Below are 69,077 nucleotides of genomic sequence, written 5' to 3'. Positions count from 1 at the left end.
TTGAAGCTATTACCTATGTTACATCAATCTGGAAGCTAACAAGTTATGGTGGACCTAGAAGTGAGAATAAACTGAACCTAACAGAGCCTGTCAAATAACTATTATGGCTAAACCAGTAGGCTCAAATGAGAGACTTTTACATGGAGACTTACACTATTTACTTTGAACAGAGCTTTTAATTTGGTGATTCAATTGCAAGCCTTAGGTATGTCATGACGTGTAGCCTAAGTACCTTGAATTTGATCTCCTCTGGTCCTTGCGTTGATCATGAAATCCACATGTAACTATTTCAAGACCAAATGAATGAACGTCTTAATCTGACATCAGTGAATAAACCTATGCCAAACAGTGGCTTTCTCGTGGAAGGATCCAGCGGTCAGCCTTCCGCTGGATTAGCTTTCACTAACACAAACATGGACCAAATGCTACTCAACTCTAGAAATGTTGATCTAGTACAACACGACTACATAGACTAGGATTAGAAGGGCTAATTACATATTAGTTTATATAATTAATTATCTTTAGTATTTCGTTTGTATACTTATAAAATAAAATATTTAATTTCATTTTTCATCATGTCGATGTTGATTTGATTATAAGGATCATAAAAATAATTAATTATAAGAGATAATATATAATTAACCTGGATTAGAAACATGGATCAGGATCTGCTACCTCATCAGCCTGTATATAAAATTCATGGGTACTACTAAAGAGGTTCAATACACGTGCCATGCATCAAACAGATTAGCTTCTTAGGAAGGCAGAAATAACCAAAGAAATACATCAGTGTAACTGTTCTCGATACATACTTGCATGAACATTCATCATATACTTGGTTCATTTTTGTCTTTGAAGGTACTATAAGTATTTCAACCGTTCTTGATATTTACCAAGTAATTAGATAGACACGACAGATTGGCTTATTACGATAAGATGCACAAATGCCGTGGAGATGCAGCTTCTTTGGAAATAGACTTGGGACTAATTGATATGCTTCTTTGGTACACCCAGCCGCTGCCGGAAGTCATCCTCCATAAGCGGTAGGCCTTCACGAAGAGTAATCTTAGGCTCCCATCCAAGTAGTTCCTTGGCCTTTGTGATGTTTGGCTTCCTCTGTCGGGGGTCATCAGGTGTGTTCTCCACAATCTTCACGGGCACTGCTGGGTCGATCAGCTGATAAATAAATCAAATGGGATGAGATAACAGTTCGAGATAGAAACACTGTCAGAGCAACATCAAGATTAGGAATTTCTGCAAGTGGTCATGGCAAAGTCACTGCAGGGATGATAGCAGGCTTTATGGAACTATTGATCCATGCTATTGGCATTTTCAAGAATGTTACTGACCTCCTTGACAGCCTCGGCCAGCTCCATCATCGTAAATTCACCTGCAGCATATACAATGCAATTAGACACAGGAAATTAAACATCATACTACACTCTCTAGTACCAACAAGCCCCAGACTGCTGCTTCCATTAGGAGACTAAAACACCATGCGAAATAGAACAAAGGAAATTTAAGAGTTACCTGGGTTCCCTATGTTAATAGGACCGGTGTGCTCTCCTTCCATCAGCCGGATAAGTCCGTCAACCTTCAGTTTTTTAAAAGATTATATAATCAAACAACCAGGTTGTGATCAATATTTCGGTGATGAATTCTAAACATAGGATGTGTACCATGTCAGAAACATAACAGAAGCTTCGAGTTTGTGTTCCTGGTGATTGAACCGTTAGTGGCTCACCTCTGTTGGCAACAGAGCAGAAGGAATTAGCAAAATGATGATTAAAGACGAGACAATCAATGACACTGAAAAGTGACTATATATTGATTCAAAAGAATGCATAACAAACATCAAGAATGCAAGCATAATACCGAATTGCTTGAGCGATGAAGTTACTAACTACACGGCCATCATCAATGTTCATGCGTGGTCCATATGTATTGAAGATTCTAGCGATTCGAATTTCTGACAAGAGGATACATCAAAAGAAGGTAAAATACTTTAGCGAAAGTACCAGGATAATTTCAACCGGATCACTATTTAGCCTGTCTAATGAACAACCCCCTCCTCCCAGTAAAAAAAAAGAAGTTACATTTGGCATACCAATGCCGTGCTGCCTGTGATAATCAAACATCAAAGTCTCTGCCACACGTTTCCCCTCGTCATAGCAACTCCTGACTCCTGTGGGAAAAAAGCCAGGAATTATAACAATTATAACACAATTGCAATGATCGATAACTCAAATGGACTCTTATCTATACTCGTGTTCTAGTGCTTTTAACAGCTAGAATACAGTAACACTACATGGAAAAATGAAGTTAAAAGTACTATTTTAAGCATGGAAGCAAAGGGTACAGGACAATGCTTAACCACAGTTTGCTCAACAGCTCCTACACATGATAATTCACATATGAGAAACACCACTATACATGTGTATTATGTATGTTCCAATTCAATATGCAAATTAGAAACAACCAAGGCCAATCCATATGTTAAAATAATTATATGAAAATTATAATGGACTTATGTTAGGGAGTCCAAGTGTGCCCTACATATCAAGTTTATTCTGGCATTTATCCACTACAAGTTGCAAAGTTATATTTGGGAATTGAGATACACTAAAACGTGTCAGAAGTCTGACTGAAACAAATGCTCATTTGAGCAAATTGGTGGATAATCCAAGTGTAAGAGGAGAATGTAATGCATATGATTGCTGTAGGAGACAAACAGACAAAATAAAGATGATAAATAGAAGCATATAGAGTAGAAATCAGATCAGAAAATCCATAGATGTGTATGGCACACCTATTGGGTTAACATTGCCCCAATACTCTTCCTTCTGAGGATGCTCCAGAGGATCACCATATACCTCTGAGGTTGATGTCAACAAGATCCTGTAAGATAAAAAGATACATGGATAACTAAAACATGTCATCACAGACAAAGAGCATGACATCGAAAAAGAAATAACGAACAGCATAAATCCACCTTGCTCCAACCCTTTTGGCAAGCCCCAACATGTTTAAGGTGCCAATAACATTTGTCTTTATTGTCTGGTAAATATCAAATGCTGATGTTATCACTTAAAGTTCAGTATGTATGACATATGAATAGACAAGCAATCAAACTGATACAATAATCATGTAAGGTACGGTAAAACAAGCGATATGAGGAGGTTCTGTCCTCAGTCCTCAAAAGCAGCTTTCCTCCCATTCCATGGTAATGATACAAACCTTAACAGGGTTGTACTTGTAAAAAATGGGAGAAGCTGGGCAAGCAAGATGATAGATCTGATCAACCTCGACCAACAATTTCTCCGTAACATCTGGAAACAAGTGAAGCACAGAGGCAAATAATAAACATATGAATAGCACATGAAGATAACATGTCAAAGATAGTATCAGCTATAGTTAAACCAGGTGAAGAACATGATTAACAAAAGCTTACTTAATATTTTTTATGAAGATTAAGGATAAACAAATCTTATAAGGAGGTGACTAATCAGAGTGTTTTGCACAGTAACATGATGTTGAGGTTCTCCCCCATAGACTTGGAGATAGTTTTTCCACCAAGAGATGCTAAAACATACTAATTGAACAATAATTTTCTCCCAAAATTTTGTTTACTTCAAGTTCCTATCAAGCTTAGATCCTTGAACTGCAATGTTCTAAGACAACACTTTATAGATCATCTGACAATGTCAGTCTCTCTAATCTTCATGTATTTATTAGACCAAAGAAATAAAAAAAATACATATTTAAACCATTAAAGTTTATAGATCAAATGTTCACTTCTTGCTATTTGTTATCAACTACTATGTGTACAAAATCAGAACAAAAATGTGATGAGTTTATAACACTACCAAAAGCAACTAAGTTGAAATATTAGGTAAATCAATCTTTATCACGCAACACTGTCCTATTGTAGTATAGTATTTTAAAAATCAATAACCCAGTCTAATATTCAAGTGCAATGGAAAAAGGTGAATCTAAAGGTGTCGTATCATGTACATCATCCTTGAAGTTTCCATCAAGAGAAACTGAAGATTTTAATCCAACATAGACATAAAACAGTGACAGAAATTAATAACTGACACATTCATAGATAATTGTAAAGAAGATACCATGTCTAATAAGCTCAAATCTTGGATGCCCAATCCATTTTTCAAGGTTGTCTTTGGAGCCAGTGAAGTAGTTATCCACAACAATAACCTGGAGAATTCAGATATAAGGGAACACATAACTTGAAACTTATTTGTCAGCTATGAACATTAATTCATATGGTCGATATATCTGTTTTATTTAATATGAATACATGTACATATACATGTACATATAGTACATATATATACATATACATATACATATACATATATATATATATATATTTATTTATTTATTTATTTATTTATTTATACACACACACACACACACACACATTGTGGGTAACATTTTATTGAAAAATCAACTTCATGAAGAAATGATAATTAGATGTACAACATAATCACATCCTCTGATTCATACCTCATTCTTCTCATTTTCCATCAACTTGTCAACAAGATGGGATCCAATGAATCCTGCCCCTCCAGTAACCAGAATTCGCAGATTGGGCTGCAATGAAGACAAGGTTTCAGCAAAAGCATGATAAGCAGACAACATCCACAAACAAATTTCTGAAACAGAGATGAAATGATTGTAGAATTCAAAGATCACGAGTAGATCTGAACTATAAGCAATAATGACTTTTCATGTACATCACTAGATCTGAACAATGTGCACCAGTCCATGATAGTGGACTGAAAAGAAATGTAGCTCTTCTACCAAACCCGGACATTTTACTAGTTCCAAGTCCAGTATATGCTGTACATGATGATGAACTGAAAGAAGCCACAGCTCTGGTAGCAGGATCCATATGATCACGAACATGAAAATACACATCAGTCTTTCACCTGAAAAAATTTGGAAAACCGGAGTGGCGAAGGAGTCGGAGGCGGCCTCGTGATGGTATGCTGCTCGCCATTGGCAGTCTCCTTCGCCATTGCTCGGATCTCGCCAGAGAGCACCGATCTGCACCATTTGGTTAAAAATCCTCAGTACCCCAAGATCTCACACACAATCTTAGCAAAACTTAGTAAATCGTAACACATTTGAATCATAGATTCGAACGTTAATCGAAAATTACAGCAAAAAATCCCTAATCTTCTCCTTTCAAGTCGACCAACAAGCTAAGCGGTGAAGAAACAGTTTGGATCAGAGGGATCTTTACGTAGTTGTAAAAGAACGAAGATCACCAAATCAAAGACTGATGCAGTAAAAGAGGAACTCAGTTGGAAGCAAAGAATCGATTCTTCGAATATAAGCAAAGTTGACGAGAGCGAAGCGCCACCGGATCCGGGATCACAAATCTAGATCTCGAAACCATCGGCCCAGCGATTAAAAGATCCGGTCATTTTGATATCGAGAAGAAGTACCTTGTACGAATCGAGTCAAGGAAACGAGACTAGTCGAGGTCAGAGATCGATCGAGATGAAGCCGTTCGAGGTCGGAGATCGGAGAGCGGAGCGTGAGATGGGCTTCGTATATAACGAGTAGTGGGATCGGCAAAATAAGCCGAAACTGAGCTGGCGCTCCGTCGTATGAAATGGCCGAGAAGAGTCACCGACTCAACGAAGCGGCCTAGTCATCAGTTGTGGTAATGGCACTTCCTTATTGGTCTAGTTTGTGGGCCAGCGAATTCTGACCAATGGAAAACCTACTTTTTCCTGTTTCGTGCTTGATGCCTTGCGGGCTTGTTGATATTTCGGGTGACCCTTTTCCAGTTAAAACGGCAAGGCAAATGAAAATAATAGCAAACTAAATCCAGCGTGACCCTATGCTGCGTAGCGAATAAAACAACCCGGTAACGAAGCTGGTGAGCGAAAGGTATCGCTCCATCGGTTGGTGCACCGCATTTCGAGAGGTCGGTGGATCCCATAGTGGGGGCGCGGCCCACATGGGCTCCACATTTAACAAGCGGTCAATTTGAAGGAGTAGATGCGAGCCTGATCGTGCGCGTCAGCATGGAGATTGATCGCATCGCTCGATCGGGTTCACTCGAGTTCGGTTCAGCCCGAACCAATTAGTCTTGGGTAAGCAGGGACGATTTGATCAACTACTGAGTCAGGATTTGACTCCCTGTCCTCAAACAGGGTTCAGCTTTCCTCCACCAAGGCCCACTTCCACATACCATGTTTGCCTCCTCTTGATGCGGACGCAGGTCCCAAGAAGAACGCGGATCCTGTCTGTCCTGGACAGCGATCCACAACCTCTCTTCGTCAGCAGACGTGGAAGCTGAGACGACCTTGCATGGCTGCCACGTTTGCTTCCGTCCACGAACTCCTTCCCGTTTTACATTTCTATCATTATAAAAATAAAATATTTAATCTTATTTTGCCTCTCAATGAAATATATCACGTCTATTTTTACATACATAAATATCGTTAAAAATATAATTTTATTATTCTTAAAAAGATAATTTCTATAAAAGCTTAGCTATGCTTCTGGAATGCCTACCCATACCCAATAGTAACATTACTGGCAAGACGAAATTAGGATAACAAAACAAGAGAAATAAGATAATATAGGAGATAAAGAATCATCATCGACGTTGTTGTTGGATAGATATAACAAAACTTTCACAGGATAACGATCCTTCTATAAAATTAATATTTTTTGAATGATGAAAATAATAAATTTATTTTTGTATCTATCTTTTTATCAGTAAAATCGATGATATGAGAAGAAATGAGATTAAATATTTTATCTCTATAATTATAAAAATATCAATATAATTTTTAAAATTATAAAAATCAAAATACTAAAGATAACTAACTATAAAAGATATAATTAGTCCTGCTTTCCAACTCTAATTTTCTATTTCATGATTAGAAATATACACAAATGAGATAGTAAGTTTACAAATTTAATATATACAAGATTTCATGTCACTCATCAACCCATCTATCATTTTTCATGATTACAATCATATGCTGCAATGCCTCGAATTATAATATAATCATAAATTGATCATACAATTTAACTCAGCCTATATCAGAAAATCAAAACATGCATATCATAAATGATTTTTAATCATGTATCAACAACATGTATGCATTTTATTGAATGAAACGCAATCACAAGAATAAGAAACGAAAGTAGAAGGTGAGAGACATTCCTCTTTCTTTTCCTCTCTCCCTCTCTCGTCTTTGTTTACTGCTTTCCTTTTTCTTCTTTTCCTTCTTTTCCTTCAACTTTCTTTCTCTTCTCCTCTTTTTCCTTTCTCTCGCTTCTATTTTCTTCCTTTTTCTTCTTTTCCTTTTTTTTTCCCTTCAACTTTCTCTCCTCTTCTCTTTTTCCTCTCTTTTCTCTCTTCTTCTTATATCATATCCTCTAGTTTCTCCTCTTCGCAAATTTTGCACTCAAAATGGATTTCCATACCACAACTGTGTTCAACAACACTACTAATTTGTACTGATCAACCTATGCATGCTAGAAGAAGGGACTTCACAGTGAACAAGGTTTCCACCACTTGTTTCCTCCATAAACACATTGCGAAGGCCCCATCTTTAAATCTAAGAAGCATACTTCAACATGTTTCTGTACTATAATGAATAATTTCCACATGATCAAGTATAAGATCTATGTCATCCAGCAATGCTGCTACTAAGAGATGGAAGTACAGGTGGGATGATTAGCAAAAAGTAAGAAGCTGATTACATGAAGGGTGACTTATGAAGTCCTTTTATGGGGTAATCAAGGTTGACTTCGGAGCTCATGCTTAGCTTAAGAAATCTATCCAACATAGAGTACAAATTCATGAAGTGTCATGACTTGCAAAAATGAATGCAGAAGGCCCATCTATTTGAACACAGCATACAAAATTATATGTACAAATTATGAGAAAAAAATATCTAATGTAAAGTGATCTCAACAAGTTGTACCATTTGAAGGTATATACTAAAATATTCTTTTGCTTGTTAATCCAAAAGAGCTACATACTGGGACTGAGGTGCCAATTCACAGATGAGCCATAAAGACAAATGGTTATGCCTATAAGAGAGAGAGAGAGAATTTTGTAACTCTTAACTCAATTCCAATGTCAAAATAAACTTGAGAAGGCAAAACACCAAGTTAGTAAAACAAATTTGCAAGAGAAGTTCACATGACAAAGATAAACTTTCATTTCATAATTTCCTTTTTATGATACAGAGTTAGTAAACAATGGAAAATTAACCATGGAAACCAACCAATACATACTAAATTACTGCCTATTATGTCAACATAAGCTCATTGGCACCTAGATGAGGAGGCCGCCTACATACCCGTACCTCGTGTTCTTCAGGTCCAGCGCTATGTTTAGGTACCATTATCTCTAAAACAGTTCCAGACTCATCATAGTAAGCTTCCAGCTTGGCATCTTCAGGAATTCGTGTAGCTAGTGGTATTTCTCTCACAAATTCTCCTGGAGGGCAATGCTCCGGGGAAGGATCCGTGAGCCTGAATGTTCTATCGTGTCGCTTTATATAAGGCATCCGGGCAGTACTGACACATGATATCTTTACTATTCCATGTGTGAGAGTGTTTTTCCAGGATACCTTCACCCGCTGCTGATCAGAGAAAGGCAAGCTCACCATGATCAAGTACCCTTCTTCGTCCTCATATATTGTCTTTGCAGCGGTCACCGGCCCACATGCGTGTCTCATTACACCAGTAAACTCATTCACCCAGGATGGCTCGGCTGGATGAACTTCCATATCTTGAGGTCTATCTGAATAAGGATTGCCGGACATACAAATATCCTCGTTCGCCCCATGGGAAAAGAAATCCTTCCTGCGTTTGTTGTACACTGGAGAAAGATCCATACAATCTACACCTGCGTGATTTGATGGCTGTGTTGAAAGATTAAGACCTGAACCATTTAGCAATTTCCTCGAATTGGGATGTGATGCGCTCTTCAGAGGTGGTGGAGGTCTCTCGAGCTCAAAATCTGTGCTCGGAAGATTCCTCCATGACTCAAAATCACAGGCCTCTGGTGGGATCAAGAAGCTCAGATCCCTGCCGGTGAGCTCCATCCACTTCTTCCGATCGGCCTCTGCAACCACCGAGAGGTTCGGTGACCTCACTATTTCGATCCCGTGGACGCACTGTGGGTTGGACAGCCCCCTGTATTGCTTCCTCTGCATCCGATGAGATCGCATAAAGCCCTTATCAACACTGAAGGGGAACTGGGGCTCCCCTTGGCGTGAGTGCCCGTTCATGTAGCTCCGCAGCTGCATCTTTCCCAGGGCGTTCTCCGGCCGCTCCTTGAAGACCCACATGTACATGTTCTCCATGTCGTGCTGGACAAGGAACACATCGAGACGCAGGTCGGACTTGTCGAAGCCTGAGACACCATTCGGGTCGCGGATGATCTTGCTCTTGGATTTCTCCACAAGCGCAGGCTTGAAATAGAAATTGAAGAAGAACCACGCGCCCCATATGCTGTCCCCTCGCTTGGCGCATTTACGGGCCCCCGCGGCGCCACCGACGCACCCGCCTGCCTTGGGGAGGTGGAGGACGGCATCATGGTCGTAGATCTGGGGGCCGAGGCCGACTTCCAATACGTCCATGGGGTCATGGTCCCAAGGCTGCTGCGGAGGGGACTGGTCGACCAAGAGCGGGAGATTGATGTCGGGCGCACCGGAGAGGACGGTCTCCCGGCGCTGCTGGATGATGGAGAGCTCGTGGTCGCAGTCATTGTGGGCGGAGACGGCCACCGCCGGCGGGCCGGCGGGGTCCATGGAGAGGAGGGTGGAGGGTTGGGGGGGGTGGTGGTGGTGGTTCTCCATGGACAGGGTGGTGAGGATGGACTCACCCATGCCGTGATCTCGCTCGTCCCTCTCCGTCTCTTCCTTCTTCTGCTTGATCACCTCCTCACCTCTTCCGATCCTATCTATTTGGTGGTGGGGATCGAGATCCACAAGACCCAATACAAGCACCCCATAAAGAAAGCCTCACATTTCTCCAAATCCCTTAACAAACCGAATCAAATTCTTTGCCTTTGCCTCCAAAAGATCCAAACTCGAAACAATTTCTCCCACCAGAAACAAGAGAGGCGAAGGGGCGAACCAAAGAGGAGGGGGGAAAAGGGGCCGCAGCGAATAAAACCCTCGTTCTGACGCTGGGAACGAAGGGGTTGGAGAGATCTCCCTTAGACGATTACCTTATGGAGCTCAAAGGAGAAGGAGAGCGTTCGAGACGTGGGGAAATAAGTCAAGCCTCGAGGCTTCCGCAGGGGTCGCAGCCGCCATCCGTGGAGTGGGTCGGCGAGGAATAACGGACACGGTGAGAAGGAGGAGCACGAAACGGTGACGGGGCCGTTTAAGAAACCGGCGCTGCGGTCGCAGCCTCCACCGGATGAGACCCGGTATCGACGTTAGTTGACGGTAACGGCAATCCTCTTTTTCTATTTTTTTTTGTGGCGAATTATGATTTAATTTGTGTTGCTTAAAATTTCTTTTTCTTTTCCTTTTTCTCTTTTTGTGGTGAGTTGTGATTGGACTTTTGTTGTCTTTCATCTGCGTGTATGATCGATCGAGTTCATTTCGATTCCATGGTCAACAAGGAAAGGTTGACAAAAAAGACAAGCTTATCTTTCTTTCAATAAATTAGAGAAGAATTTTCAACGAGTATTATTCTGATCTCAGCCAATTGATTTACATTTGATTCGATAAATAAATTATTAGATTTGGTTCACTATCAAATTCCAATTTTCATTCATTTTAGATAACAAATAATCGATCATAGTATATATAATTTTAAAAAAATTATTTATATTTTGAGTATTTTTCAAAGGGTACCCCTTTTTTTAAATTTTTTTCTAATCAGTATCCCTATTTTAAAAAATTCATCTTTTTCTAATTAGTTTTCAACTGTTATAGTATTTTTATTTAACTCATTTATAATATTTATAGTAATTATTGAGATGTCGAAAACACTATGAACTCTATTGAAAGATACTGAAAGTGACATTTTACTCTTTGGTTGTCATGGTTAAAACATTATAACAAACTAAAATACTATAATAGGTCACTGTAATATATATATATATATATATATATATATATATATATATATATATATATATATATATATATATATATATATATATTAGAATACTTCAGATATTTTTTAATTAGGGATACTATTAGAAAAAAAAATAAAATTATGGGTACTAATTGAGAAATATTTAAAATATAAATATTTTCTTAGAAATTTACTCCTAAAAAATTACTTTTATATATAAATATATATGTGTGTCTTTGAATTGAGCTAAGTCTTGTGGATCAAATTGTGCAAATATGACTTTTGGGTATATCAGGGGGCAAAAATGACTAGATAGAATGATGATGAGATCATTTAAGTTTGAGAGGGAAAAGATAAGTTGACTGAAACAAATATGTCATGATTCTACATTTATATGTGCAATTATATAGTAATTTCAAGTAAGTCAAATAGGGAGGAAGTCAGAGAATCAATTCTACCTCAATTTATGTCAAGAATATCTGAATCCAGTAAGAACTAAATTCCCCCCAAAAAATAAAGAATAGTTTACTTTGGCAAGAAAATGACTTCCATAAATTGAGGTCTTTGTGAATATGAAGAAGTGTTTGTACTATGAAATTTTCAGCATGGTAAATTGAGTCACATTCAGATCCACATGAAACTAATTATGTAGCATTAGAAATGTGATGAAGTATGTCAAACTAATTCTGAATGCTTCAACTCATCATCACCATCATCTTAGAACAGGTTTGATGGATGATTGGTGAACCTTTTCCATAATTGAGATTTTTTGACTGTGATGTGCAGGCTCCTCAGAACCAGTAGATGTTACCACCCACTGCCCACAATGGCAGCAATAGCTTGGATGATTGAACATGGCCAGCTACTCTTCAAATAGATGTCCACCTGTGGGACCCCATGCCCTGAAACCTAAGCTCATAATTGCAGTAATTTACTTCTCTTGTCAAGTGGGACTCCATCTGAGCAAGGGCAATTGCTCCATGCCACTGAATCATTGACCTTAAAATATCCTCACATAGAAAAGCTAAAGCTCATTCATTGCATCTGTTCTCGAGAAGATTCCTGCTTCATATATGTCTTGCATCAGCCTATTTGTACAAAATATCCCCCCCTTTGACAAAAGAGGTGCATAAAATAGAGGAAGAATTTGAAACCAGGGGAAAATTATGACAACAACAGAGTCTTATGTTGCCCAGGGTGTCTATCACCTTGTAGCTTTGGTTCTTCTCCAGTGTCTTCTTGTCATCTCCAAGTATAATAATGTACCTTCTCTGATATCTGACACTAGTCTTCCTCCACCATAAACAACCTGCAAGAGAATGCTATCTTGTTGCATATGGTATGATAAGAGTCTTCAAGGCTTTTATCATAGCATGTTTTACTTTTAGCATGTGAGGCCAAGAATCATGTAGAAATTGTCGTCGAGAGGATGAGAGGGATGTCTTGCATTCCTTTCTCCTTTCTAAGATTTAGTAAGCATTTCTTTTCAGACTACCACATCCCCCTTGCATTATTTCCTAATCAGAAAGTATTGTAAGGACTGACATGAAATCTTTTTGAGAAAAGCAAACAACAAAAGAATGAGAAGATAATTGGTGAGACTTTTAAGTGACCACTCATCTGATCTCCATCTGCGGAGATCAAACAGTGGTTATGAGTCTTAATTGCTAGAATAAAATACATGATTCTTGGCCTCACATTCATTCTTGCAATCTGCTCTCTGATCTTACTGATTGGCTATGGTTTGCAGCAGGCAACTACACTGTTAACACCATAAAGATTGATTCCATGAGTTAGGCCCTTCCAAATGCCTTCCGATATCGATCTTCTCCACAAGTCAATATCATGTTAGTTTCTTGACTTGTTTCGGCAGATTTATTATAGGCTTCCTAGATGAATAGAGTACTGCAATATGCAGCAATTACAGTTTTGTTGAAGCCACCGAATCTGCAGTTGTTATGTAGCTCTCATCCTTATGATTCATAATGAATTGTTTCAGCAGATTTAGTATAGGCTTCCTAGATGAATAGAGTACTACAATATGCAGCAATTACAGTTTTGTTGAACCCATTAAATCTGCAGTTGTTATGTAGCTCTCATCCTTATGATTCAAAATGTTGATGCTGCAACCAACAAAGTATCAATTCAACTTTTCTTCTTATGATTGTAAAGGACCCTAACACAGTAACTACAGTGTGCCATGGATTGTATTTTGTCTGCATGGGTCACCCTTGCAGAGATCCTATTCCTTTTTTTCTTCTTATTTGGTGATAAGACATAGTGCTTCAGTAGGGACAGTCTTTTCATGTGGCAAAACACTAGTTCTCATAATCATTTATATTATCCTGTATGGAACATGGATTAGACCAAATCAGGGTGCAGTTTCTCCACACATTGGAGGGAAAACAAAATGATTTTTAGCAGCTGATAGGTCAAATCCCAGTCTGTTAACTAGCTCACTGATGACAAAGATACTTCAGCTTGCTCATCTTCAAATTGGATTATGGATTAACATCTACAATTATTGATCAACATTTTCCTATTGTTTTACAACCATGCATTCACATGGAAGATGTACACATAAATAAATCAAACAATGACAAGACAAGATTGCTCTGCTTCCATAGCCACACAAGACCAGATTGATTTGCTTCCTTCAAACTATTACATTTGATGAGTGAAGACTTGTATGTTTTTTTTGTGAATTTCAAGTGATCCAATTATCACCTTTATACATTGCCTGCAATATATATATAAATATAAATATATATATATATCATAAAGTCAACATTACCTGTCAAATCTGTTGACATCAATCAAGGTTCTGGAACCCAGTAGAAAACAATATAAAAGCAGTGCTGGGGAGCAACACCTGGCCCAGGCTTCTCTTTCTGCCATCAGCCCCTTGAGCTGCATGCCTTCTCCATCATGCTTTCATCATGATGAAGAGTCATCACAAACCAATCACCAGCCATCCACAGAAACCAACAAAACTGGGATGTATCTGAATTGGGCAACCATTAGTCCCAAAAATTAAACTATAAGAAAAGGATACAATTCATATTAAATTCTAATATTCTATTTCACATTGAAGTTTCTTCATAAAATAGAAAATCACCAATATAAGATTTAAAATCATAATTAAAAAAATGATTGGATGAATATAAAGGATTCAATTTAAAATTTTCCTCCTCCCTTCCTCCATTACAAATTTATACATCTGATTCTCTGAGGTGATAAGGATTGTGAACAAACTTATATTGTGTATGGGATGAAATAGGCAACCACATATCTTGTTCTGGTTCTTTTCATGGAGGATAAACATCTTACCTTCAGGAGAAATTTATGTGAGTTAGGTTGAGTCAATGTAACATGCAAACCTTCATATAAATGACAGAGTTCAACATATTTGTGTGTAAAACAGAAATATGCAGAGATGTTTAGATTGTAATCGAGTTTTAATATCCTTTAAAAGCATTGTTATGATGGTCTGAATTTTAACAATCTTTTTATGTGTTTTAACATTTTTATTTTTTATTTGCAACTAGCACCCATAGGGATATATGTGGAAGATGTTAATACTTGGAGGGTTCTTTTACAATTTTGTAGGAGTTTCATGAGAAGTGCATTATGGATTGGGATGCCTCTTGCTAAATTGCATCATGGACGCAGTTTCATATGAGCCAAAAGAAGGAATCATAGTGGTTAATATTCATGCGTAGTATTGCATCGATTGGGTTTATATTTGTGTTTTTCTGAAACTGAAGAGTTTATATATAATTCCACTGCAAGATTGTCAAAGGTACCATATTGTCAAAAACTTTTCCAGATCATGGAAATTCTTCAGGCAATTAACTACTCGCTTTCTCTTTTCAACTCTAGCATTAATGGATTTTATAGAACCTAACAAGAGCTCCTTTGCGCGCGCGCGTGTGTGTGTGGATGATCAGATTCTGATAGGATTGGTGCAGTAGGGAAACCATGTATGAAAGAGATGGTATCCTTGCTTGGTTGTTTGTCTTTGAACAAGAACAATGACGATAAGTGTGTGAGACAGAAGGATCTCATGGTTGCCTGTGTGGAATCCCAGGAGCTCAATTCTTGTATCCGGCGCTCGACACCGCTACGGTTTATGTCATTATGTTGAATGTTTATTTCTATCATACATAAGATCTGTATGGTTTAATCAGCTTAAATGACTCTCTAAACATTTTTTGTTATTTTTGTAGAAAGAAAAGTTCCCAAAAATGCAGCAAGAAGCATCGATTACCACTTGCGGCGGCTTGGGAGGGACAAATTCCTTTAGCAACTTTCGGTGGATGTGGATTTTTGAACTGTAATAAAGAATAATTCTGAACTAGCATGTGTTTTTCATCGTCATCTTGACTACGTTAAATCTCACAAAGCCAGCCATTTGTGACTGATTGTCGATGGAACTATTTTACGAGGTGATTGTGAACTTTTTGCGTGCGTGTGTGTGTGTGAAAATTGTTGGATTGACTGTGTGTTGATGAGGTCTGAGAGAATTGGCCATCGTCTACTATTCATCATCCTTATCAGATAGATTAGATATAAGCATTGCTTTCTCTGTTGCATGGCCAGCATTACTATTCATCATCCCTATCAAGGACTACTCATTATCTGCTATTATTTGCATTGGATGCTTTATGATGGCGATGGTGAAATCACAGTTTGCTTTTTTTGCAAAACTACTGCTATACGTAGGCTGTTGTTACGCTGAGGTTCTAATGCGGTTTAATTAAGCATAATTAGGAAATTTAGACGTGGGATTTGGGGTTGAATTTAGTGACCTGATGTGAATTTATTTGAATTTTAAATTTTGGTAGAATTAGTCACGTCTCCCAAAACAATCCCCATACTTAAAATCAAACTAATTTTATTTCTATTTGATCAAAACAGACTTGCAAATTTCATGTTCAAACCCAAATCTCACCAGCATTTTAGCATAACAAACATAAGCTAGTTTGGAAACAAAGTATTTACTCATTAATTTTATAAATCCAAAGATTAAGATCCTCCGTGCATACAACTATTACTAATGCATTTACCAGTATCTTACATTTGATATTCTTATTATTATAACACAGCTTCTAAAGGAGTATAAATGTATCGACAAACGGCAAACTATAGTCAAACTGATTATGATCAATTATAAGGTATAAACTTATATGAACAGTATTAATATAAGAATATAAGAACAACAAATATTGATATCTTATTGGGGCTTTAAGAAATAATAAAAAAATTTCCTTAAAACAAAAATGACTGACAGAATCAGAAAGGAATAAATTAGATTTATCACCGATCGAAAAAGAACTCTCACTCAATCAACTTCCTCGATCTTGGGGCCTGCGCCACCACCACCATTAGATGGACCCTCTTCTTCGTCCATGCCACCGGCCATACCGCCGCCGGCACCTTGGTACATCTTCGCAATGATGGGATTGCACAAGTTCTCCAGCTCCTTCATCTTGTCCTCGAACTCGTCGACTTCGGCCAGCTGGTTGGCATCGAGCCACTGGATCGCTTGGTCGACTGCATCTTCGATCTTCTTCTTGTCGGCCGCCGGCAGCTTCGACGCGATCTTGTCGTCCTTCACCGTGTTCCTCATGTTGTATGCGTAATTCTCCAATGCGTTCTTGGCCTCGACCTTCTTCTTGTGCTCCTCATCCTCCGACTTGTACTTCTCCGCCTCCTGCACCATCCTCTCTATCTCCTCCTTGCTCAGCCTTCCCTTGTCGTTGGTGATGGTGATCTTGTTCTTCTGCCCGGTGGTCTTGTCTTCCGCTGACACGTTCAGGATGCCGTTGGCGTCGATGTCGAAGCACACGGTGATCTGAGGCACGCCCCTGGGAGCAGGGGGGATGCCGGAGAGCTCGAATTTGCCGAGCAAGTTGTTGTCTCTGGTCCTGGTCCTCTCCCCCTCGTAGACCTGGATAAGGACTCCGGGCTGGTTGTCCGAGTAGGTGGAGAAGACCTGCTCCTTCTTGGTTGGGATGGTTGTGTTTCTCTGAATCAGCACAGTCATGACTCCTCCCGCCGTCTCGAGCCCGAGCGAGAGAGGAGTGACGTCCAACAAGAGCAGGTCCTGTACCTTCTCGTTGCCCTCGCCACTCAGGATGGCAGCTTGGACTGCAGCGCCGTAGGCGACGGCCTCGTCGGGGTTGATGCTCTTGCACAGCTCCTTGCCGTTGAAGAAGTCCTGCAGCAGCTGCTGCACCCTCGGGATTCGGGTGGATCCACCGACGAGGACCACGTCATGGATAGTGCTCTTGTCCATCTTGGCATCCCTCAAACACTTTTCCACGGGTTCCATGCACTTCCTGAATAGATCCATGTTCAGCTCCTCGAATCGGGCTCGCGTGATGGTGGAGTAGAAATCGACGCCCTCGAAGAGGGAGTCGATCTCAATCGTGGTTTGAGCTGTGGAAGACAGAGTCCTCTTCGCCCTCTCGCAGGCTGTCCTCAGCCTCCTCAAAGCCCTTGGATTCCCACTTATATCCTTCTTATGTTTCCTCTTGAATTCTTGGACGAAATGGTTCACCATGCGATTGTCGAAGTCTTCTCCTCCGAGATGGGTGTCTCCGGCGGTAGCTTTCACCTCAAAGATTCCCTCTTCGATGGTAAGGAGCGAGACGTCGAACGTGCCGCCACCAAGGTCGAAGATGAGGACGTTCTTCTCCCCGGCACTGCTCGCCTTCTTGTCGAGGCCGTAGGCGATAGCAGCAGCAGTGGGCTCATTGATGATGCGCATGACGTTAAGGCCCGCGATGACGCCGGCATCCTTGGTGGCCTGGCGCTGCGAGTCGTTGAAGTAAGCGGGGACAGTAACCACAGCGTTCTTGACGGTAGAACCAAGGTAAGCCTCTGCGATCTCACGCATCTTGATCAACACCATGGAAGAGATCTCTTCCGCAGCGAATTGCTTCTCCTCACCCTTGTACTGGACGACAATCATGGGCTTGTCCGCGGCGCCAGCAACGACCTTGAAGGGCCAGTGCTTGATGTCACTTTGAACAGAGGGATCATTGAACCGCCTTCCAATCAAACGTTTTGCATCTGAATGTTCACAATACAACAGGATTCTAACGTTAGTTCTCAAGGATTACAAAATACTAAATTGCATCACAAGCCTATCAGGAAGTGAAGGTGTTCGATGAAATAACAACGCTGATTAATCTACCATTAGCTATCTTGAAGCACATCCCAATCGACACAAAAAGACAACCATATGCCTAACATTCCAGCATTAAGGACTCAAAGGCTTAATAGATCAAATTTATACAGCTCTAGACTCAAAATTAAACCTTCCACAAAGCATTGCGTGTCCATCGCGATATAAGAAATATCACATGGACGATGCCACGATCGAAGCAGGAAGACAAACTAATCAATTTGGAAGCACTACGATTCATAAAAGCCAACATTAGATCCGCTCTCCCCAAACGTAATGCCTCAAACGAAAGGCCTTTTAACAACATCGCAAGGAGATTAGCATGTATCATCATAGATGAGGGGCACTCACCGAAGACGGTGTTGATGGGGTTCATTGCCACCTGATTCTTGGCGGCGTCTCCGATGAGGCGCTCGCTGTCGGTGAAGGCAACGTAGGAGGGGGTGGTGCGGTTGCCCTGGTCGTTGGCGACGATCTCCACCCGGTCGTGCTGCCACACCCCGACGCACGAGTAAGTGGTGCCGAGGTCGATCCCGATCGCCGGCCCCTCGCCCTTCCCGGCCATCTTATCTCGCCGATTGGATTGCGCGCAAGAATCAAATAGAAGAAGATGAGAAATCGAGAGCAGCGGATTATGTGAAGGGGAAGGGGATGTGAGGACTATTTATAGTGAAGGGGTATGGGTGTTTCTGGAATGTTCTGGTGACCTCTCGACCCCTAATTTGAATGCGATATTGTTGCGGAAGGGTTGAACAAATCAAGTTGAAGAGGCTAACTGTTTTCATATTTCAATTCTTAACCATTTTGAATAATAAAAATATTCGGTGGGACGTTACCTTCTTTACCCCTCTTCTTAAATTAGAATTACTTTCTCATATTATTATTTTATTCACGGATGATAATCCTAATCCTTCTATTCATCTCAAACCTTCAAATTCGAAAAATGAGCTTAGCCTCTCATTATCTGCTGTCGAGAGTTAGATAGAAAGAAGAGGCTCGTGTCTCCTCACCTACGCTAAACACGTCGATGTATTAGGTAAGTCTCCTAAGGAAAGCTTGTGACATTAGCACCCAAAGACCCTATGTTATTCTCAAAGCAAAATTATAATAAAACAGGAAGATTTTAATTGAAAAAACTATATTGTTTAAAAATATCTCATCTCATTGATCTCAATAAATATATTTGTGAGATTTATATTTGAGTATTATGTTTCATGAATAAGACGTATATCAAACTTCTTTTTAATATTTCTAAGTATTGGACTCGATATATATAAAAAATCGATGTCTATTTATTCATGATAAAAATAATAAAAAATAAGAATAATTATTGAAGAAGTTTTATTTAAGTACTTTAGCTTGAATACATTAATATGAAAAATGATTTTTTTCAACAGAATAAATGATTTTTTCTTAATAGAATAAATATTTCAAAGACATATATATTGTCGTATTTATTGATTAAATAAATGATACTAACGAAAGAAAAATTCATAGTACTCTTTGTAGTTCATTATAAGGTATGCGACCATTAAGTGTTCAGACAGTTGTTTTTACCAAAGAAGTCATCAATGAATTCAATAAGTGCCTATAATTCAAATTAGTTTATTCGTAGTGCATCGCACAGGTTGGAATCATTGCATAACTTTTTGTCATAAGAATGCCTTTCCTATTTCATTTATTTTTCTTAAGCAAGTTCCGATGCCACGGAGGCCTGCATCCTCAAGCTTCAAAATTGCTCCCGAATGAAAATTAAAATTCAAAATATGAATAATTATTCAATGTATTTACTTGTATTTATTATTTTATTTTAGTTACTATTTGTTGTTAAATTCCATAAAACGCCAATCAAATTAATCTCAATTTTCTTTTATTTTATTCATCGAGTTATTATTTTATTAAAAAATCAAATTTATAAGAGTTTTTTTTTGAAAGAAAGTTTTTATTTTAATTATTATAACTGAAAGCCACACAGCTGTATCCTGCTGAGGTGTGAGCGTTCACTTTGGAACGTTGAATCCGCCCCGTTGACTGGGAATTCACGTGTTTAATTGGATCGTCTCCAAAAGGTCGTACGCCTGAGCGGGATCTACCCGTCGAATTCTAGAATCTCACATCAAGCAACGATAAGGATATGGACGTTAAAGTTTTTATTTGAAATCCTATTTGAAGAGGATCCGTCTTACCACTGCCGCACGCGAACCGTTTTATGCGCCGCTTTGCAGACGGCGATGCGTTCACACGGACTTCGAGTCCGATTCCTTCTCGTCTAAGAAACAGCTAATCCCGACCGTCCATTCCAATTTGGTCGGGTGGCACCCACGAAGCCGCCCGAACATTCTAGAACCCTGAAATGCTCTTTATAACCGCTCCCCTCTCGCTTCCATCGTCTCCTCCATTCTCACGCAAACCCTAGCGCCTCTCAGGCCTCCTCAACCGCGGCTCTCGTCCTCGATCTCTAGAGAAATGGCCGGTAAGGGTGATGGGCCGGCGATCGGGATCGACCTCGGCACCACCTACTCCTGCGTCGGGGTGTGGCAGCATGACCGGGTGGAGATCATCGCCAACGACCAGGGCAACCGCACCACCCCCTCCTACGTCGCCTTCACGGACACCGAGCGGCTCATCGGTGACGCCGCCAAGAACCAGGTCGCCATGAACCCTATCAACACTGTTTTCGGTGAGTATGCCCCTCGAGATCGCTTGATGATTCTTGAGATGGCTTACGTATGGTGATTTGGATCTGTGCTTTATATTCTGAACGATGTTAGTACTAGGTTTTTGTTATCATTATTGATGAAAGATCTATGATTAATTTTGCTCCATTGTGCTTACTTGCACTAGATCTGGCTAGATCTGGTATCATTAGCTGTTATTTTGTGATCGTTTACAATCGTGAGTTAGATCTGGCTGTTATGTGATATGTTTGCTTGGGTATGGTTCTTCTCTTTGGAGACGTTTTAGGTATGCTTGCTCGCAAGAACCAAATTATTAGAACCCTTCTTTCATTGGTTTGAATGTTTTCTGGTACACCTTTTGTAGTAGTTATGAGGTTTGTGACTAGATAACTCGCCAAGGAAATAAAGCAGACTATGTAGCTTCGAGTCAACAGATCATTTGCCTTTTGATACTTGCACCGTTTGTTATACAGAGCTTCAGGGATTTGGATATGGGTTGAGTTGCTGTGTTACCTGGATTTTGAATGTGCTCATGTACTTGAGGCCTCTGTGATAGTGTCTTTGATGCTACTTACAATAGAAGAAAGCACACTTTTATATTGGTTTACGATAGCGCTAACTGGGATAAGGGTATTATCTAATAGATGTTTTTGCAGCAGAGTGGGGAAGGAAATAAAGATATGCTTGGGATAATAGCAGAAAATTCATGAGGAAGAAGAGCCAGTGAATATTAGCTTATTAATCTACTGCATGATACTTTAGAACTATTACAAAAAGTTTGCTTGGATTACTCTTTCGCACTTCCTGTATATCAGCTAGTTGGCGGTTTGACTTGGTCCTACTTGTCATAATCATGACAAAGAGAAATCAATAGCTGAACTCTCTTTGCTTTGTTCTTTTTCTTACAGAAAGCTAAAATAGGTATGGGTCTTTTAGGTATTAATACGAGCTTATGAAAATAAATAGTCAGAATGATTTCAATAGGATTTGAAAAACATAATTTGAAAGTTTCCCAAGCACTAGTTTTAAAATGATTCAATAGGTCATATAGTGAACGACTGTAAAGGCCATTGTAAATTGTTATTAATGCTTGAATTGTATGTTCAAGGCAGTGCCATTTGAAGTTCATGAGCTGAGAAATTTAGTCAAGAGGTGCTAATTCTAGGACAAAACAGTGGTACATGTGTACACTTCCGAGATGCTATTGTATAACATTTAACCTGTATATGCTGACTTAACTTGATAATCCCAAATTAATTATGAAACCACAAGCAATCACCAGTTGGCATCCAACTGCTCTTCCTTGTTTGTAGAAATAGCAGATTTGTAATTCTCTCATTTATAGGCATAACATGTAGCCATGTGTTTCATTTTAGCCTGGAGTTCTCCTTTGACAATATAGCCATCCCTACCCTACCATCCAATCCCACAAACCTCTTATGAATTCACGTTTGATCACAGCAGAGGAGAGGTAAAGGCCTCTACCTCAGTGTCCTGGTTATTCACAGAACATGAGAAGCAAATGAAAAAAATATCATCTGCTCTCTGAAGAAGTCAAAGAATTTCTTAGAAAATTCTGCACGATCAATTGATTCCCAACCAAGGATTCTTGTTTTTTACATCCAAATGGCTCCACATGTTTTATTTACTTTCATTATTTTTATAATCCAGTAATCTTATGTTCTTGTTGATCTTATTTTTTGCTTCTATCACTTGTGCTCAAGTATGATTTGTTCTCACTTTTACTTTGGTGCAGAAGTCTTGACTATAGGCAATAATTAATTTTTTATTATGTTTCCTTGCTTCATGGCTATATAATGCTTTCTTTAATGCTAGAACCATATAATTCGTGGTTCTTCAAGGATTTCTTTTATAATGGTTTTGAAACAAACTCATTTCATGTGCTGTGGTAATGAATTAGTTGCTGCAAGTAAGGTTGTAATGTCAGTTTCTTCTTATGTGCAACTACAATTTTGCCAAGATTGATTTAGCCATGAAGCTCTAGAATGCTTGTTGTCTCTTGTCTGCTTCTTTCTGGCCAGTCTAATGCTGTATTCATAAAAAAAGGTTTTTTTATTGGATAACCTCTAACAGATGCGGCTATCTTCCTCTCAAGTTACTAAATACAGTAACAGTGTCTAGAATCTTTGATAATGACAAGAAAATGCTTGGCAGTCCAATTAATATTGATAAAAGAGTTTTGCTTGTTGGCACTCATTTAAATGCTTAATGGTTCATATTTGCATGTTCTATTGCATTGCTTAGTTTGCCCTTTTTGGCATGTGAAAGATTGCTTTACCTATTTTATTTTCTTAGAAACCTTTAGTTGTTGTTACTTTGAAAGTGTAGTGGCTCATATGTTCCTTCTCCTTCCAGATGCAAAGCGATTGATTGGAAGGCGATTCACCGATGCATCTGTCCAGAGCGACATCAAGCTCTGGCCTTTCAAGGTCACTTCTGGTCCGGGTGACAAGCCTATGATTGCTGTCCAGTACAAGGGGGAGGAAAAGCAGTTTTCTGCTGAAGAGATTTCTTCCATGGTCTTGATGAAGATGAAGGAAATTGCTGAGGCATACCTGGGATCTGTCGTCAAGAATGCTGTTGTCACTGTTCCTGCTTACTTTAACGACTCACAGCGCCAGGCCACTAAAGATGCTGGTGTCATTTCTGGTCTTAATGTTATGAGGATTATCAATGAGCCCACTGCTGCTGCTATCGCTTATGGTCTTGACAAGAAGGCTAGTAGTGTTGGTGAGAAGAATGTCCTCATCTTTGACCTTGGTGGTGGCACCTTTGATGTCTCTCTTCTTACAATCGAAGAAGGTATTTTTGAGGTCAAGGCTACTGCTGGTGATACTCACCTTGGTGGTGAGGATTTTGACAACCGAATGGTCAACCATTTTGTCCAAGAGTTCAAGAGAAAGCACAAGAAAGATATAAGTGGGAACCCTAGAGCTCTTAGAAGGTTGAGGACAGCATGTGAGAGGGCAAAGAGGACTCTCTCCTCCACTGCACAAACCACAATTGAGATTGATTCCTTGTACGAGGGTGTTGATTTCTACACCACCATCACCAGAGCCAGGTTTGAAGAGCTTAACATGGACCTGTTCAGGAAGTGCATGGATCCTGTCGAGAAGTGTTTGAGGGATGCCAAGATGGACAAGAGCAGTGTCGATGATGTGGTTCTTGTTGGTGGGTCTACCAGAATTCCAAAGGTTCAGCAACTGCTGCAGGACTTTTTCAATGGTAAGGAGCTATGCAAAAGTATTAATCCTGACGAGGCAGTTGCTTATGGTGCTGCTGTTCAGGCTGCAATTCTTAGCGGTGAGGGCAATGAGAAGGTTCAGGACCTGCTTCTGTTGGATGTCACGCCTCTCTCTCTTGGTCTGGAGACCGCGGGAGGAGTCATGACTGTCTTGATTCCCAGGAACACCACCATCCCCACAAAGAAGGAGCAAGTCTTCTCTACCTACTCTGACAACCAACCCGGTGTCCTGATTCAGGTTTACGAGGGTGAGAGGACGAGGACCAGAGACAACAATCTGCTGGGCAAATTCGAACTCTCTGGAATTCCACCTGCTCCTAGGGGTGTTCCTCAGATCACCGTTTGCTTTGACATTGATGCCAATGGTATCTTGAACGTCTCTGCTGAGGACAAGACCACCGGCCAGAAGAACAAGATCACCATCACCAATGACAAGGGTAGGCTCAGCAAGGAGGACATCGAGAAGATGGTGCAAGAAGCGGAGAAGTACAAGTCGGAGGACGAGGAGCACAAGAAGAAGGTGGAGGCTAAGAATGCTCTGGAGAACTACTCTTACAACATGAGAAACACCATCAAGGATGATAAGATTGCATCCAAGCTTGCAGCTGCCGATAAGAAGAAGATCGAGGATGCCATTGATCAGGCAATCCAGTGGCTCGACGGCAATCAGTTGGCAGAAGCTGACGAGTTCGAAGACAAGATGAAGGAGCTGGAGAGCATTTGCAACCCCATCATCGCCAAGATGTATCAGGGTGCCGGTGCTGACATGGGTGGTGGAATGGATGATGACGCACCCTCTGCTGGTGCCAGTGGTGCAGGTCCCAAGATTGAGGAGGTGGATTAAGTTCGGCCGTCCTTGATGTTGTCTCAATGGTATCTCGTTCTCGATTTAGTTTCATTGAATGTCAAATTTGAACTGTTGGGGTTGCTATTGGCCGTATGTCATGGGCCATGCCCTCTTATTTTTGAACTATTATTGTTGCGTCAGTTTTACATGAAGTCTGCTTATAGCTTTTTTTGAAACTAATTACACTTCGGCATTGTCGAGTCAAATGATACAAAATTGTTAGCATTGGGTATGCGATTTATGTAGCCAACACATCATTCTCTCTCTCTCTCGCTCTCGCTCTCGCTCTCTCTTTCTTCCCTGGCGCCATGGCTAGAACCTCACCCAAGAATATAAAAACATAAAAGCCACGAGAAAGCAGACGTATCATCACTCCGTTCTCTTTTGCCGAAAGAGAAGCAAGCAGTCTCCAAACCAGTTGTCTGTTCCCGTACATGTCCATCCACCTAACTTGGACCAGGTGAGCCTTCTCTTTGCCTTTTTCTCTTTGTCCATTTCTTTTCCCCTCATCAGCTTCACACCAGTGTTGCTAATTTCTTGCTTTGTTACTTCTGTCATTTGCTCTCTATGATAGCAACAAGCTTATCATCGTGGTAGCAGTAGCAATGGCAGCGGAAATGAGGTTCCGCAGCTGCCATCGACTTGGACCGGTGGGAGCAGGGAGTTGGGGTTGCTGGCTCAACCCAGTCGGAGTCCATGGCGGAACGAGCTTGGCATCTTCGGGGTTCGGCTCGACCCAAGCAAAGTCCATGGTGGAATGAGCTTGACATCTTCAAGCTATGGTTGTCGGCTCGACCCAACCGAAGTCCATGGCTGAACGAACTCTAATGAGGGAAGAAGTCATTGACGTCTTGATCAACTCGATATTGTTTGGACTCATATGTGTAGGGTTATCTAAGGTGCATATGCGGTAGAAACGTTGAGCCCTCGAGGTGCTATCTACATGAAGACTGAGCTCGGGAGAGATTTCTAGACCTGATCCGTTCGATGCTCAAGTTAGTAATCCGAGATATACGAGTGCAGTAAAAAAAGATAAGCTCATCTTCATTGTGTTGTTGAAGATGAGCTTTTATACCTGGTCGTAAAGGGACATAATATTTTATAATCGCATCCAATAGCCTCCCCTTGGCCTCTTATCTATGTGGGTGACAAGGGAGGGAGTAGCCTCTAACCTCTATTTTAAACTTTTATTCATGTGAGTAGACGGGTGGAGGGTGATATTCGTCTTCTTCTTTCACCCTAGACACCACGTGGTTGTTACATGTCAGATGACGATTAGTTGACATTGTACTCCCTATCATTTGTCCTCCTCTAAAGGCATGCCTCAGGGCTCATACCTCTTCAATCCATTGTCGACCTAGTGGCATGTTTAGTTTATCCAACACAAATTCGTCCCGCACGTCTAGTCTATCATGCACCTCATATCGTCTGACATGAGTTCATTTGACACATCCATTTAGGATCGCCTCCCCCAGCGTTGCTGGTTGCGATCAATTACCGACCTAGCCCCCGTATCATCGAGGGATGCATATTGGTTGGACGAGGTCGGGTTTTCCGACCTTCGAGCCTTAGGCGGGGGTCAGGCTTCCTGACCTCCATACCATGAGCAGAGGTGGGGGTCGAGCTTCCCAACCCCCATACCTCGAACGGAGGTGGGGTTGGGCTTCCCGACTTCCATACCTCGAGCGGAGGTGGGATCGGGCTTCCCGACCTCCCTACCTCGAGCGGAGGCGGAGGTCAAGTTTCCAAACCTCCACACCTTGCGTGGAGACGGGGTTTGAACTTCCCAATCTCTCCACCTTAGGTGGAGGTGGAGGTCGGGCTTTCCCAACTGACACGCCTTGGGCATATTTTTCCTTATGCCTCTCGTTATTATGGTTTTTTTTTTTTTTTTTTACGAAAGTTAGGTTTTTTGACTCGTGTGTCTCAAGCACATATTCTCTTGTGCCTCCCGTCATGATGGGTTTCTTCTGGTATTGATCAGGTTTTCCTGACTCATGCGACTTGGACACATTTTCTCTTGTGTCTCCCGTCGTGACGTGTTTCTTCTTATACGGGTTGGGCTTTCCTGACTTACGCACCTCATTCACATTTTGCCTTATGCCTCCCGTCGTGGTGGGTTCCTTCTAACGCACGTTGGGTTTTTGTGATTCATGCATCTCGAGCATATTTTATCTTGTATCTCCTAACGTGACAGATTTCTTCTTACCTGGGTCGAGTTTTTTGCTCATCGATCACTTTTGCATTTTGCAATATGGTCTTCACATATTGGTCATTTTTATGCTCTTCGAAGTGCTCTATGCACATCGATCATTTTTGTACTTCCAAGATAATCTTCATGTTAGGACCGAAATCGGCACTAAGCGAGGGGGGGGGGGGTGTTTAAACTTAGAGAGCACGTTCGTATGCATAGTAAGAGTCGTAAGCAAGTAAATCGCTTTAAAATATGAGAATGAAAAACATAATAGAAATATAAACCGAGTACACCAGATTTATAGTGGATTGATCGTCGTGACCTACATCCACTCCCGATTACTCTTCACTCGAGGCCATCGACTTCCACTATCGATCTTCTTTCAACGGGCCAAAATCAACTACTCTTACAACTCTTTCTCATTTTCACAAGCTCAGGAGAGAACCTTTACACCTCTCTTTTAAACTTCACTATTCCCTTAGAAAATTTTCTAACTCTAAAAGGAAGAGACTCTAAATCCTAAGAGAGTTTCTAATTTTTTTTCTCAAGTATTCTTTCTCCCTTTTCTACTTAGTTTCGTGTTTTGCCAAGCAAAAATAACTGGGGTATTTATAGATTCCAAATGACTTCAAAAATAAAGTAAAAAATAGTCTCATCCCGGGTTTCTTGAGTCCTGACCGTACCATCGCCTACAGCACTAACACTAGGTTGTACCACCGCTCAATCTGGCGGTACCACCGCCCAGTCTAGTGGTTCCATCGTCTGACATGGTCTGAGAGACTATATCTGGGCGGTATCACTGCCCAGTCTGACGGTGCCACCGCTTGGGCCTGCTATGGGTCACTGAATGAGCCTTTCACTTAGCCCAAAACAACCCTAATTCGGGTCCAATTGACCTCTAATTGAATCGGCATTGTTTCACCCAAATACCGACTCAATTAGACCTAAACTAACTTGATCTAGACATAATTGATTACAAGCATGAATCCTATGTTGTCCGACATGTCATTGGTTCATCTAGCGCTTCCTCCGATCCTTCGACGCATCGTCATCTCCTTTAACGTATTGCCCAAGCAACATGTTGACTCCCGTAACTTCTGATCTCCTTGGTGCAATGTCTGATCATTTGGCCCGATACCTAAACTCATGACACGAAGACCTTATGCCGGTATGTCGACCGATCCTCCAGCTCGATGTCCATTCTCCCAACCTATTTCACTCCGGTCCAATGTCTGATTCCTCCTACTTTAATCGATTTATCTTTTTTTATCGAAGTTAATCTTATGTCACTCAAAATATAGATTAGATCGTAAACTCATTAATTGATTTCATTATCAAAATCCGATATTCAACACTTCGCACATTGATCACTTTTACGCTTTCCGAGGTGCCCTTTCATCAATTGATGTCTCTTTGGAATCAACTTGAAAGGACACTTGTCATCAATGTTGGAGGAGGGAGATTGATCACCTCACTATAAATCCCCCTTGACTGTGGGGGGTGAGGCTCATTCTTCCATTTGAACCTCCAAAGCCCCTTTAGGAGCCATCTCTACTTAGCCTCGGTTCTCCACTAGTGCCTCAAGTCAGGGTGAGAGTTCCTTATATTATTGAATGAATTGCTCGAGATGTCCTCGGCGTATGAGTTCTTCAATCTATTCTTTTATGTCGATGAACTAATAGTATTTAGACCCATCTTTTTTCACCAACGAAGTCATCATTGAGTAAGGGTCTTTTAAGAGCCCATTCTCTTCTATCTGTAGAAAAATTTTAGTTCTAAACATATTCAGGGGAGTTAGCTCGGACCTTGGACGAGGTAACTAAAGTCGTTCGTTCCTCCTTCACCGTAGTGATCTCGAGGTCAAGGTGAATTGTGGTTGTTTTTGCTTCGGCCTCTTGCTTGACTTCCTATGCTTACTAGCGACCATTGCCTCGGTGGCAATGTATTGATTATCCCTTTGAAGTACCTTGGTATTGTCGTCAATGGCATTTCCACTAACGATTAGAAGAGACGAGAGGGCTTGTGCCTCATCATAAAGGTATGCATTATAAGCAACAGATGAACATCTACCATGCCTTGGATTTCATTAGTGAACTAAGTGATGAAGTATGTAAGCATTTCCTCCTCCTCTTGCTTGAGTTTGAGAAGCGTTGTTGCCAATGGCCTTGGGTGCATATTTCCGAGGAAGTGAAATTCGAACTTCTTTACGAGACGGGCAAAAGAACTGATGGATAGCAGCTTCAAGCAAGTGTAATATTCTCGTTCTAGGGCTTTTAATATAATCGAGAAGGTGCAGCACATCACAGCGTTCGAAGTGTCATACAATAACATTTGGGCATGAAAAACTACAATGTGTTCTATTGGGTCGACATTGCCATCAAATGCCTCCAACGATGGGAGGCAAAAGTTTGCTAGAATCGATTTTTCCTAGATTTTCTAGGTGAATGGTGACCGACCCGAGGTGGGGTCAACCAATACTTCCCTTGGATTGTTGGAACTCTTATTGCATCTCCTCTAAACGTCGATCCATCTACTGTAGTTGGATTCGTAGAGAATCCTCTATCGAATCTATTGATTGGGTCTCGGATTTAGGTAGGGAAAGTGGTGGTATGGCTCGCTAAATTCTATAGTTGGGGAGTGAACTGCCCCCCTGGTCGACGGTTTGATGAGTCTCGGGTGCTCATGAGATGTCAGCACCATGTCAGGTGGGGAACCTCGATGGGTGCCAGTGTAGGTGGCGGTTGAGTCGATGACTGTGGCTAAGTTGTGGTGTCGCTTATTGAGCTAACTAGGACAAAAGTGGAGGATGACCTGTATCATGCGTATTAGCGTCTACACTTGTTATGTGAGATTCAAGAACACCTCAACGGAGATGAGCAAGTGGCTCGGGGTCATCGTTGTGGGTGAGAGGCTTAGGTCATTGAATAGACGTTAGTACCACATCGACATTTGCACCAAGGTGGATATGTCCATGTGCGAAAAGGTTAACTGTTGCTCCCCTTGAGTGAAAGTAATGTGGGTTGGGGGTAAAGCCTCCTTGCTCGAGTGTTCATTGAGAGGATTGACAGGTGGGCATTCTTGTAATATTGAACCCTCATTCTAATGCCAAAATAATAAGGGAAGAAATCATTGGTGTCCTGATCAGCTCAATGTAGTTCGAACTCATATATGTAGGGTTGTCCGATGTGCCTTCAAAGTGAAAACGCTAAGCTTCTAAGGTGCCACCTGCACGAGGACAGGAGAGGTTTCTTGACCTGATCTCTCCGACACCTAAGTTAGTAACATGAGTTATATTAGTGTATATATGAGTGGTCAAAAAAAGTAAGCCCCCCTTCACTATATTAAAGATGAGCTTTTATACATAATCATAAATGAACAAAATATTCAACGAAATATTATGTGAGGAGACGGTCTCTAACTGCCTCTAACAACCTCTCCTTAATCTCTTGTTGACGTGGGTAACAAGTGAAGACAACCCATAATCATTTGCATTTGACCCTTTCCCATGTGGGAAGATAGATAGAGGGTGATCATCATCTTTTCCTTTCGTCCTATATACCATTATTAGATAACAATTAAGTGCTCCCTATCGAGCTCGGCTACACTAATAGATCGGGAGCGTTCGAAATGTCGGAAAGCTCCGGATGGTGATGCTCCCACTATAACTTTGTTGCTGTGCCGACCTCTACTCCACTCAACCACAATGACAACCCTCGAGACCCCTGCCCACTCAGATTGATGCAACTGTAACCTCACCTTAAGGGTGAGGAGGGTGAAGATGAGGTTGTTGCTAGCGAAGGGTCGGGCGAAGCTGATGGAGCTTGCCTTTATCAACCCCACCTTGTGCTAGCGAGGTGGGGTCAACCAATGCTTCCCTTAGATGACAGTCAGGCACACATCCAGAATTTTTTTCTTGGTTTTGCCACTATGCTCATAATTAAAAACCTGTGGAAAATCCCATCTGATAGAAAGCAGATTGGAAATCATCATGATGCAGGACCTCTTCGTGGGAAGTGCTAAGCAAAACAAATGGATTGTTAAATTGCCACTGGTCCTTATCACTCAAAGGGAACATTATTTGTTGGAATGACAAAAAAAGTCTAAAATCAATTCATAGTGCAAAAGCTGAATGATAAAACGAGAGGGGACGTCGATAATCTTTTGTGATCACTGAGTGCCTTCTATACTAAAAAGATTGTAATTTGGTAGACAAGTCATGTTTTAGCGTTCATGATTATGTTGAAGTAGACATGCAAACTCAGTAGGAAAGACAGAAATATTACACATTCAAGAAGAAATATGTGTAGTACAAATAGAGAATAAGATAGAGAATAACCTAAAATGATATGGACATGTTCAAAGGATGACCACATGGGTCTTTTCCCACCACTGACAAAAGTTAAAATCCTACCTCTATATAAGCTTCAAAATCTAAAATCATCTCACAGAAGTTACCAATTCAATCAAGCTATATAAAAAACAAAGAATGGAATGTGAAGCTCACCTGCAAAAGAACATATAGAAGCAATGCTCACTGATTGAGGATGACATCCAGTAATAACGTATCGGCTACAATAAAAGACAAGTCACAAGTGTGCAACTAACAGAGGCACATAGCACCTAGAAACAGATTTCTCACCTATAAAAGACCATATAGAAGCAATGCTCACTCAGTATTGAGGACGGCATTCAGGCTGCAACAAAAGACAAGTCACAAGCATGCAACTAACAGACACACACAGCACCTGGAAGCATGGCTACCTTGTTGAATCATGGTGATACAGATTCCCACAGGTACAGTATACCGAAGACGAAAAAAGAGAGAGCGGACATGGAAAGACCAAGGAAGCGCCTCCAGCATCTGCCCAAGAGAATCGTCGCCATCATAGCCCAAGCTGCATAGAGAGGAGAAAGAGGAACTGAGACGGGACAGCGGAGGGAGCAGAGAGGTGGAGCTCCATTGCGCTAGTCCCATAACGAAAGAACTGAAAAATCGACTCAAATTGTCCCAGCTTGCTACTTGAGGTCATCTCGTGGGCTGTGGGAGGATACACGGGCGGTGAAGTCCGCAAAGGCGAACAAGGTCTTGCTGGCATTTCGTCGAGCAACAGATTGTCACGGACAAACTTTGAAACAGGATGTTTGATGTAATGCTTATATCTGTCCGTGTCTGTTGGCATGTTCATGCCTTGTACAACGTGTAGAGGGGTAGCCGAAGGCTTATAAGTCCCATTTTAGTTGGGTTGGTGGCCTCTTTAGGCTTGTAAATAAAGGTTGTGTCATGTGGACACGTGCGAGAGCTTTTCGGTCTGTAATGGATCATTTTACCCTTTGTTGTGCCACTGTTCAGAGCTTGTAAAGTCTGTTTGTAATTTGCATTGTCTATGAAGTGTTTTTCGGACATGTTTGCTTGTGGATCCCGATTGAGGCGTTCTCTTTAACCCGTTCTCTCTTTTGTTGGTCCTAAGGGACAATGAGAGGCTTCGGGGAGGCTGACCTTTGCGGACGGACGCACAAGGGTGCCGCACGACTTAGGCAAAACCAGCTAAGTCCATGTCATATGGTATCAGAGCGGGACAAGCACTCATAGAAACACTTGACATGCAAACGTGGGGGACCTAGCGGGGCTGCGTTGAGGGCAGTCAGCACACGCGCGACCGTTTGAGGGAAAACGGGCATGGAGATGTAGGGAAAAGAGTCGCTCAGAGGAGCGAACATCTGAGATTGGCATTCAGAGGAATGGCCAACCCTTCGCGCAAGAGGCACCACGAGAACAGGTAAGCTTGGAAGAATTTGGAGCGCACAAAGGTTGGGATGGCTGAGTTTGAGCTACGGCTCAACGTTGACAACTATACTTGATGGTGCTCTAGGCAAGCGAGGTGCTTGGCAAGAATGAGACCATCCAAGGTGGAATGAGTTGCTCAACGACCAAAAGAGTTATGCAAAGCTCACAGAGGTGAGGGGAATTGCTAACTCGAAAAATTTGGTACTCATGCATGGGCTTGTATGCGGACGATGGAATGTTCGTGGCCATCCCAAGGCGACCGAGACTCGGCGCCATGGAGCATTGAAACTTTCTCTTCGGCATGTGAAGGATACGTCCGTAGGAGGCTGAAGTGTGCAATGAGTTCAGCATATTGCTAGGCCTTGAGGGGTGCAGCAGGGGCTGTATGGACGTGGAGTCGCAATCTAGCAAGTGCATTTGCAGGAGGCAGAACAATGCACAGTTTGTTCAGCAGATCGGAGTAGTCCAAGGGGATGGTGGTCTCCGAAATGAAGAGAGATGTTGCTCCAACGGGGTAGTTATCCAGGAGGGATAAGTCCCGGCTCTCTAGAGGGAGAATCATGTGAGACGGACCTCACATGTTGAGGAGTACCTCAACAAACAACAACTCCACGAAGCTCGGTGGATTGAGCAAGCGGCGAGGAGTTGTCGCATGATCTCGTCGAGAGAATGCATTGGTGGATGCATTGCGAGATCAAGTGGGGGAGCGACCTAAAGCAACTTATGAAGGTACACTTGGAGTCGATGTGGAGATCAGACTCATGGGAGGGCTGACCCGTGGAATGGTGGGCGCGAGGGCCACCATCGACTCAATGCAAAAACGAGGAGCAGAGCAACTTGGGTGTAACTTGGCGAAGTACTCAAGCCGCATGAAGGGAGTCAGCATAGAAGTTGGAACATGGAGCAGAGGCACAGTGCTTTTCTTAGACAGAGGTCAAGGACATGAACTCTTGCAGAGGCAAGAGTAGGATCATGTTGTTCCATGGGTCCTTCTTTCTGACGGAGCGGACTCATCTTGCATGGTGCCAAAGACGAAGGGAGCTTCGCGGCACATGCACCTTAACTCGGAGAAGCATTTGATGGAGGAACTAAGGCTACTCAATTTGCGGAGGCGAAGTTGGGTTCGGAAGGGCCTTAGCACGGGGCAAGGGGATGTAGAGGCGGGTACTCTTGAAGAATATGCCACAGTGTTGCCATTTGAGTTGCTATGAAGGAAGCAGTGCGCAGCGGAGATTGTGCTGGTAGGGGCAGAGGCCCAGGATCCAGACAATGGTGCACATATTACAGTGAAGTCGGTGGACTTCGAGAGCTACTAGGCGACGGACTGTCCTAGAGCGGTGCTTCATCTAGGTGTGACCTAGGAGTGGGTGGATGAAGGTCGATTGCCAGAGGAGCGAACAAAATCGAAGGTGGAAGGGACCCTGCGATGTATTAGCAGAGGCCACACATGGAGGGTTCACAATTCGAGTTTATTCCACAAGGATCAGAATGCAATGAAGATGTCACCAGGAGGCGACATGGTGCAACGGATCGTGGTGGAACAGTTCGTGGCAATGCGATACACACAATCTGTCCCGTGAGGGATGAGATCATATGGAGGTATGATCGGGAGTTACTGGAAGCTCCACTTCGGTGAACAACACGACGGCAAGAAGGGCTATGGATTCAAGGAGTGAAGGCCATGGTACCGCAGAGGCGGGTCTTCCGGGCGTGCATCGAATTTTGCATCGGATGAAAGCCTTGGTCATCAGCATATGGGGGCTGTGTTCCACCAAGGGAAAAGTTCGAATGCAAGTACTAGTGAGTTCCATGGGAGGGACTTGAACATACAGAGGTATGATCGAAGCAGCTGGAGAGTTGGACTGCTCCAAAGCTCATATTCGCTTAAGGGAGCCCGACAAGTCAGAGGACAAGGTCGAGTAAGCGAACGTTGCTACCAAGGAAGCTAAGGAGAACAGAATCGATGCAAACTCTATAACGTGATGGCAGAGGCCATGCATGGGAGTTGCAGTCTGTCTTTCCATCGACCAAACGGACTGCTTGGAGAACACAGTGGTGTTGAAGCAGGGGGTCGAAAGGGGCGAAGAAGCGACGACGAGTCCAGAGGGACTTAGCTACCCAAAATCAAGCATCAGTTAGAATGGAGGTGGACTCAGAGGAGTGCCACAGAGACATCTCTACTGATTGTGAAGAAAAGGGATACAGAGGCGAGGCGACGGATAGTAGGGCCATGGGCATGGCAGCGCCATGGTACCGCAGAGGCGGGACTTCCGTGCAAGTCATTGATCCCTTGCTCTCATGGAGGGAGAGCGCTTGGTCGTGAAATGGGCCGAGGAGGTGGAGCATGCAGAGGCAATCTCCAAGTACCGAGACAAGGTTGAAGGGCAGAGGCCAAGAAACTTCATAAGACCGGTGTCAACAAGTTTCTCATCAAGATAGCCGTAAGTGAAGGACTTCGGGTCATGCAAGAGTGCACGACCAAGGAACGAAGCAGGCAGTACGCGGTGCTGTACCTTTGCTACTCAGTGGAGTAGGCGGCAGGGTTGATGGAGAAGACGGTACAATCCCAGAGGCGACCTCATCTATCAGAGAATTACTCCAAGTTGGGGTGAAAACTTCCTGCATTCCAGAAGTTCAATGGCATTGAGAAGGTGAATCACAGTAACTAACTCAACGCAAGGAGTGCAAACACTTCAAGTGCTTCAGAAGTGTGAGCAAAGAGCAGGCGAAGGCCAGTAACCAGCTCGATGCATGAAGTACAACCTCGAGGAGGCGGGCGAAGTCAAGTAACCTTTGCCTTCTCAACTCTTAAGAGAATGGGCGAAACCGAGTACCCCAATTCTCTTATCTATCCAGCAGAGGAGCCCTGCACAAGTTCAAAGACCCTTCGAAGATAATGGAAGACAATAGTTGTCAAATCCTCACCGACGGTGATCAGTGCTACTGAGAGTAGATTGTCCGCTTCATTTCCCAACGAAATGCCAATCGAAAGCGGAAGTGATGCGAACCTACTTGGATGTGACAACTAACCGAAAGAAGAGTCAATGAGCAGATTTTGTGGAGAAAGGACCCAAAACTTCAGAAGTTTGCGAGGCGATGCTCGTTAAAGCTCCAACAAGCATCCACCCAGTTCAAGCAGCATGTGAAAATTTTGAGAGACTTGCGCAGTAAGGATGGTCTTTTCCTTCATTTGGTGGATCCGCAGGAATCAACGAGGATCAACACAACTCAGCCAACCCCACACCAGAATCAGAGTCATTGGTGAGTTGAAGCAGCATGGCGGATCAAAGGTTCGACTACTCAGAAACAGCAGCGAATAGCAGTTGGGAGCCAGGAGGCGCATTGCAGCTGGAGCAGAAGATTGAAGACTCAGCAAAGGCGAAGAGTTGCAGTGTTCACAAAGGCTTCGATGAGGACGTCGAAGGGATAAGTGGGGGAGAATGTCACGGACAAACTTTGAAACAAGATGTTTGATGTAATGCTTATATCTGTCCGTGTCTGTTGGCATGTTCATACCTTGTACAACGTGTAGAGGGGCAGCCGAAGGCTTATAAGTCCCATTTGAGTTAGGTTGATGGCCTCTTTAGGCTTGTAAATAAAGGTTGTGTCATATGGACACGTGCGAGAGCTTTTCGATCTGTAATGGATCATTTTACCCTTTGTTGTGCCACTGTTCAGAGCTTGTAAAGTCTATTTATAATTTACATTGTCTATGAAGTGTTTTTCGGACATGTTTGCTTGTGGATCCCGATTGAGGCGTTCTCTTTAACCCGTTCTCTCTTTTGTTGGTCCTAAGGGACAATGGGAGGCTCCGGGGAGACTGACCTTTGCGGACGGATGCGCAAGGGTACCGCACGACTTAGGCAAAATCAGCTAAGTCCGTGTCAAGACGGACGAAAGAATCGAAGTGCTACTTACAACAAGAGAAACGAAAGATCCAAGGATAAGACCGACGAAGGTCTGCGACACGAGAGGCGACGCCGATGCCCGTTGGTGGTCTGCCTCCTCCGAGCTTTTTGCAAATGCTGTTGCTACTGTTCATCATTATTTATCACTGAAGCGTACTTCTGAATTCGTCGCATGCGATGTTACTGTAGAATGAGCAGCAGGAGGTGTCTCTTTACTGCTGCCTCGGGTACGACGATACCAAGATATCACTTCTGTTACAGTTGCACTGAGCATAGCGCTTCATATACACATAGCTAGCCTTTGTCGTTGTTCGGTCTAATTGATTCATTCGCCATGAATGGAGATGCTCTTGTTCTTGGGCTTTCCGACGGCACTGGTTGACTTCTGTGTCACCACCACACCCGCAGAGACCAGAACTCTCGTGCCGGTGGCCCAAAGCGCTGGGCCATAGATCACAAGGTTCCGGTCTCTCTGAAGCACGAGGGCGTTGCTTTTCTTGCAGCAATCGTCGTCACAGCCTTGTGCAAAGAGATGGCGGAGGTGGCTTACAAGGGGAGAGGAAGAAGACCGGTGGATCACACGAGTCCTACATGAAGGCAAGACAGAACTGTTCCCTGTAATGGAAAGCTGCAAAAGGAAAGTGAATTAGAGCGAGCATTCTCATTAGTGGACAAAGAATTAGGCAGAAGCTACGGAATCTGAAAGGATAACCACAAAATCTAAGTGAGAAGAATTTATACTCAAGAAGTAGTCACATGAAAATAAAGTTGTAGACAAACTTCGTCAAGAAACGATAGCCAAAAGCACTGTCACATGTACACAAGAGGCATGCAAGCATAAAGTCAGCAGATTAATGCTTGAAGAAATCACTTGTAGATTATATACATGCATTTGCCATTTGATTCAACTGCAAAGCCAATAAGATGCTATAAGAATGAAAACTGACCGACTTACTCTTGGGCCATGATCTAATCTGTTTGCTTCCTGATGATCTGTGGGCTCTCATGTTCACTGAAAGCTTGTCAGGCCCTTCCCATGAATGGGCTCAATATATTTACTTGGAGACATTTTAGCTGCAAGAACAAATGTCATTTAAGTCAAGTGTTTCACTTCTGTAAAGGTAATCATTGCAGAATCTTCACTATGATGGTAGACTCCAAGAATATAGATACAATAACTAAGGATTGAAATTTCATACCCTACTAGAGTTTCGAGATTCACTCGGTATGGTATGATATGGTACTGTATATCGAGTGGTACATTTTGGTATACTGCTCGGTATATATATAAAAGTAAATAAAAAAGGTTGACTGTCTCATCGCTCTTTTTGGCACGTGCGAAGAAGAAACATATATATATATATGTATATGTATATATATATGTATATGTATATATATATGTATATGTATATATATATGTATATGTATATATATATGTATATGTATATATATATGTATATGTATATATATATATATATGTATATATATATATATATATGTATATATATATATATGTATATGTATGTATATATATATATGTATATGTATGTATATATATATATGTATATGTATATATATATATATATGTATATATATATATAAAGGCGATGTTACCTCTTTTCTACCCGCGTGGAGAGAAGGTGGGGAGAAGAAACCGTTTCCTTCTCCTTGTGCAAGTCACCTTGTTTCTTCTGCTTGTGTGGGAAGAAGAAACGCTGCCTCGACGACACTCAGTTTCTTCTCCCCACGACGTTGCCGACGATTCTTCTCCCCGCGTGGATGAGGACGTTCGGTTTCTTCTCCCCACGACGTCGCCGAGGATTCTTCTCCCCGCGTGGATGAGGAGAAGTCACCGATGACGGCGAGCCCTCGTCACCTCAGATGAGGAGAGAGAGCGGCGCCGGATCTCCAAGTTCTCCTCTTCATTCTTCTCCCTCGACTAATACCCACCCGGTAGCGGACGGTGATGACCAATTTAGAATGGTAACGGGGCGGAAACAACCCCAATCGACGGTACCACCCGGTAATGGGCAGTCCACATACCGGTCTGCTAGCGGACCGGTACGTACCGCCCGATATGGGTGGTATTATTCGAAATTAAAATCTTTGACAGTAACAACCAAATAATACCAGCAAGATGATGTGTCAACATCTTGTTAGGATGAACTGTGCAACAATTTTCTATAGTTCTTTTTATCATTGTTGTGTGTATTGCAAATCATGAAAATATGACTGAGCATTATGAAGATAAAAGATAGTTTTAGCATCTGGGGGTTCCCTGATAGATTACATTTCACTAGCTGCAAGCACCAAGGACATACCAAATGTCTGATTGCCATCATCAGTCACTTGCTTTCCAGGGGAAGGAAACCTGAGAATCTGCAACTTATTGTTATAAAGGCAGTAGAATTCTCAGTGTAAGGGAACTTTGATACATAAGACTCTCGAAAGAAATATGGAATTCTTGAACTACTGATTCACAATCCATGTATATGGATGTCAAGGGTTAGATTAGATCACAAGACTCTCATGTATCAAAAAGTTCAGCTGATGTTCTGGGCATTAATCAAGATACTGAAGCACCTACTGCCGTAAAATATTAAGCAGTTTAATTATTCTTCATGAGATAGAAAAATGGCCCGACACAACTAAAAAGCTTTTATATAACTAAAATAACTAATTTTCAGATTTCAACAGCATATATGTCATGATACAACATATGCTCATCAAACACAAGAATAGATCAACTGCATGGCATGAAGCTGTTTAATTACCAGCATTTTCTTAAAGAAAAGAAAGCTTATGGATTCTTTTAGCAATTAGGTGGATCTCGCTTTAAGTGTGATATTAACAGCATGTACAGGACTTCAATTGAAAGGTACAGAAGAAAGATGACAAATTTATAGTCTCTTTACTTCCATGAGAAGCTAATCCATGGAGTCCTGGAACAAGGGCTGAAGTATTATGCACCAATCAAAGACTACTATAATTATGGTAAGCACTTTACGATAAGGATTTTAACGGAGAGTCGGCATTATAAGGAGACATAGTTTAGCAAGAAGTCTTCTTTCTTTGTTTCTTATGTTATCAGACCTCATGAAAGCAACAATTTGGATGACAGCCAAGAAATAAACCCTCACCAACCGACATCGATTCGGGAGAACGGATGGTGCATTTTTCACGTTCCTTCAGAGCCATTGCTCGCGATTTGCGGAAAGAAAGGCCGACATCCTCTTGGCAGGGGCATAACACCAAAATCGCCATCAATCCATAGAATTAGAGGCATAAAGAGATCAAGAAAGAGCTCAAATTACATGAATCATGTGGAGGGACTCCGTTCTGATGTCGGGGATGAACTCCACCAGATTTGAGCACCTCCGGAGCCGAGAAGTGGGAGATGTAGGGATCCGATTGGCCGGCCATTGATAAGAAATTTCGGGTTGTTGGGAAACCCTCGGGGATGAGATTGGGGAATGGGGGACTCGATCGTGCGGTAGAAGAGGAGGAGGACGACGACGAAAGCAAACCCTAATTCCTAATCGGAGGCCGTTACCGCTCGAAGGTCTATATGGTAACTCCCTCAAAATGGCGGGAATTGATTCCCTTCTTTGCTTTTATTTACAGCGGACTAGATCCGACCCGTTAACAACTGTAACGGATCATCATAACGGGCAACATGGCATGAACATATACAACGAAAGATTGGGGTGGTTTCAAAATAAGCCCTCTTAATATCATGATAAATAGTATTAAGAGGAAATGGTGTTGCAATATTTCCCAATTGCTAACATGACAATTCATTCCTAATAGTCATGTGTTTATTGGATCAAATATTAGGGAGTGAAATGAATAAGATTTTTCTTTTGGGGAAAAAAAATCATCCATTGTTCACCATTCCTTCCATTTATTTATATTTTTATAAATAACTGTAATCAATGTATTTATATTCATATATATATATATATATATATATATAACTATCAAAAACTTACTCACTGTAGACTCTCATTTTCTTGCACTTGATCGATTGATTGATTGATGATTCTGAAATTTCATACTGCAGTTGTTGATTTAATGTTTGACTTTAGTGTCCAATAAATAGTGCATGGTGATGTAGTGATTGCATCACAATGACAATAGTATCTGTTTCACGTTATACTATTCACGTCTGCACATGTTTTTAATCCTTCATTCAAACTGGTTGCTGATTGAGTGAAGCGAAAGGCCTTCAACATTTCCAAAGCACACACTTTGGAAACATCATGACTCTTGTTTAGCTTTGACCCCGAACGCATCTAGATTTCCTATCTTTTCTGTGATTGTGACTACAATGTTAACAGTGCAGCACAGCACAGCACAGGAAACTGATGCATGGTGCTTGTCATGGAGCTCCCCAACAGAGTCATTATTTGTGGGGGGGAAGGAAGGGGTAAGAAAGAAGAAAGAGAGGTCTCGTGATGAAGGGATTGGGGAAGAGTCAAAGGGATGGCTGCCTGCCTTTGCCTAACCACAAATGGAAGCAGAGTTAATCCCTGTGGTCCATATAATTTAATGGAGAGATTAAGAGTGCACACCTGCCCACTTGCAACCATAAATTGCGGGGTCCCAATAAAAGCCATTGGAAGGTTCCCATGAGCTGCCAAATGTGGACAAACATCCACATCAAATGCTCACCTTTTAATATTCTACTCTCATCTTTAGCCATGTCCATGTGAATGACATGGTAGGACGAGAGAATTCTGCTGGTATAGATCCAAAAGACAGATGAGACTTTGAAAGGTATCAAGGAGCAGAGTGCTGCAGAAACACATGATTTTTATTGTGATCTTCTTTATCACGGTAGCTCAAAGTTTGGCTCTCAGATGAAGGTGGGAGTTCCTTCCTTCCTACTACTACTACTACTGTGCTGCGGCTCCTACAAAAGGATCATTTTAGCCAATGAACTGCAGGCGCTTGAAGGTCAATGAAACTTTTCTCATTGGATAGATCACATGTGTAAAGTTCCCAAAAAAGAAGAAAAAAGGGAACTTTGTTTCTTCAAAGTAGATTAGACTTCATTGCTTGTCTTCGTCCGATCGCCTTGTCTCCTAGTAGAGAGCAGCCATGCATCAAAATGCCTCGATCAACTTCTCTCTCTCTCTCTCTCTCTCTCTCTCTCTCCATTACTTGTTTTCTAGTGGCAAATGCATTCCAAACAAAAAATAAGCGATGCATGTTATATCGTTGCTTCAGAGACATTGCCTCAAGCAGTGTTATATCATTCCAAACAAAATATTTCTGATGTTAAATTTAGATGTCAGAGACATTGCTTCAGCAATGTTGTTTCATTATCTAGCAGAGAGCAGCGAAGTCAACCAGCTGCTATCAGCAGTCTCCCAGATCTGCTCTGCATCTCACATATATAACTTGAGAATCATAGCTGGAGATGATGAACGAGTTGACGTGCTCGTCCTGGTTTCCATTGCTGCCACCCACAGTTTCCTCAAAACATCTACTTCAAATCCATCATGTTGTAACAAGTATTTTACTACGTACACAATATTTGGGTATTTTGCATGAACATGTCAAGCATCTAATATTCCATCTCCAACTCAGCATCTAATTTTATTTTTTTTTATTTTCTTTATATATATATATATATATATATATATATGTGTGTGTATATATACATTCTTTAACGGGCAAACGCAGCACGCAAGTTGGAGTCCACCGGAGCCGACAAAGAAGGTCCACTTGCACCGGCGGCTGCAGGTCTATGCGCCGTCCGATTCCCATCCGACGGTCATCATGCCACTCCTGGCTCTCCATCAAGCGGCACATAACGATTCCCACTGCATCATAATATAATGCTCGATGGGCGCCGACTGAGTTACGTAACGGGGAGCGCGCCCGCCATTAATACCTCCATCCAATGGCACCAGCTTCTGTGTCTTAGCCAGAGACACTTGAAATAATCGGCGACTGCAATAAAGACACGTGGTTATTAGTGCTACGTGGATGAATTCGATCGGGTCTATACTCCGGGTGTGTTTGATGACATTGCAACAAAGCACCACCCGACCCCCACTCACTGTTTGCGGTGTGAAGACAACCTTGGCGGGGCGGAAGGGGCAGGTGAGAACACACACAGGGGAGACGGGGAAGAATGAAAGCAGCCACCTTTTTGGTTCTCCTATCCTCATCGCTTTTGCAGCGCCAGAATATGTGCCACGTTGTGGAACCTGAGCTTCCATTCTGGAGTTCGGCCGCTGGGAAACGCTTTTGGCTAGCTGGAACCGCCGTGGTGGTCGGTGTTCGCTTTTGAGGTCGAAGGAGCACTCGATTCGACCGGCTTTTTATAGGAAAGATTGCTTCTTGGACGGATCTGGTGCCGCCGTCCCGAACCATAGTTCGTGAGGTAATTGCTGGGGGATCGTGATGGGGAATTGCTGGGGTGCTCAGGTGAAGGCGGAGAGTCCCTCCCACTGCTTCTTTGCCTCAGGTACCAACAAGATGATCTTTTGAGCGGGTTTTGAGCTCGAGTGGAGTTCATGTAGAAGTATAGGAATGGAAAGTTCGATCTTTGGGGTGTTCATATCGTGTTTGGCAGCAACAAAAATGGAGTTTGGTGACATTTTCACCCCTTTTAGCTAAATGCAGAGATCGATGGTGTGTTTTGGTTAGGTTTACTTTTAGCCAAAGATATATTTGTCTTCCCGGACTAAATCTCCTAGTTTTTGGCTTCGTTTTTGAGAGATCGACTTGGGGCTTTCTTTTGCATGTTGTTGAACCTACCTTTTCCGGAAATTTTTTGTGAGGTATGGTGAATAACTGTTCATGCAGGTGTTATCCTGTCTTTATTTTGCATCCCTATCTTTGTATCTCCAGATGAGTTTGAGGATTTTATCCCAAGAAATCAGTCTTACCGGACAACAGTACATAAATGTAGTAGCATATCATGACTTCGGTCTTCATAGGCTCATTTGGTTGAATGATTTTGATGGGGTGTGGTGACTTTTCTTACCTCTGTGTTTATGGTCATGTTAATCTAAAATCATTCTGTAAGAGGCCAATGCATTAATCTTTTCTTCGACAACCATGTTGGGTTAATGATCAACTTGGGGGGTATGAGCGCATGGGAATTTCATGTGTCAGTTTGCTCCTTAGTTGTAGGTTTTTTTGATCAGTTCTCCTGAATCTGATTCACCAGGAGACGTATTTTCGTGCCTAGGACTACACTCTAAAAGCAGTAGCAGGGATGGAAAGAAATTAAGTGGTTCTAGTAGCAAGGTGTCTGCAGCATCTGTGCCTCCAACCCCGCGCAGCGAGGGTGAGATCTTGCAGTCAGTGAATGTGAAGAGCTTTACCTTCACTGAACTGAGAATAGCCACCAGAAACTTTCGACCGGACAGTGTGGTGGGGGAGGGAGGCTTTGGTTCGGTATTCAAGGGATGGATCGATGAGCACACACTTGCAGCTGCCAAACCCGGCACTGGAGTGGTTATTGCTGTGAAGAAGCTGAACCAGGAAGGTCATCAAGGTCACAGGGAATGGTTGGTGAGTATCATTTTACTCTGCGTGTACTGAGTTTTTTTTTTTTAATTTCTTTTAATTTAACTATTTAGCAATAGCTTAATCTGGAGAGTTGATTATTCAGTGCCTCCGTATAAGGTTATCTTTACATGTCACGGTATGTCGGCAACCGTGCTCTGTTTTCTGCAACAAATCTGACATTGTTTCGGTTTCTTGTAGGCGGAGGTAAATTATCTTGGTCAATTGTCTCATCCGCACCTTGTAAAGCTTATTGGATATTGCCTGGAGGACGAGCAACGGCTTCTTGTCTATGAATTCATGCCTCGAGGGAGCTTGGAAAACCACCTCTTCAGGAGTAAGTATATATGATCTACATCCTATCCATTGGATAGGCTGAAGCATTTCTTTGAAAATGACTACTGTCGATTGTCATTCAGCTCTTCTGATCGTTCTTCGCTGTAATTTGATATTGACACAGGGGGTTCATATTTTCAACCACTATCTTGGAAACTTCGTATGAAGATCGCACTTGGAGCTGCAAAAGGGCTTGCCTTTTTGCATAGCGATGTGGCAAAAGTGATATATCGTGATTTTAAAGCCTCTAATGTGCTTCTAGATTCAGTCAGTGGTCTTCTGGCTTTTATTTATTAGTGCTTCAAAATTGACAAAAATCACTGACATTTTTTTTGTGGTTTTATAGAATCATGAAGCAAAGCTGTCTGATTTTGGATTGGCAAAGGATGGTCCAACAGGTGACAAAAGTCATGTATCTACAAGGGTCATGGGAACGTATGGATATGCAGCTCCCGAGTACCTTGCAACAGGTGATCTTCTTATACATGTCGAATGTTTTCTCTCCATGATCGCATAATTGATAGTTGTTGTCTGGCCTATATAATGCATTTGCAATTACCAATATTTTTGCAACACATAGTCATGATTTTCCTTATTTTCAAACTGACTTTTCATTTGAAAGTTGTTCCAATGCAGCCAAACAACTTTCATTCTGGACAAGCATATGCATGCATATATGATGTTGAAGTATGAGAACGTACTGACACTGGATTTCATACATGTTCATTTTAAAAGGCCATTTGACTGCCAAAAGCGACGTGTATAGCTTTGGAGTTGTTCTTCTAGAGTTGTTGTCTGGCCGACGTGCTGTGGACAAGAACCGGCCGACAGGAGAGCATAATCTGGTGGAATGGGCAAGGCCTTATCTCACGAGCAAGCGAAAGATCTTCCGCGTCTTGGATCCAAGATTGGGAGGGCAGTATTCACTCGTAGGAGCCCAAAAGGCTGCTGTCCTCGCGCTCCAGTGCTTATCCTCGGAAGCAAGGTACAGACCAACCATGGATCAAGTGGTGGCTGCACTAGAACAGCTTCAGGATGCTAAAGACACAGAGAGAAGCCCTCAGAGTGAACAGAAGTCGAGCGGCCAAAGCATCGGTAGCAACTCACACAGGTCGCTTCGGAGAAGATCGGACGAATGTGCCAAGGGGAAGGTTGCTCATCATAGGCCTCCGGCATCTCCTCTTTGTACCAATTGAAGAAAATCTCAGAAGCTGAAGGCGCCATCGATAACAAAAGGCCGAGTCTTGTTTTAACAATCAGATCTCTGTCACCTGTTGTACATCTTTCCTATCATTGTGCTTCGAATCTGTCTATATCGCACTTTTCTGTTTCCTGGGTTGGCAATATAGAGTTGCTACTACTCTCCCATTTGATTTTGAGAGTGTGGAGGACTCTTTGATGCACTGTTTGTCTTGAATAGTTGGAGGACTCTGCCATAGCTGGAGTAGTACTATTTTTTGGTTCAACCATCTAGAGTGCTTCCCTTGCTGTTCTTTACAGCTTCCCTCAGTTGTCTTCTCTTCAACTTCCAACATTTCCTTTCTTACGCTGATGCTGCTAATTGAGTCACTATTTATACTGCAACCATGCTCAAAACTTTACCTGTTACTTGTTCATCTTCCTTCCTGTTGAGAATATTCTAGACGCTACAAAGAACTTCATATTGAATCCATTAAGACTTAAGCTTTTATCGAGGCCCATCTTGTGAAGAGCTAATTCAATTTCAAGAAGGAAAAAGGCCTTGATAAGATATGAATGGATATTAGGAGATAATTTGAGTAATGTAGGGCAAGGAGGCTAGTTAGGAAGCCTAGTAAATCAAAAGAGGCTCAAAAATTTATATACCAACGAGAGAAAACGGGATGATGCCCTCGGTACTATGGTGGATGGTACCATCCTTTTCTTAAATAGATAAATTTTGATTCTCTTATACCAATAGGAAGCCATATTATGAAAAATTTTGATATTATTTTCTTCTTACTCGAGCCATTATATTCTTGCTTGAGGCCACTATTTCAAATGGAGTTGTCTATTGAGAGCAAGGTTTTATTTAAAAGGCTAGGGATATAGAATCTCTTCCACTAAGAGGGAGGAGCTGAGAGTGGACAGGTGCTCATAGAGTAAAATATTGGGTCTAAGTAATTGGGGTTAGAGAGAGAGAATGATCTGGAACGCAAATTGTGAATGACTTTATTCTCGATCTAAAAAATTTTATAATAGAAAAAGTGATGGGTTTTAGAAAGTTTTATTGTGCCTAATTAAAGTCGAAATAGGTGAACAATTAGAGTCAATTTTAAGTTCAAAATGTGTACCACTCCTAGGCACACATGACATATTAAGAGGCTTGAGAGAGTGATGACATTAACTTGCCCGCTTGACCCTCAATGGCCTTTGAGCTCACCAACAATATAGTGACAAGCATTGGCAAAAGAGTGACAAACAAGACAACAAATGAGTTACTGCATTAAGAACCTTCATCGAAGAGGATACTACATTGGAAATAAGTGATGAGACTTGGGTCACTTCCTGACCAAGGCTTAGGTCGGATACAGGATGGGTATGAATAGACTGAACCATATCAAGGGGAGGGTGTGACTTGGTGGGTCGAAAGAGATATTTTTACCTGTGTCTTGAAGATGCATGTTGGTCTTAACGGGCTTGGGTTTAGTATAGTTTTGAACATGGACTCAAGGTTTGTAGAAGAGATCATCCTTAGTCTTCATTGTCTTAATGGAAAACCTTATATTTCGATAGGAATAACAAGAAAGGTCGAGGGGATAGGTGGTTCTATGGCCCATTGTGTCATATTGGAAGTAAATATTGAGAATATTTTCAAATGTAATTATTTAAAAAAAATAAAAAAAACTCTAATTTAAATCCAAATTCCCTAAGGGACTGGTTGAGAAAGGTTTAGAAGCACAATGATGCAAGCATACTTACCCCTTGTGTGAGAGAGAGGATACTATAGGAGATTGGATTGAGTGAGCTCAAGACCAAAGAGTTGCAGCCAAATGAGAATGAACTTAATTTTTTCTAACAAAAACTGCAATAAGGGTTTCCAACAGTTGAGGGTTAAAAGTTGCCCTCTAAAAAATCATAACCCTCCCAATAATATATAATTTATATTCTCTACAAAAGAAAAATGAAAACAAAAAAAATCTTCCAACCATGTCTTAAGCAAATTCAGAGAAAGAATCCTACCTGGGAAGTTACCGCATAGATTAGTCTGTCATTCCTATAAGAAAACCTTCTTGATGTCTAGATTAACTTTTAGATTCGGAAACCTTCTTGATGTCTAGATTAATTTTTAGATTCAATTATCGTTTGATCTTGAAAAGATGATTCTCTATGACAATATCAGAGACAAGACCGAAAGTTTCATATATTTTGTAACTCATATTAACTAGATGAAAGTTTTAAGAGAAAAAGATGTGATAGAAATGAGAATCGAAAAGACAAAAAAAAAAAAAGTTTCTTTTAATAAGTGCCAGTTGCATTTGCATTGCTTAAGGTAATCAATACTTATCATCTCCACTAGTTTACTTAGTTACAGGATGTCAACTATTTGGATCGATTATATGATTTTTTTTATCAATAAAATTTATTCACTAGTCAAATCAAGAACGATCGAATCTTGTTTTATTATTATTTTAAATATTTTTTCTAAGATTTTCTGTTTATACATCTACAGAGTCAAGTAAATGCTGCATGAATGCACAAATGGGTTTCTCTTGTTTTCACATTGTATTAGTCGATTAGTTGCCACCTAAAATGGTGTTTCTGCCACGTCTAATGCACTAGGAACAGCTAGAATTTGCAATAAATGCTGCATGAGAACCAGTAACAGAGCAATCACGGCATGAATTGAATGGCTTGTACTGCAGGAACATCTGGATTAAATGTTACATCAAATAAATGTTTGAGAGAGAATGAATTCAGTAAATATTACAACATGACAAGAAAAGCAACAGGATGACCTGATTAATGCGGCTAATGCATTCTTGACATCTCCTATTCCCCCAACAAAGAATGAGTTAAAAGAATGAGAGGTCACTGGTTGCAGTCAGCCTGTGGATGTGCACTAGATGAACAAATCCTGTTAGTGGCAGCTGCCTTATTCCTTTTTCTTTTTTGTTTTACCACCCATGCCCAATTGTTCCCTGGATCATCATCAGTCGTCATGTACAAGCGCCAATGAGAGCTCCTTCCCTTGTTACTTCACAAGGAGAAGAACCCCCTGGCTTCAAGAATAATGGTGTGAGTGAATATTAATTATTATGCAGTTTCATCTACTACTTTTACCTTGTTCTTTCTTTTGTGAGTGTGTTTTTGGGATTTTGTACATGGGTCAATTGGCTTTTATATTGTGGAGCTAGAGAAGCTGGCAGATCTCAGCTGAAGGTGGTGGTTTCAGCTGGAGCTTGGCTTGATGCTGGGACCAGTAGGCATGGGCTGCGAGCACCCGGTCCAAGAGCTCCTGTGGGACCGGTTCTCCCCTCCTCTGCTGTGGGGAGATCCTGGCTGTGTGCACCAAGGTCTTCCACTTGTCCTGCGTCAAACAAAAACAATTCACTACGATTAGCACACGGCACACATTGCTTTGAATCATGACAGGAAGATTCGCCCTGGATAGAAGTCCTTAATTTAAATCTGATGCGTAAAGGCAGCTCCAAGCATGCTAAAAACACAAGCTTTTCCTTGCTGGGACACACAGATATTGTTAACCATCCTACATGGTCTCCTAAATCAAAGAACTAGTGAGACTTGAAACGGAAGCCGGACGTGCAGAGAAGTCAAAATGTGCGAGTCAAAAGCACATGATTGATACATTTGACGATTAAGAAGTCGAAGAATGCAAGGGTTGGTTCTCGTATTCTTGATGGTAGGTTCATGACAGTAATTACCTTAAGATCTACGTAAGTACGGTGGTTTGCATTCTCAAAGGCGCAAAGTTTAACGTCCCGCCACCTGTAGAATGAATACGTGCAGCGGTAAGGAATCCTGCCTGCAATGATCTATTATTGACATATCAGTGTAGCAAAATGAAAGCAAACCTTCCGGTCCCAAGCTTCTCAACTGCCTGTACCAGGGCTTCCACTTCGGCCACCGAGAAGGGCCTCCTGACCCGGCGCTGAGCAGCCTCAGGCCGCTTGGGCTTGCTGCGTAGTGGAACCATGGCCAGTGCCTCGACGTTCGTCGGTGGGACAGCAACCAGAGCTAGTGAGTTTGCTGTTGTCTTCTCCGGTGATGATGCATCAGCTGGGGAATACACTGAATCGTGATCGCTCTCAGGGCAGGTCGTCATAGTCTGCGGAGAAGCATCAGATACCCGCTGATCTGTAGTGGCAGGGGCAGTCGGTGGTATCCTATGAAATGTACAAAATGATCATTAACAAAAAACATTTAGTTTCTTAAAGAAAATTACAAAATCATGTTATAGGGCAGTTGGTGTCTCCTTGACAATAGAATTTGCAACCGTAAAAGAGAACCTCTATAGAATTATCTGCTAACAAAAACGGAAAGGTTCCTGTAATCCAATTACCTAGCGAGTGGTAGTGGTTCAGGGGCACAACCAAGGCCAAGGAAATGAGGGTCTTCAGAACCTGTTAGCGGTGCTGGGGCTTGTCCAGGATTTGGCTCCAATGTGAAGCCTAAGTTATCCAGTTTGTCACCTTGGGAAATCCCTGCCTGACGCAAGGTCTTGTTGTCATGTCTAACCTTCTTTCCTTGAAGAAGAACACCAATACGCAGTCCACCTCCAAGGATAGCAGTCACAGCCTCTGAAACTGTCCTCTGCACATAATTGCAATGATATAATAACACACAGAATTAAAAAACAAAAACATCATTTTGAAAAATAATGATATTTTTTTAAGAAAAGAAAATCCATCAATCATCAAACTACAAATTGAGAACATTGTTTGGAAGCAAAAATCTTTCAAGTAAAGAAAAAACATCAGACAGGCTCATTTTAAGCAAAGAGAAACAGTGAGCTAGATAAGATGTGTACTCTGACACAACGAATTAAATTGGACACACGGAAAATGTCATTGGTTTATGATTAAAGCACAAGTTTTTATCATCCTGGACAACAAGCCAACTCTAAAATTGAGCATAAGATAAATGGCTTTTATTAAGTTTGATTATCATAGAATTGTTGTTCTCACACCTTGTATCACATTGAAAATGCAAAGAAAATCCTGTGGCAAGGTACAGTCCTCTATTTAGAAAAAGAAAATTGCATTGATAATTTGACAAAAATGCAAAATACCTTTAAGGAACCAACTGTAGCAGTCTCAGGAATTTCGATCAAGAGTTCTGGCACCTTGAAAGACTTAATGCTGAGTTTCACTGAAACAAAGAGGTAGAAAAGATTACAGCTCAGAACCTAATCATGTCAGGGTTCTCAAAATAATCAATGACATATAATGGTGATGAATATATGATGTACTAAGTTGATTGTTTACCATGGTAGTCTGGCAATTCACAGCATGGCTTCTGTCCTGTTGTGGAGGACGGTGCACTATTTGCTGCAAAAATTAAAAAGAAATTATTTTGACTCAAAATTCAAAAGCATCCAAGCAGGTGGATAAGGCAAGTAGATAGCCTATATATAACCAACCTCCAAACCAAGTGGCATGCAAATCATTTGTTTCTAACTTGATCCTACCCTTCTCACGTATATTTGACACATCTTCACTGTAAATCCCCCCATCAGAAGCTGATACTGAACAGTTATAAAATAATTTCCTTCTCTTGAAGGAGCTCCTCTGTGTTCTTTGGCGTGTATAACACATTCTCTTGCCTCGTAAAGCAGGCTTCTGGTCTACATCTGAAATGGAAAGGGAACTAAGATGAATATGCTATTTGAATGATAGAATTAAAAATATTAATGACAATTTCTGCTTGCCAAGTTATCAATCAGAAGGATGGGAAGAAATTTTGTAGTATCATTATTAGGTGCCTCACCATCCTGCAACATTGTTGGAGATACTTTCCAGAACTTTGATGCTAAAAGCTTCCTTATCCTACGGTCACCTATACGCTGCAACCTAGAGGCCTTGTTAGTAACAATAGTAGGGTGAGTGCATCCAGAAGAATTTTCATCACCATCTTTATCTACAGGGAGATCCATGCACTCATCCTGCTTGGGAAAGGAACTATTGCAAGGGGTGTTCTTCCTGTATAGGGGATCTTCAAAACTGCTGTCAGAGCTAACTAAAGCAGGAGTTTTGCCGTCCAAATCCATAGCATCATTCAAACTGTACGAATGTGGAGCATTTCCATCTATCGCATTTCCAGCCACTAGTCGTTCAGCTTGCTGCGGTGTGTTGCTCCCATCTTCTTTGCATTTGCGTGATCCTGCAGGACTAGAATAAGGCCTTCCCATGGCATATCTTTCTGCAACAGTATCAACAGCATGTCCAATTTTACCACTGGCACCAAAGAACTTAGATTCTCCACTGATCGGATCCTCATCTGATATGTCAGACTTTACACAGAGAGAAGCAGGATCAGACGATGTTGCTTTTGAGGTGTTTTCCCTTATGTCATGCTTGATCTGCATTTTGAGGTCATTTTCGGGACCTGATAAATCTTCAGAACATCTTAACCAATCAAAAGCTTCAAGTTTGCATGGCTTCTCTTTATCCAATTGATCTTGGGTAACAGTATCCTTAACCGCAACAGTGTTAGATGTTCCAGTATCATTACATGGAGTCAAAGAATTCTCCCTTTCCGATAATAAATTGCCTGCTACAGTTGCAAGCAAATCGAATGCACACATTTGGTTGTCCTCAACCTTCTTTCTTACAGAACGCTTTCCCTGTAGATGGACCGTGACGAGTTACGCAGAGCGTAGATGCCAAACAAAGATAAGAGCAAATTGGGACAACAAATATACCTTAGCTGATCTTGGAAAATGTGGCATCACAGGGGCCTGGTAGCCACTGGATCCACAATCCACTCTCTTTTGCAACACCATATCCCAAAGACTCATAGGAAGAAGAAACTCAGCAACTGCAAAAGAGAAGCATCACTGTATCTACAATCTGTCATGAATTCCGAAAGAAAAAAATATGAAATGTCCATAATTGAGATCGAAAGGAATTGCTAAACTTTCACGTGATTAATAAAATTACAAAGAGTAGAAAAATAACAATCCAAGTTCCACAATGCCAGAAGACATTTTCTGTGAAACAAATGCAATCCTTTGGATAAGTGAGCTTGCTTGGGTATTTGCCACTTCCAGTTGAGAATGCGTTTCAAAGAAATCAGTTAACAAAGAAAAGAAAAATCTCATGGGCAAATTCTACGGAAACTAAACATATGTCGTCTCATTTATCAGGTAAAAATCCTTCTTTTAGGTCTTAAAACTACAACGATGGACAGAAGAATATAACAAAATGATCAAAACCCATCTCAAAAACCCAAAACCTCATGAACAGAGCTTAATACGAAAAACGAGGATTTACAGCAGACATTGAGATGGGGAATTTAGCTTCTGTACGTCCAGGATAAATCGCAGATTTACCATGTCAGGTTACTTCGAAATTTTCGCTCAAGCGGGGAAAAGAGGTTTAAATTAGAAAAGAACACAAGTTTCCTACACCGGGGACGGAAGAAGTTTTAAGAGATCACGAAACCCTGGAAAGAAGCGACCAAGACAAATATCACAAGCATAAGGAACCGTAAGGCTTACGAAATTGAGATTCCAGATCCAAAACCCCAAGAAAAGAAACGAGAGATAGAGAAAAATCCTTATGCTCGAGATGAATTGCACAGGCGCAGATCGGATCGCAAACGAATTCAACCGAATTTAAAAGAAAATTACTGAAATTTGTACACGAAAGAGTTCCGATCGCTTCTCCAAATAGACAAACCAACGGGATCACGGAAGAGCAAGCCAAATTCATCACGAAAGGCGTAAGCGAGGCACAATTCACGGTATTGGCTAGGACCAAAGAGAAATGCACCGAATCCGGAGCTGCCGAGTCCACGAGAAGAATTAACCACCTGAAATGGAGCAGAATTCCATCCGCTTACCTTCAAGAACACGATGTGATCTCAAACTCGCATCAGATCGCGGGGAAAACGCCGGACGTCCGCCGAACACCCGTCCGTATTCAAGCGGAAACGAGATCGGAGGATTCCAACTTGCTCGACTCCAGATCTCAATCGGGAATTCCCACCCAAGTCGCTCCTCATCAACGCCTTTGTTCTTCCCGAATCGTTTCTCTCCACCCCTCAATTTCTATTTTTTTCCTCTTCTTCTTCCAAATCTACGATTTATATATACATCTTTCTCCCTCTCCCCACTTTTATCGATGGCCAAAACCTCTCTTTAAACCATCCCATTTTTGGCTTAAACCCCCCCCGCTCTTATTATGCCTTTGACCCCTCCCCACCCGGCAACCGGCTCATCCGGTAACTCTCTCCGCGGCGTCACCGCCTGTATCCGGTTGTCGGAGCCAACCATGGCCGCTACCTCCCGTCGCGTGATCCATTTGCCATCACCAACCGCTCCCTTACCGTCCACGTTTCCATTCCCCGAGATCGCACGGTCGAGGATTCAGTTCAGGCATCCAACGGTTTTGTACGTTAAAAAATGCTTTACCGACTACTTGACACGACACCTGTCTGATAATTTGTGACAGAAGCGTGCCGTTTACTGTACGCCAGACGGGTTTTGGTGTTGGGGTAACCGCAGAAATCATTTTAATTTTCACCGAAGTGAAAATAAAACTTTTTTTTGCCTCAAATATGTTCATGTATATATATATATGTATATAGATTTTTTTTTGGTGGTTGGAAGTATGTGGGATAATGCGAAACCGGATGCTAAGTTTCCGCTGCACGTGGCAAAAAAATGAAGCCAGAATTAGAGGTAGCTGTTTCCTGTTCCGGGTCCCCCATCAGAGGGCTCAATCACATGTAGCCGTTTCGATTTGACAAGACTACCCTCGAGATCTAGGGGCACGTGCGAGAAAGGAAGGACATTATGGTCAATTCGGTGAGGATGGGGAGGTGAATTGTGGCCCGTCCGTTGTGAGTGGGGTGGGGGCCACGTGGAGCTACGGAGCAATTGCATGGGGGGACATGAGGATGGACCGTCACTTTCGAGGGGGGTTGACTGACGGCGTGAAGGGAAAGGGTGACGTGGCGGAAGCGACAGCCACCGGATTTGACGGCGTTACTAGTCCGGGGGATAAGGGGGTTACGCTCGTGTGGCTGTGGGAACGATAACAGTGTACGCGTTTGTGTGCATACGAGAGAGAGGAGCGGGGACGGTTATCCAGTCAAAATTCGCCCGACCATAACGCTGCAACTGACACGTGTCGAACGGAGAACGACGGATGTCAAAAGCCCCTTATCCAGTTACGGGGGTTGGGGAGACGAAAAGGAATCGTTTGATTGGTGGCGGCGTGCGGACGTGGAATTTCGTTTCTTATAATTTAAGTAATCTAATTAAATGCAGAATTCCAGTAATATATATTGGGTTCTCCACGCGTCGCGACGAATGTATGTAACGTGGCATCGATTGTATTGTAATAAATTAAATTGGAAGGAAGTGGAGACTAAGCATGTCACTGTCATGAACTGTCACTAATTTCCATAATAATAATAATATTATTATTATTATTTATTTTTATTATTAAAAATTTAATTTATTATTAATTTTAAAACTATTTTTCTATTTTTATTTTATTATTAAATAATTTTAATTTTATTATTCTCACCCCAGCAGCTAACACAAACACGCTATGAAACAAAATTAGGGATGTTGTGACGTGGTTGAGAGGGACCCAACTGATCGGATCCAACCAATGCGAACGATCACTTTATAACGCATGTACTAGTCGGCTTTGATGTGCTTTAAGATTCGGTCAAGGCACGAGTTAATTCAGCTCAATTTGATATGACAACGAGGCGGTGCATGCGGACCACGTGGCGTGGTGAGCCACGCTGCCATGGGAGGGAATCTCGTAACGTGTAGGATGTCGTTTTGGCCCGCTCGGTGAGACGATGACACGGCAAGTAAACTTGGCACGTGCATGTGGCCACGGTCTTGCCATGATATTTTCCAAGGTTATATATGTGTATATTACGGGAAAATAAATGTGTAATCTTGTCTTGTTGTAATGGGAACAGATCCATGTTGAAGACGTATTTATTGCCATCACATGGACTCTCTCTCTCTCTCTCTCTCTCTCTCTCTCTCTAATATATATATATATATATATATATACAAGGCTGTTGTGTATGTCTCGGATTGTAAATTGATGTCTCAATTTGATGGAACTATGAAGGAGATGTGTCAAAATAGTAGTCAAATACGATAAATTGACTTTGAATTGGTATGAAATTATGCGGAGGAAGGTTTCAATCCTCGCTAGGAGGAAGACGGAATGCGTTGACTTAAGGATGTAAGGTAAAATTAGTTAGACTCAATGAATGAAATAGAACTATAGAGTACAATTAATTGATGGTTGAATAGTGAGTTTGGTGGTATTGATTTTTTTGTTAAAAGAATATGTTATAGTAATATAAAAAGCTCGAATATGTTATACTGCAAGATTATAGTAGTGAGAGATACCTCCGATTGTATAGGAGGAAGTCAAAAAGATCCATGTGAAATATAATTTTGAGGTGATGGTTAAGATATTACACAAGATAAGTTCGTTTTTCATGAGCTATATGCAATGTAAGTGAAGAGATTTGGCATGTTTTAAATGCGTTTGATTCTTATGTAATTTTTCATGTATGGATAATTAGATTAGCCCAATATGTAAATATAATTAGATTTTTATCTTTTTTGAGAGGAGAGTATCATTTTTTGTGCCCTCAGTCACAAAACTTCTTTTGTGTTTTTAATACTTATATGTTTTTTGAAATGGAAAGTATAATAAAAGATTATACTTTTCTCAAGATAATATATTAAATTATTTTCTTAATTATAAAGTATCCAACAGGAAGATTTGATGGCTGTGAAAATTGACATGACAAATAACAACAATGTTCATTTGGTTAGGTTTGAACAAAATGAGGTATGAATAGTGTAAGTAAAAGATGACAGAATCGACTGAGTCGTCACCAAATACAAAACACGATACCAACTGCATCGGCTGTTTGACCACGCGACGACGACGACGCCGCCGTCGCTTAAGAATGAACGAATAGTTTGGTGTGTGCGTGTGGGAAGATGAGATCGCAATCAACACAGCCTTGCAAGTTACCAACACGGCTCCATTACCATGTCCCCTCCGTTTCATCTTCCCCAGTCGCCTCCATGAGTATGGGTGTACGGGGTCTAAACTTGCGCATGTGGAGGACCAACACAGCCTTCAGATGATGGTACATCAGAGGAATGCTGCCATAGAAACCTTACCTCAAGGTCTGAGCTTGACTTGTACTAGTCCAAATCACAGACGAAGGATACGTAAACAAAAGAAGAAGTGCTACCGCAGGTCAAATCAGTGGATGGGAAGGATTAGTGCGAGGCATGGCTGTCTTTTTATGAATGCAGAGGTTGTGGTGACGGCTCTTTTCAATCTGTGTCCATCTGCTGATACCACTCGGAGCTCCGCTGTTTCTCTCCAAGTTGGGCCACGGTGGATCGGTCACAAGCTCGAGCACATACAATTGAGTTGCGGAAAGAAGTCAAAGTGGAAGAACCAGTGTTGGATAAAGCTTGGATTGGAGTAGATACTACCAGCATGGATCTGAATCCGCTGACCTGCAGAATATTCAGACATGATGGAAGGTGCACGAGCTACAGATTGATTTGTCTGGTTTAATTTCTTAGTATTCAGCAATGGAGGCCATGGCTTACCTTTTCTAGCATCAGACAAACCTCACCCGGCATTAATTTGTGCGAGATAATAAATACTACAGCAAAAGGGTCAACTCAATGACAGATCTCTCATCACAGAGCTACAACAAAAACCAGAATTCAAACAGGAAACAAGAACAGATGATTCATTCTGCATGTCTGTTCGTTTAGCCAAATGATTTATTTCTGAGCATGGAGTACAAGTCATATGTAGCAGCAGAACAGGGGATTTTTGGAGGAAAAGTTCATCCATGTTATGCTTGTCCTCTTTCCCTCCCCTTGATTACATTCATGAAGCGGACTAGCTATCCTCCTCTGACAGTAATTTCATGGAAGAATTAAGCTATCACGGATGTCTCCAGCGCAATCTTGCCCGGGTGATGAACATCCTCTGTTTTATCACCCTCCTCCCAGAGCTCAGGGAATGCTTCCTTGATGTTGTGGATGCTCTCCAATGCATGATCTGCACCTTTAATTCTATGTGAAGTGCCAACCTGAATCCACAGTGAGACATCAGTCGCAATGGATCATATCATTTCAACGAGCATAGGCAGATTTCAGCAAAATGAACTCTACAAGTACTGTGTGCAAGCCAATGCGTTTCCCCGACTGGATATTGCGAACGCTGTCATCGAAGAAGATCTGTAGGAGACTCGTTCGGTCAGATCAAGTCTTAGTTTGTCTGTGAAGGACAGAGCATCTCACCGTTCTTTGAGGATCGATATGAGCGATTCTGATAGCACGTTCCATGGCGTTTGCAGATGGCTTGCAGAGTATCGGTGTCTCTGGCAGCTCAGCTCCAGTTCTGTGGTCAGAGAAGTGATCAACAATGTCAAATATATCTGCTGTGCTTTCTTGTTCAGAGGAAGACGATGGTGGATTCAGCGTCTCAAAGCATATAATTTCCTGGAAACAGTCTTCCATCCCAAGCCTTTCAAGCACTTTCTTAGCATGCACCTTATCGCCATTGGTAAATATCTGTTTCGGGACAGGAAAAGACCTCAGCACCTCTGCCAAGTGAACTCTCAATGATCTCTGACGTAAAGTTCGAACAGCTTACAACTTTACGAATTGGAAGGCTCTGCAGGAGATGCCTGAGAACGGGATCAGGCTTCAGATTCTCGTAAGGTAATCGCCCATGAACAAAGCTGTCGAATAGAGCTGAAGTCAATGGCACCATCCATCGTCATCATCAGCGAAGCAGAAAGAGCAAGATTAGAGTTGAGTTGAAACCTGTGGTAGTCGTCGTAGTCAAATCTGTAGCCGATGGCCTGAACAACGGACGGCACGAAGACAACATCATGATACTGTACCGGATTTGAGTCTAAAGAAGAAGAAATGGAGCAACTCTGCGTACCAGTAGGCCCGCCATTGTCGTCCCGTAGCTCTTATACAGCAGATTCGACAAGTCCGGGATCTTTGTCTGCTCGATCCCGAGCTTCTCGGCCATGTAATCTGAAACATGAAAGGAAAGAGTTAGAACACACAGTCTCTGTCAGAGTACAGTCGAACTGTGTCAATGTATACCCTGGATGTTTCTGAGACACTCGGTTGCGATGCCGGAGCTCAAAGGGTAGAGCGTGTCATCCAGATCTGCGTTCGAGAACACAACAAGACCTGCGCATTGAGTAGCTTGCAGCGAAACTTCGAAACCCTAAGCCGAAAACGTACCGAAGAGCAGGCAATCGTGCTTGCGTCGCTGCGCCCGTCGGTGTCGGTCCTCGTACTCCATCTTGATCTGTTATAGTCAGCCAAAACACGAAAAGGTCGAACTTTTAGCCATCGTATAGAGAATTATTTAGCCAATGCCGATCAAATCTTCACCCGTTTTGTAGAATTTTCGGGGAAACTGCGACCCTGTTGTAGTTTTCTGTTGATTTAACGTGAAGAAATCTTAGTCGAACAGAACCTGTTCCTAATCGAAGAAAGATCGACGAGAACGAGGCAAGAACACAGCACCGATGAGAAGGGAGAGGACGAGGCGAGGGGAGAAGAGAGGTCGGAAGGAGTCCATTTAAATAGAACAGGCAAGCCGTTGCCTCCTCTGGCTGCCATTGGCAGCATTCAAAAACCATCAATTGGCCTCCTAACTGTTGCAGATACTAATCAAGATAAAAAAGAGAAGGGGACAAGGAAGGCCGCTGGCGGGCTTCCGAGCCGTCCAGCTGTCAGCATATCATTGGTTGGTTTCTTGATTATAACATCCGGACAAGTACGCATGCCAAATCTAATTCGGCGGCGACACTGTCGGAGGAACGCGGACCGTCCAAAACGATGTGCTCGGCCGAGATCGAACGGCGTGTCGTGCCCGCCAAGGATCATATAGATAGATATTAAAATACGAAAAAAGAACAGTACTTTTCCGATCTATTCATAAGAAAATACATCGTCGTCATCCCTGACGCCAAAGGACTGTTCTTAGCTCTTGAACCATTAATCAATTGCACGAGGAAGAATTGAGCAAATCTTTTTTTTTGGGGGGGGAAGCACTCTTCAGAGTGGAATTTATCGACGGCTGTCATCCACTCTCTGATTCACCTCGACCACAGTAGCCACGGGGATTAAAGAGAAAGCAGCTGATGGATGGATTGTCACGTCGGTTTTGGCCCCGGAGGTGCTCGCTGTCATCGACCTGTTGTGCACTCTCCGATTCATCATTATTTGTGTTGTTGATCTTTTCCAAACTGAAGGTGGGGTTGTCCTGTCTTCAATGCTTCTCGTCCGCAGCTTCCGAATCATTTGTTTCTTGTCTGCAACTCACACTTGGGATTTCTGCCTACTGATTCAACCGAAGAAGGTCAAATACAGACAAAAATATCTTGTCATCGATGGAGTTGCAACAACGGTGGCGACCAGCAACACCTGTTCAATTTCCAATCTATAATGCTTTATATTGTTCATCCATCATAGACAAGATTAAAACATGGGATTACTGCTTCTAAATCAGCTGAGATCACCACACACCTGTTCTATTTCCAAGCATCGTCATCGTATCAGCGTGCAGTAGAAACAGGGACTCTCGTCGTGATGTGGGTCATCTTTTTTGTGAAGTAGTGAACCTAACATGGAGGTATGCGAGAGGAAAAGAGAGGAGGATGGCGTATGGAATTTGTTTAGGCGCAGCATACTATTCGTCTCTGAATCTGATATTTGTAGTCTGTGACAAGAACATCTAACTAAAATATTTGAACAGACTGTTCATTGATTTCTACAACTATCAACTAAACTACTGGTATCAATTTCCAATGTTTTCACTCGTTCTATCATTGACTCGCGGTAACCACTAAGAATGGAAGAGAAGCAACCGTCAATCTTCAAATCCAGTGTTGGTGAACTAATGTGTTGCGATCGAAGAGTCAGCACGGCTTGGTCCTCGGATCGATGTTGGGAGTTCTCGATCGCTTGGAAGAGGTGTTGGAGCTGGTTGGATCAGTGGTCGGGCCGTCAACGTCATCTACAGGAAGGCGTCTCTCAGGAGAAGTGTTGAAGCTGACTGGATCAGGAGGTCGGGATGTTGAAGCCGTCTGCTAAGAAGGTGCCTCTCGACCGGGATGGTCGTGCTTCCAGGGGTCGTCGAGTTCCTGCACAAAGGCCCGTGTTGAGTGGTTCCCGACTTTGGCTCCTCTGCCACGGCCTTAGCTGGAATTGCCTAAGGTGTGAGGCACCCTTGTGGTCAAAACGCGAACTTAGCTTGCCTTGCCTAAGTCGCGAGGCACCCTTGCGGTAAAGACGCGAACTTAGCTTGCGTTGCCTAAGTTGCACTTCGCCCTTGCGATATTGCTCCATAAAGATCAGCCCACTTGTAACCTCTCGTAGGTCCCGAAGGACCTGTAAAAATAGAAAGTTGATTAGTTCAAAAGAACGAGCGATAGACAAGTCCCGACGTCTCGCGAAAACAGGAGAAGCTTCATAAGCAATTCAGCGAGCACCTTGCGTGCACAAGAGAAAAGAGGGAGAGGGGAAAAACAAGGACTTTAAAGGGTTGAACGAACAGCTGTAAGTCCACAAACAGCTGCTCACCGGGTGTCGGGCGCGACAACAAGTTCCTGTCAAGGTAACGTGCGAACTTGCGAAAGGTTGTTCAACGCCCGACACTATACCGAAGCTCCATCCAGTCTTGTGCCACTCGGGGGGTTCAAATGGGTTGAGATGGCTGACGTTTTGGTGAGCGAAGGCGGACTGCAGAAAACAACCCGTGGCACACGAAAACGAAGCTGTTTTAGGGCTGTTTTGCTCGGTTCGGTGAGCGGTTGCTTAGTAACGCTGCAACTTGTTCGAGCTTACATTTTTACAAGCAAAATGACTCAAAACCAAGGCAAAACATGCTGCCAAGAAGCTGTACATGTGGATGTGAGCGACGAACGGTTCGTTGAACGGAGTTGTTGCGGGTGCGCGACGATCGTCCGAAACATTCTCCCCCACTTAAACTGTCGACGCCCTCGTCGACGCTTGTTCGTAGTTGTTGATGATTGCATCTTCATGTCGTAAGGTGTCTTCAGGCTCCCAACTGGCTTCAGTTCGAGGTAGCTTTCGCCACTTCACCAAGTACTCTGTCTGTTCAGCTCCATTGGGTAGCTTTTTCTTGTGATCCGCTAGAATGGTTTCAACTCGCTTCTCATAGGAGGCTGTGGTGGGTGGTAGCCGAGTTGAAACACTTTGGGAAGTATCTTGTGGATCTGAGTGGTAGGCTTTTAGGTTGCTGGTATGAAGAATATTGTGAATTTTGAACCACGCTAGCAGCTGCAATTTGTAGGAGACGTTGCCTACCCTACTAATAATTGGGAAGGGCCCTTCATACTTGCGCACCAATCCTTTGTAGACTTTGTTCCTAAAGAATTGGAGTGATGCTGGTTAGAGCTTGATTAACACCAAATCACCGACCTTGAACTCTTGTGGTCGCCTTCCCAAGTCCGCCCACTTCTTCATTCTTCTTCCCGCCTTCTCCAAGTACGCCCGCGCAATATCTGCATTTCGGTGCCACTCCTTTGCAAAGTGGTAGGCTGATGGACTACTCCCAATATACCCGATTGCCATGGTGTGAGGAGTTGACGGTTGTTGTTTTGTAATAATCTCGAAGGGGCTCTTGTTGGACGCAGAGCTCCGCTGCAAGTTGTAGGAGAATTGGGCAATGTCCAACAACTTCACCCAATCTCGTTGGTTGGCACTCACGTAGTGCCGAAGATATTGCTCCAGGAGCAAGTTTATCCTTTCAGTCCGACTATCCGTCTATGGGTGGAGGCTTGTGGAAAAATATAACTTTGACTCCATCAATTTGAATAGCTCGGTCCAGAATTGTCCCAGGAATCGAGCGTCTCGATCACTAATGATATTATGTGGGACTCCCCAATACTTCACCACATCCTTCATCATTAACTTGGCCGCCTCCTCTGCAGAATAGTGTAGGGGAGTAGCAATGAAAGTTGCATACTTTGAAAATCGATCGACCACCACGAGTATCAATCCGAGTCTCCCTACAAGTGGTAAGCTTGATATGAAGTCAAAGGAAATGCTCTCCCATGACCTTTCTAGTACCGGCAATGACTCCAAAAGTCTCATCGGCTTTCGCTGCTCCGCCTTGTCTTGTTGGCAAGTGAGAAATGTTCGAACATATTCCTCCACATCAGTTCCCATCTTCGGCTAGTAGAAGGCCCTCTCCACGAGAGCCAACGTTCTGTGAATGCTTGGGTGTCCAGCCCAAAGAGAATCATGACACTCTCTTAAGAGTTCACGCCTCAAATTGTCTACTCAAGGAACATAAACCCTATTCTCTTTTGTGTAAACGAGTCCCTCCTAGACCCAAAATCATCGTACCTTGCCTTCTTTGATGAGCTACATTAGGATAACTTCCTCGGGGTCACTATACAGTCCAACCCTGATCCTGGAAAGGAAGTTAGAGTGCAACTGACTTGCTTGGCCTCCGCCCTCCAATTGTACGACATTCACGCGCTCTACTTTCTGATTCAATGCATCAGCCATGACATTTGCCTTTCCAGGCTTATACTCCATTGCCATATCAAATTCAGCCAAGAAGTCCTACCATCGTGCTTGCTTTGGGGAAAGTTTCTTTTGTGATTGGAAATAGCTTAGGGCGATGTTGTTTGTCCTCAGCACGAATCGCGATCCGAGAAGGTAGTGTCGCCAAACTCGTAGACAGTGGATCACCGCTGTCATCTCCTTCTCGTGCACCGGATACCGCCGCTCGATCTCGTTGAGCTTGCGACTCTCGTAGGCCACCAGATGATCCTCTTGCATGAGTACTCCCCCAATAGCAAAATATGAAGCATCTGTATGGACTTCAAAAGGCTCCCCATAGTCTGGCAATTTGAGCACCGGTTCTTCCAAAACAACAACTTTCAGATCTTGGAATGATATTTCACACTTGTCCGACCACTTCTAAGGTTGCTCCTTCTTCAACAACTCCGTCAGTGGAGTTGCACGCTTTGAGTACCCCGCTATGAAGCGTCGATAGTAGTTGACGAAACCAAGGAAGAATCTCAACTCTAGTACATTCTTTGGAGTTTGTCATTCCACAACCGCTTGCACTTTTGATTTGTCCATGCGAATGGAGCCATCACCGATTCGATGCCCCAAGAATAAGATCTCCGTTTGGACAAAGTAGTATTTCTCCCTTTTTACAAACAAGTGTTCTCCTTGAGAACCTTGAAAATTGTCTGAAGGTGCAGGACATACTCCTCGAGCGTTTAACTATAGACGACGATATCGTCTAAGTAGACGACTACGAACTTGTCTAAATACTCCTTGAATAGTTGGTTCATGAGAGTGCAAAACATGGCCAGAGCGTTGGTTAAGCCGAAAGGCATCACCAAGAACTCAAACGCTCTATACCTGGTCACACAAGTAGTCTTCACTTCATCGCCTTCAGCAATGCGTACCTGCCAATACCTTGACCGAAGGTCGAGTTTTGAGAAATAATTGGCTTTGCCCAACTGGTTGAATAAGTCCGCGATGAGCGGGATGGGATACTTGTTCTTCACTGTCACTTTGTTAAGGGCTTGGTAATCGACGCATAGTCGAAGGCTCCCTATCTTGTTTCTTCTGGAAGAGGACTGGAGCTCCGAATGGTGCTTTAGAGTTGCGGATGAGACCACCGCATAGCAGTTCACCTAACTGCTTTATGAGTTCAGCCAACTCTGGTGGGGGCATGCGGTAGAGTAGTCTCGTTGGAGGCTTCACTCCTAGCTCCAGCTCGATGTTGTGATCCACGCCTCTGTGTGGTGGAAGAGTTTTCGGCAACTCGGGTGGCATAATATCAGTGAATACTTTTAGGACGTTTTCCACCACAACAGATTCTTGAATAGCCTTCTCGTCGAGTGGCTCGAGCTTCATAGCAACCACGAAGGTTAATTCACCTTTTCGCACCCCTTTCTTCAATTGCAATGCTGATATATATTGGGGTTCCTTGGTTCCTCTCCGAGAGACGGGAACCACGCAGGGGTCGTCACCTCCCATCATACACAAGGAGTTTAGGAACGGCATAGGCACCAACTTCGCCGCATGCATGAACTCCATTCCAAGAATAACTTGGAAGTCGTACAATGGCACTGCCATCATGTTGGTGTTCCCACTCCATGTTCCGATCTTGATGGGAATTCCCTTTGCCAACCCGGAGATTCACCTTGCCTCCGAGTTCACCGCCTTCATTCGATTTGGGCTCTTCTCCAAGATCAACCCAAGTTGTTTTGTTTCCCGATCGGCTATGAAGTTGTGGGTAGCACCCATGTCCACCATTGCATAGGTCATTTGGCCATTTAGCTTGATGTCTACATATATTATCTCACCACTTCCTACTTTTTGTAGCTTTGTCTTCGTGTTCTCCCCCACTTGACCCCGCATGGCGTTTAACAAATGCATTGCTCCCATCCGGGGTCTTTGCGACTCCTTGTCGTTGCTGCTGGATTCAGAACTGCTCGAAGTAAGAGCAATAATTTTGCCCTTGTCTGATCGAGGGGGTGGATGGAAGCTGTTAAAGCTTTTAAAGCTTTACCCTCCGCACAAGAAGCATCCGCCAGGTTTCAAGGCCTTGCCCTTCGGGCTTGGCCCTTTATGGGAACTCTTTTTCTTTTGTTCGCCCCCGAGCTCCTTCCCTCGAGAATACTTTGGAGGGTGATTGCCTGAAGATTGTTTTCTTCTTCCCGATCTTCAAAGGAAACAAAGTCGATGAGCCTTTCTGCAGCAGCAATTGCCTTGACCACATCGATGACATTCCTTCGATTTAGTTCTTATTGAGCCTATGACTTCAAACCATCGAGGAAGCTGAACAGCTTGTCCTTCTCGGACATGTCCTATATGTCCAGCATTAGCGCAGAAAATTATTTCACGTAGTCTTGGATGGAAGTACTCTGGCGGAGTTGTCTCAACTTCCTTCTTGCGACAAACTCTGTGTTCTCCGGAAGGAATTGAGTTCTCAACTCCTACTTCAAGTCCTCCCAAGTGTCAACCCGACACCGACCTTGTTGGATCTCCTCTCACTGGGTTCGCCATCAAAGTTTCGTATCTCCATTCAAATACATTGTTGCTATAGAAACATTGGTATCTTCAGAATCGGGCCTCATAGCTCGAAAGTATTGTTCCATGTCGAACAGAAAATTCTCGAGCTCTTTGGCATCTTTGGCCCCTCCATAACCATGAGGCTCGGGTGCCCTCAAGTTTTGTGATGGTGCAACATGGGTGTTGCTTCCTCCCGCATTTAGTGCTCTTGTGAGCATGACCACCTTTGAAGTGAGTTCTGCCACAACATCTTGTAAGTGTTGCACGGAGTCTTTGGTGTTATCAGACATTCGGTCGACTATGGTCTCAACCTTGTCGATCCTGTACTCTGCTTCCTCTTGTGAGCTCTCTACCCCAATAAGCCTTTGTTGGCCATGGTAGAGTTCCTCCATGCTCGCTTCAAGAACATCCAAGCGGGTTTCCGCCATTGTGAGTCTCTCCTTGTGACTCTTTTTCCTAGTTGGCTCTCCAGATTGCGCCTCCTCTACTCGTGGAGAGTAGCCAACTTCTCACTCATCATGTTCACTGCCGCGCTCCTTTTGAGTGGCTCCAACATCATGAGAGCGAGTATGCACATGCAGCCCACCTGTGGCTGCTTGGGGCAAGGGTCTGGCTTGCCCTGTCTTGCTTGATTCGCCATAATGCTTTGCCATGGCGAAGTTGCGAAGTTCCTTTGCTGCTCGCTCGAAGTGCTTGCCCGCTCTGATACCACAATGTCACGACCTTAGTTGGAATTGCTTAAGGCGTGAGGCACCCTTGCGGTCAAAACGCTAACTTAGCTTGCCTTGCCTAAGTCGAGAGGCACCGTTGCGATAAAGACTCGAACTTAGCTTGCGTTGCCTAAGTCGTGCTTTGCCCTTACGATATTGCTTCATAAAGATCAGCCCACTTGTAACTTCTCGTAGTTCCCGAAGGACTTGTAAAAAGAGAAAGTTGATTAGTTCGAAAGAACGAGCGACGGACAAGTCCCGACGTCTCGCGAAAAGAGGGAAAACTTTACAAGCAATTTAGCGAGCACCTTACATGCACAAGAGAAAAGAGGGAGAGGGGGAAAACAAGGACTTTAGAGAGTTGAACGAATAGCTGCAAGTCCACAAATAGCTGCTCATCGGGTGCCGGGCGCGACAACAAGTTCCCGTCAAGGTAACGTGCGAACTTGCTAAAGGTTGTTCAACGCCCGACACTATACCGAAGCCCCATCCAGCCCTGTGCCACCCGGGGGGTTTCAAAGAAGCTAAGATGACTGACATTTTGGTGAGCGGAGGCAGACTATAGAAAACAGCCTATGACACACGAAAACGGAGCTGTTTTGGGTTGTTTTGCTTGATTTGGTGAGCGGTCGCTTGGAAACACTGTAACTTGTTCGAACTTATATTTTTATAAGCAAAATGACTCAAAACTAAGGCAAAACATGCTGCCAAGAAGCTGTATATGTGGATGTGAGCGACGAACGGTTCGTTGAACGGAGTTGTTGCGGGTGCGCGACGACCGTCCGTAACACCTCATAGGTTAAGTTAGTAGTTTTTTTTTTCTCTCTTTTTTGTTCTCCCATGGCTAGATGTCGGTCAGGAGCTTTTATACCGTTGCGCAGGGATTGGTTATACGCGGATTTGGTACAATGATCGATCCTCGAGTGGCAAGATGGTACCGTCGTTCGGTCGCCACCCGGTGTGCAAGGAATGGCGCTATGTGGCACCGTCCCGAGCATTCCGGAGTGGGACTCGTCGAGGCGGCGCCTCTCTGTACATGTCTCAACTCGACGCGGGGATGCACCCCCCGTGCTGACTTGGCAAGAGCATGATGCGATGCGGATCGTGACATAGTTGGAATCCAAAATATGCTTAGCATATCAGTTCACGGTACTTATGTAACCGGTCATGAATCTGCTTTCTTTGAGAACAGACTGCAGCTGTTGATGCATACATCTTTTGTAAATTGATGGTTGCGATGGTACCGAAAGCATGATCGTAAAGTATTATGTCAATCCACAATACTCTGTTGCTTCTGCTGAACCAATAATTTGAAAGTCACCAACCTGGTTCTCTTGATTTTTTGTGATGATTTCCATCACACGTGTAGCTTATTCTGATACACACTTCTAAAGCATTACATAGCTTGAAAGAAACCACTTCCTCCACCCTCACCAATCAGATTGCTGTAAGTGAACATGAGAATTACCACCTTTCATCACCGGCAGAGCCTCGGTTTGACGTTTTCCTCATCAGTGAGTTATTGTGGTTCTGATGAGAATGGGTTGTTGGATATGTACACGATAGCTTGAGCGGACCAAAAAGTGGCAATTCCACCAACGCAGTGGTCAACCACTAAAGTATGTTATTTATGGACCATTCAACTAATGCATCGATCCTCTCATGCGTGTTTAGGTCATGTAGTTACCGTGGAGTCGCCATCCATCCGATAGAACAGGAAAGCTATGAACTCACTGGATCAACATAATGCAGAGGTAAGATTGTTTGATATAGTGACCGATTTCTTCTTCTTGTGATTCCACACTACTTCTCCTTCCCTTGCTGACATGTAGAACTCGAGGGAACAAAAACCCTAACTGATATAGCGCGCTACAGCCACAGGTGTTGCTTTGTTACAGTGATGGCAGTGCAGCCTTCGAGCATGAATTGATCTGCTGCCTGAGGGCTACAGAGCAAGAACAAAAGTGAGGGAGAAGACCCTGCCGTTTTCGAATCTTTGAATCAGATCGGACGTCGTTGTCGATGGATCCACAGATACTGCCTGATAGCAGATAAGATTTCCTCATGCAGTCGAAGGTTCTGTCATGCTGCAAGAAGTCGAAGGTGGGACAGTTCCATCGAAGCACGGTTCTTATTCTCAGAACACGAACCACCTCCAAAAGGACAAGCATACAAGAGGGGAA

General features: G+C 42.6%; 7 protein-coding genes and 1 long non-coding RNA gene across 17 annotated transcripts; 2 read left to right on the top strand and 6 right to left on the bottom strand.

Moving 5' to 3' along the window:
* Nucleotides 1–734: 734 nt before the first annotated feature.
* Nucleotides 735–5,634, bottom strand: LOC135587946 (UDP-glucuronic acid decarboxylase 6-like). Of its 3 annotated transcripts, none has more exons than XM_065079826.1 (13): nt 5,475–5,634; nt 4,953–5,070; nt 4,528–4,614; nt 4,128–4,215; nt 3,238–3,329; nt 2,993–3,057; nt 2,810–2,898; nt 2,108–2,185; nt 1,876–1,969; nt 1,680–1,746; nt 1,531–1,594; nt 1,350–1,390; nt 735–1,176 (listed from the first exon to the last, which is right to left on the bottom strand). In XM_065079826.1, the coding sequence occupies exons 2-13, from the start codon at nt 5,040–5,042 to the stop codon at nt 985–987; spliced, it is 1,047 nt and encodes a 348-aa protein (XP_064935898.1). In that variant the 5' UTR covers nt 5,043–5,070; nt 5,475–5,634; the 3' UTR covers nt 735–984. The 3 variants fall into 3 exon arrangements, with proteins under 3 accessions (XP_064935898.1, XP_064935899.1, XP_064935900.1); XM_065079827.1 differs by lacking the exon at nt 5,475–5,634 and adding an exon at nt 5,270–5,417; XM_065079828.1 differs by lacking the exon at nt 5,475–5,634 and adding an exon at nt 5,186–5,207.
* Nucleotides 5,635–8,198: 2,564 nt separating this feature from the next.
* Nucleotides 8,199–10,378, bottom strand: LOC103995446 (uncharacterized). The gene has a single exon (XM_009416043.3). The coding sequence runs from the start codon at nt 9,897–9,899 to the stop codon at nt 8,313–8,315; it is 1,587 nt and encodes a 528-aa protein (XP_009414318.1). The 5' UTR covers nt 9,900–10,378; the 3' UTR covers nt 8,199–8,312.
* Nucleotides 10,379–16,319: 5,941 nt separating this feature from the next.
* LOC103995447 (heat shock cognate 70 kDa protein 2) lies at nt 16,320–18,938 on the bottom strand. Its single transcript, XM_009416044.3, has 2 exons — nt 18,653–18,938; nt 16,320–18,186 (listed from the first exon to the last, which is right to left on the bottom strand). Exons 1-2 carry the CDS (start codon nt 18,864–18,866, stop codon nt 16,451–16,453), a joined length of 1,950 nt encoding a protein of 649 aa, XP_009414319.1. The 5' UTR covers nt 18,867–18,938; the 3' UTR covers nt 16,320–16,450.
* Nucleotides 18,939–20,687: 1,749 nt separating this feature from the next.
* On the top strand, nt 20,688–25,307 carry LOC103995448 (heat shock 70 kDa protein 4). Its single transcript, XM_009416045.3, has 2 exons — nt 20,688–20,981; nt 23,356–25,307. Exons 1-2 carry the CDS (start codon nt 20,768–20,770, stop codon nt 25,086–25,088), a joined length of 1,947 nt encoding a protein of 648 aa, XP_009414320.1. The 5' UTR covers nt 20,688–20,767; the 3' UTR covers nt 25,089–25,307.
* Nucleotides 25,308–36,939: 11,632 nt separating this feature from the next.
* Nucleotides 36,940–40,552, bottom strand: LOC135589138 (uncharacterized). Of its 2 annotated transcripts, none has more exons than XR_010476609.1 (3): nt 39,300–40,552; nt 37,934–38,052; nt 36,940–37,606 (listed from the first exon to the last, which is right to left on the bottom strand). It is a non-coding gene; the product is annotated as an uncharacterized LOC135589138 (long non-coding RNA). The 2 variants fall into 2 exon arrangements; XR_010476610.1 differs by having other exon boundaries at nt 40,119–40,552.
* A 2,513-nt stretch (nt 40,553–43,065) lies between these two features.
* On the top strand, nt 43,066–46,310 carry LOC135587945 (receptor-like cytoplasmic kinase 176). 2 transcript variants are annotated; one of them, XM_065079825.1, is made up of 6 exons: nt 43,066–43,459; nt 44,189–44,514; nt 44,710–44,845; nt 44,969–45,111; nt 45,191–45,314; nt 45,580–46,310. In XM_065079825.1, the coding sequence occupies exons 1-6, from the start codon at nt 43,396–43,398 to the stop codon at nt 46,038–46,040; spliced, it is 1,254 nt and encodes a 417-aa protein (XP_064935897.1). In that variant the 5' UTR covers nt 43,066–43,395; the 3' UTR covers nt 46,041–46,310. The 2 variants fall into 2 exon arrangements, with proteins under 2 accessions (XP_064935897.1, XP_064935896.1); XM_065079824.1 differs by having other exon boundaries at nt 43,067–43,459; nt 44,168–44,514.
* Nucleotides 46,311–48,704: 2,394 nt separating this feature from the next.
* On the bottom strand, nt 48,705–54,193 carry LOC135587943 (telomere repeat-binding protein 2-like). Of its 2 annotated transcripts, none has more exons than XM_065079823.1 (10): nt 53,890–54,193; nt 52,748–52,895; nt 51,814–52,669; nt 51,467–51,676; nt 51,312–51,374; nt 51,116–51,195; nt 50,387–50,637; nt 49,899–50,210; nt 49,749–49,812; nt 48,705–49,393 (listed from the first exon to the last, which is right to left on the bottom strand). In XM_065079823.1, exons 2-10 carry the CDS (start codon nt 52,841–52,843, stop codon nt 49,217–49,219), a joined length of 2,109 nt encoding a protein of 702 aa, XP_064935895.1. In that variant the 5' UTR covers nt 52,844–52,895; nt 53,890–54,193; the 3' UTR covers nt 48,705–49,216. The 2 variants fall into 2 exon arrangements, with proteins under 2 accessions (XP_064935895.1, XP_064935894.1); XM_065079822.1 differs by having other exon boundaries at nt 52,748–52,863.
* A 3,641-nt stretch (nt 54,194–57,834) lies between these two features.
* Nucleotides 57,835–59,737, bottom strand: LOC103995453 (uncharacterized protein C24B11.05). 5 transcript variants are annotated; one of them, XM_009416051.3, is made up of 10 exons: nt 59,636–59,673; nt 59,501–59,546; nt 59,348–59,414; nt 59,204–59,269; nt 59,034–59,131; nt 58,910–58,947; nt 58,737–58,824; nt 58,382–58,654; nt 58,253–58,318; nt 57,835–58,170 (listed from the first exon to the last, which is right to left on the bottom strand). In XM_009416051.3, exons 3-10 carry the CDS (start codon nt 59,406–59,408, stop codon nt 58,015–58,017), a joined length of 846 nt encoding a protein of 281 aa, XP_009414326.2. In that variant the 5' UTR covers nt 59,409–59,414; nt 59,501–59,546; nt 59,636–59,673; the 3' UTR covers nt 57,835–58,014. The 5 variants fall into 5 exon arrangements, with proteins under 5 accessions (XP_009414326.2, XP_009414325.2, XP_009414327.2 ...); XM_009416050.3 differs by lacking the exon at nt 59,501–59,546 and having other exon boundaries at nt 59,586–59,737; XM_009416052.3 differs by lacking the exon at nt 59,501–59,546 and having other exon boundaries at nt 58,259–58,318; nt 59,586–59,737.
* Nucleotides 59,738–69,077: the final 9,340 nt, after the last annotated feature.

Source organism: Musa acuminata, chromosome BXJ1-8, assembly GCF_036884655.1.
Source record: "Musa acuminata AAA Group cultivar baxijiao chromosome BXJ1-8, Cavendish_Baxijiao_AAA, whole genome shotgun sequence".
In the NCBI taxonomy this organism is placed as follows: Eukaryota; Viridiplantae; Streptophyta; class Magnoliopsida; order Zingiberales; family Musaceae; genus Musa; species Musa acuminata.
This window is presented reverse-complemented; position numbering and strand designations above follow the sequence as displayed.

Excerpts from the sequence above, each read along its gene's own strand:
- LOC103995447 (XM_009416044.3), bottom strand. The coding sequence starts at position 18,866 with ATGGCCGGGAAGGGCGAGGGGCCGGCGATCGGGATCGACCTCGGCACC. Across the intron at positions 18,187-18,652 it reads CCCCATCAACACCGTCTTCG|ATGCAAAACGTTTGATTGGA; the intron begins GTGAGTGCCCCT and ends GTGAACATTCAG.
- LOC103995453 (XM_009416050.3), bottom strand. The coding sequence starts at position 59,408 with ATGGAGTACGAGGACCGACACCGACGGGCGCAGCGACGCAAGCACGAT. Across the intron at positions 59,132-59,203 it reads GTGTCTCAGAAACATCCAGG|ATTACATGGCCGAGAAGCTC; the intron begins GTATACATTGAC and ends TTCATGTTTCAG. Across the intron at positions 58,319-58,381 it reads ATATCGATCCTCAAAGAACG|ATCTTCTTCGATGACAGCGT; the intron begins GTGAGATGCTCT and ends AGTCTCCTACAG.
- LOC135587945 (XM_065079824.1), top strand. The coding sequence starts at position 43,396 with ATGGGGAATTGCTGGGGTGCTCAGGTGAAGGCGGAGAGTCCCTCCCAC. Across the intron at positions 44,846-44,968 it reads GGAAAACCACCTCTTCAGGA|GGGGTTCATATTTTCAACCA; the intron begins GTAAGTATATAT and ends ATATTGACACAG. Across the intron at positions 45,112-45,190 it reads CTAATGTGCTTCTAGATTCA|AATCATGAAGCAAAGCTGTC; the intron begins GTCAGTGGTCTT and ends GTGGTTTTATAG.
- LOC135587943 (XM_065079823.1), bottom strand. The coding sequence starts at position 52,843 with ATGAGTCTTTGGGATATGGTGTTGCAAAAGAGAGTGGATTGTGGATCC. Across the intron at positions 52,670-52,747 it reads ATTTTCCAAGATCAGCTAAG|GGAAAGCGTTCTGTAAGAAA; the intron begins GTATATTTGTTG and ends GTCCATCTACAG. Across the intron at positions 50,638-51,115 it reads CTACAGTTGGTTCCTTAAAG|AGGACAGTTTCAGAGGCTGT; the intron begins GTATTTTGCATT and ends AATTATGTGCAG.
- LOC103995448 (XM_009416045.3), top strand. The coding sequence starts at position 20,768 with ATGGCCGGTAAGGGTGATGGGCCGGCGATCGGGATCGACCTCGGCACC. Across the intron at positions 20,982-23,355 it reads CCCTATCAACACTGTTTTCG|ATGCAAAGCGATTGATTGGA; the intron begins GTGAGTATGCCC and ends TTCTCCTTCCAG.
- LOC135587946 (XM_065079826.1), bottom strand. The coding sequence starts at position 5,042 with ATGGCGAAGGAGACTGCCAATGGCGAGCAGCATACCATCACGAGGCCG. Across the intron at positions 3,330-4,127 it reads ATTTGAGCTTATTAGACATG|ATGTTACGGAGAAATTGTTG; the intron begins GTATCTTCTTTA and ends ACTTGTTTCCAG. Across the intron at positions 1,595-1,679 it reads TCTGTTATGTTTCTGACATG|GTTGACGGACTTATCCGGCT; the intron begins GTACACATCCTA and ends AAAAAACTGAAG.
- LOC103995446 (XM_009416043.3), bottom strand. The coding sequence starts at position 9,899 with ATGGGTGAGTCCATCCTCACCACCCTGTCCATGGAGAACCACCACCAC.